The following is a 72,089-nucleotide window of genomic DNA, read 5'->3' as shown; positions in this document are numbered from 1 at the left end:
TTCGCACGCTCGACGCTCTGCCTCGACGTTACTGCTCGCACGCTCGACAATCAGTGTGTGCGAGCGCCCAACAGCCAACGTTCGGCCTCGACGTTCCTGCTCGCACGCTCGACGTTCGGCCTCGACGTTCTTGCTCGCACGCTCGACGTTCGGCCTCGACGTTCCTGCTCGCACGCTCGACAATCAGTGTGTGCGAGCGCCCAACAGCCAACGTTCGGACTCGACGTTCCCGTTCGCGCGCTCGACGTTCGTCCTCGACGTTCCTGCTCGAACGCCACAATCAGTGGTACGAGTATCCAAACGGCCAACGTTCGGCCTCGACGTTCAAGGAGTCGAACGCTCGACAATACCTGTGGACGAGCGACCAAGCATTCAGCCGTTCGTCCTCGCCTTTGGGTTCGAACGCTCGACACTCAATGTGGACGAGCGTTCAAGCAAAAGACCGTTTCTCCTCGCCCTTGAATGCGAACGCTCGACACACCACGGCTACGGACACTCCACGACGCAAGTGACGTTTGTTCTATCGGCCTCAACGTTCGGCCACCTCAACCATTCGGCCACCAGTCTCAACAACGTTCGACCATCTTTGGCCTCGACCGTGCGGCCACCAGGTTTGCAAACTTGACCAAACGGTCTCACCTATATGCTTAATATTACAGTGCAGATAAGCATACCTTGTGCGTAAAAGCGAACACCTGAGAGTCGTTCATCCTGAAGCACTCCTAAACCCAGCAGATGTTCGCCCAAGAACACCCACGTGCATAAAGGGATACACTCCCGCTGGCCGATGTTCGCCCTAGAACACCCAGCTGCATCGAGCAACACGTGCATAAAGGGATACACTCCCGCTGGCCGATGTTCGCCCTAGAACACCCAGCTGCATCGAGCAACACGTGCATAAAGGGATACACTCCCGCTGGCCGATGTTCGCCCTAGAACACCCAGCTGCATCGAGCAACACGTGCATAAAGGGATACACTCCCGCTGGCCGATGTTCGCCCTAGAACACCCAGGTGCATCGAACAAAGGGACACACTCCCGCTGGCCGATGTTCGCCCTAGAACACCCAGCTGCATCGAGCAACACGTGCATAAAGGGATACACTCCCGCTGGCCGATGTTCGCCCTAGAACACCCAGCTGCATCGAGCAACACGTGCATAAAGGGATACACTCCCGCTGGCCGATGTTCGCCCTAGAACACCCAGCTGCATCGAGCAACACGTGCATAAAGGGATACACTCCCGCTGGCCGATGTTCGCCCTAGAACACCCAGGTGCATCGAACAAAGGGACACACTCTCGCTGGTAGATGTTCGCCCCAGAACACCCAAACAATCAAACTTAGGGGACCATCCCCATAGCCTAGCTTATGTTCGCCCAAGAACATCTACTTTCAAAGAATCTGTCGTTCAACATCGAAGGCGTTCGTCATTTGGTCTCAACGCTCGACATTCAATTGTCAGCGAGCGTCCACTCAGTCAGTCGTTCGGCTTCAACGCTCGACATTCAATTGTCAGCGAGCGTCCACTCATTCAGTCGTTCGGCTTCAACGCTCAACATTCAATTGTCAGCGAGCGTCCACTCAGTCAGTCGTTCGGCTTCAACGCTCGACATTCAATTGTCAGCGAGCGTCCACTCAGTCAGTCGTTCGGCTTCAACGCTCGACATTCAATTGTCAGCGAGCGTCCACTCAGTCAGTCGTTCGGCTTCAACGCTCGACATTCAATTGTTAGCGAGCGTCCACTCAGTCAGTCGTTCGGCTTCAACGCTCGACATTCAATTGTCAGCGAGCGTCCACTCAGTCAGTCGTTTGGCTTCAACGCTCGACATTCAATTGTCAGCGAGCGTCCACTCAGTCAGTCGTTCGGCCTCAAAGCTCGACATTCAATTGTCAACGAGCGTCCACTCGGTCAGTCGTTCGGCCTCAACGCTCGACATTCGATTATCAACGAACGTCCACTCAGTCAGTCGTTCGGCTTCAACGCTCGACATTCAATTGTCAGCGAGCGTCCACTCAGTCAGTCGTTCGGCCTCAACGCTCAACATTCAATTGTCAAAGAGCGTCCTCATGATCGGCCTCGCATGCCACTCGGCCTCTACCGCTCGGTCATACGTATCCTCACGTTCGGCCTCACTTGTTCCAGCTTTTTGCCGTTTGGCTTCGCCTCCTTTTGGTCCATCAAATTCAACCACTCGGTCACGTTCAATCCACACATGAGCAATGACCAGGAACACGCTCTCTAATTACAGCAAAGACAGCCTCCCTCAAACTCATAAGTCCTATAGTTACCACGTCAACGGTTAACTCGGACTTGGGGGGCATGTTATGTAGTAAGGATATTTATGTAATAACATAAATATCTTAGATATTTTAGACAGTTAAAATATCAGTCAAAGCCACTAACCACACTTTTAGGTAAGGTGGTTATTTTTATTCTTTATAAATACAGTGACAGGACCCAAGTCCAGGTACGTTCTCTTTATGCTCTAGAGATCCTGAATAATACTTCAGAGCAGTATCCAATTACTCTCTTCTGAGCTTCAGCTCCATAACTCATATCTGACTTGAACGTCGGAGTATCTTTGCAGGTACCTCCCCCTCCTTCCTTTGGTGAATACGAAGGACAACAGTTGAAGAAATGCAAGCATCCCAGACATCCAGGAGCAACAGAGACACACAGGAAAATGTACACCGAAACAAAAATTGTATTAATATAATATATTTATTTTATTAATATAATTATTAAAAAACATCTCCAAATATGAAAATGTGTTTATCACATTAAAAAAATCATAACCTAAAAAGGTTGAAATAAAATAAAAAAAGGCTCAAACAAAAATTAACAAAATAAACAGAAAAACATAAAAATAAAAGAAACAAGAAGCTAACTCACACTCCATAATACAATTTCAGTTTTTTAAAAAAAAAACAGTGATCCTTTATAACATGATTTTAGAAAAAAGAATTATATATTTTTTATTATATTTTGAAATCATTCTTAGGTTACTTAATCATAATCTTAACAAATTTCAAATTTATCCATTTAAGCAAACTTCATGTTGTAATGTCTACCTCGTACCTCCTCTCCTTCTCTAATTCTACATTGTCTGTCTCGTATTACCATCTTTATTTTAAAACAATTTTTGAAATAATTGTTTTAAAATATTTTTAAAGCAAGTTTTCTTAAATTTCTTAGATTTTTCGGATGGAATATCTCGAATAAGATTTTCGAGATGTGATTTATGAAACAAATGAAATAATTTTTTAAGAACTAATTTTCCATAATATATTTCATAATTCATTTTTTAGAATGAACTTTTTAGATCAACTTTCCAAAATATATGAAATACATTCTTGAATGAACTTCTCAATGAAATAAATTTTTCTTTTTCACGTGTTTTCTGTCTTCTTCATCTGGAGTATTGCCTCTTTTATTCTTCCTTTGCAGCAACGCTACTAGAGTGCCAACGGTAATGATTGTAACACTCTGATTTTTCGACTTGGTAAGTTATATATAATCAACATGATTAACAAAATTAAAGTTATTTTTTTTACGTATTATCACTATCTTGTTCACGTGGAGTGTTTCCTTTTTTATTCTTCCTTTGCCACTGATAGGTTTATGATAAAGAAACATTATCTTTCACCCAACTAACACACGTAAAGAGAGTAAAAGTTATGCATAACCTCTGATTTTATTGATCTCCAAGAAAGAATACAAGAATGAAGCAATAAGGGAGTCTAATCTCCCGCCAACAAGACTAAAAAGTCTGTTCATACACTAGAATCGCTAAAAAAAATCCTTCTCCTCTCCCTTTCTCAACAATTTATACAAAGGTATATTCCCGTTCTTCCTAACTGTTAACATAGTTAGACAACTAACTCCCTCTAACTGTTAACTAACAGTTGACTAACCTTCTTCCTCCTTACATACACTCTCAACTTCCTATCATTACCCTCCCCTCCATTTTCAACCTTGTCCTCAAGGTTGAACTCCGAAAATTGGTCCTTGATTGTTGCTAAATCTTCCCACGTTGCCCCTTCTACACCCCCGGTCTACCACTCTACCAGCACCTGTTGAAACACCTCATCTCCCTGCTGTATTTGTTTGCGCTCTAGGATCTTTGTTGACCAAAAAGCAAGTCCCTTTGCCTGCAACTCCTCGGGTAAACCTTTTTCCACTATTTGATCTCCCACCGCCTTTTTTAATTGAGAAGCATGGAACACCAAGTGAATTCGCGCTGCCTCTGGAAGCTCAGCCTGAAAGCCACATTGCCAACCTGTTGTAATACTTTGAATGACCCAAAAAATCTAGCTAACAACTTTGGATGTAGTCGCACCGGCATGTGGGGCCTTATCTTCAGATATACCCAATCCCCACTTTTATATCCACTTCTCTTCTCTTTTTATTAGCTTGTTGTGTCATCAAATCCTGGGCACGGCTTAAATGATATTTCAACTGCTTGAGGGCCTCATCTCTCGTCATGAGATCTTGTGCTACAGCTTCAACCTGTGTTTCTCCTAAAATAAACCGACTGAAAGAGGGAGGGGGCCTTCCATATACGGTCTCAAATGGCGTGCATCTTGCTGCCCCTTGGTAGCTTGTGTTGTACCAAAATTCTGCCCAGGGTAACATTGGATACCAGCTCTTGGGTTGTTCAGAATAAAACACCGCAGGTAACCTTCAACTATGTGGTTCACAACCTCCGTTTGCCCATCCATTTTCGGATGGTAAGATGTACTCATTTTGAGCTGAGTCCCTTGCATTTTAAACAGCTCCCTCCAAAAAATGCTCAAGAATAAAGGATCTCTGTCACTTACCACCGATACTGGGATCCCATGCAACCTGATTACCTCCCTAGCAAATACATCAACGACTGTTTTTGCAGAATATGGGTGCTTTAATGCCAAAAAATGAGCATATTTACTCAGTTGGTCAACAACCACCATAATAGCATCATATCCTTGTGACTTAGGTAGTCTCACAATGAAGTCTAGGCTAATTTCCTCCCACACTGTCGTGAGGGGATGCCGTTATGTATTTGTGCTGTTGGCACACTGCACAACTCACCACAAATTTTGTAATCTCCTTCTTCATACCCACCCAATACAAAGATTGGGCTATCCTTCTATAAGTTCTGTAGACTCCTGAATGCCCCCCGATCTTTGTCACATGAAATTCCTCAAGTAACTTAGGGATCCAAGTTTAGTTTGCAGATATTACCAGTCGGCCTTTATAATGCAGTCTTTCGTTCTCTAAAGTGTACGCCCCATGCGAGTTGGGATCACGTTTCAGACCAGCAATCACCTTTCGTAGCTTAGAATCCTCCTCTACCTCCTTCAAGATCTCTTGGAAGTCTGGCCAAAATGGCTTAGAGATAGCTTGCAATTCCCTTTCTTCCCATTCTCCTTCATGTTTCCTCGAAAGAGCGTTGGCAGCCTTGTTCATACTACCTTTCCTATACACAATCTCAAATTCATAACCCATCAACTTCGCTAACCAGTTTTGCTGACTCTGGGTAGTGATCCTCTGCTCCAACAAATATTTCAAGCTACCCTGGTCTGTGTGCACCATGAATTTTCTTCCCACCAAGTACGGTCTCTAGTGTTGGATGGCTAACACCAAAGCCATTAACTCCTTCTCATAGATCGATTTACTTAAGGTGTTCTCCGACAAGGCCTTATTGTAGAAGGCGATGGGTCTCCTGTTTTGGGTCAGCACGACACCTCCTCCTCCTCTTGAGGCATCACACTCAATATGGAACTCCTGGTTGAAATCGGGTAACTCCAACACGGGGCCCGACGTGATAGTTGCCTTTAATTCATCCATAGCTTGCTTCCCTTGCTCATTCCACGTGAATCTTCCCTTTTTTAGTAACTCTGTCAATGGTTTTGCTATTTTTCCATAGCCTGCTACGAACCTCCGATAGTAACCGGTGAGCCCTAGGAACCCTCTCAACGCTTTTAAGTTTATGGGTTCTTCCCATTCAACCACCGCTCTAATTTTATCACCGTCTATTTCCACCCCTTGTTCGGAAATTTGATGGAGTATCTTCCTTCTTCCAAAGTCACACTTTTTCCGGTTGGCCACCCACCCATTTCGTTCCAGTAGCTACATCACCATACCCAGCTGCTTTAAAAAAACTTGATAACTTTTTGGCAAGTATACCAAATCGTTACAAGTAATACAGTGATAAGTAAAGTATCGTTCTCCTCAGGGAATTTGTGTTACTTTATTCAATTAAAATTTATTTATCAAAATCAATTGAACAGCAAAATATAAGTGAATTAATAGTTTCAAACTAGATGACAATTTAAAATTGAAATTAAAATTTAAAGAAAGCTTCATTGGAATTGACTTCATGACCCCATTACAGTAACTATTATGAGCAATATAACTTGCGTTCAAACATCAACATAACAGTATCTTGGTTTAATTCCTTAAAACAAGTTCTAAAGAATTATGTTCAATTATTAATTCCTTAAGTAATTAAACATAAACTTTGCATTAAGACTGATGTTATTGATGACCAGGAGAATTGAAACTATTCCTAGCATCTCTCCTTCTGGTTGCTTTTCTTGCGTCAATACTCAAATTTACTTCCAGTACAATTTGAATATAAAAACAAGTATATTTTACTTCCGTAAAATAAAATAAAAAGTAAACAAGAAAAGCATATGAACACAATTTATATTGAACAGGAAATATTACATCAAATGTCAGCCATTACAGTCAATTCCAACGAATGAAAGTTTAGCTTATCCTAGACATCACAAACATACTCATTTCCGCAATTCCTTGCATGATGTGCAGTCTTGATGTCTTCAGAGAGGTCTCCTCGTTCTCCAGAGCAGTTCTCCAGTCTTTTCTCCCTATTTTCGTGTGTCAGAGCATGCCTTTTGCCTTTCTGTCACGTCTTTAAAAACCAATAACTTCATTAATTCGCACAGCGCACATGTGTGTGTGCGCTATGCGAATTTCACGTAACTGCTGCCTCTCAACAGACGTTATTCGCACAGCGCACATGTGATGGTGCGCTATGCGAATTTATATATCCTGGCAGTGCGAGTTTTGGCTTGCGCTATGCGAGAACTGGCTGACAGAGTTCCAATTATACATCCTTTCCTGTACAATAATTTACAACACAATCTACTTCCTATTACGACTTTTCACTGAGTAATAACATGAATAATTACAAAATTGAGATCCTTTATAAGTGTCAAAACATCTGTTTTTTTTACACTTATCAACTCCCCCAAACTTGAACTATTTCATGCCCTCAGGAAATAACAGAAACATATGAACAACACATAACACACCTTTGACGTTTTGATAGAATGACTTTACACATCAGACAAATCACATGCATTCCTAAAGATTCAAACAGGTATGGCATAGTACAATACTCAAAAATTCACCTGTGTATAGAATATGTACAACCAGATCAACATTTATCATTCTCACCAGTGTTTGTCCTCATAGCAGAATTGTCCTAGAACTTCATCAGCTTTTGCATTTCATTTGATTCACACACTTCACACACTATTGGTTAAGTCCAAAGGTCTTTTCAGGTTAAGGCTTGGCTTGGCTAGAAAAAGAATCATGGTTTTTCTTGGATTCAAAGACACCTATTAAGAAGAGAACAACTTCAATTCCCAATCCAGTACTCAAATCCCAAATATATCATTCATCACATACCATTTTCTTTCACAGCTCAACCTTTTCTTTCATTTTGAGCTTCTTTTTTTTTATGATATTTTTTATTGATCTTTTCTTTCCACAAACCTTAACTCTTTTAAAACATAATACATGTTCTCTTCTAAGGTGTAAGGTAGGATATCATCTAATAGGCTCAAGGTGGAAGGAAAAAAAATTTCACGGCTCAAAAGGGTTCACAAATGTATCACAGTGTCTAAAGGTAGGCTATCTGGCCAAGTAGCTATATAATCAATAATAAACAGGGCCTTTTTCATCCTTAACCAAAGAGTGTGTGTACATAGAATCAAACTCATGCAAATCCAAGTCCATCCAGACAATTCTTTGTCTCTCAATCAGTATATGCGCTCAACACTCATGGTCATATTCATACACACAGATAAACTTTGAAGCAATGTACCACATACATACAAGTCATCATCCCCAAAAATCACATAATATCATCAGAACATGCATAATCATTAAATCAAAACCTCAAAGTCATTACAACCACAACCAACATCAACAAATAAACTGAGTTCCACAATAACATCTAAACTGAAACATCTAAAAACAACATAACACAAACATCAATAACATATGTCCATCAGCACTCTACCAAGACCCATCTGATCTCGATCTCCACTGGCTCTCCTGCGAATGATAACTCTGTTGTGTCCATCTGGGATCTGGCTCCTCTTCCTCCTCATCACCATCACCTACCATCATGTCCTCCTGCTCATCTAACTCTGGCTCTGGTGCTCCTGGAAAGGCACTCCCCCACCTGGACTCTGGCCTGCCCTCAGGCCATGGAATCTGCGCTGCAAACTGGTCTCCAGTCATCAGGGAATTTGGAGGAAAATCAGGGATGCCCAAGGACAAATTATACATGTTATTCTGTAAGGACACCTGACCCTGCTGCATAGTAGTGCACCAGTCGCGGATGTCGTCCTGTCTAGCCAGACTCTGCTGCATGTAGCGAGTGAAAAGATCAGGGGAAGGAACAGACGACACTACAGGTGGTCTAGCCGCTCGAACATTTCGGCGTGGAGGGGGAACTGGAGGAGGAGCATTCATAGCAGAGAACTCGTCCCTGTTGCTGCAATTCCTATCAAAGAATTTCTTATTGAGAGGGGGTTGAAGTTTCAAAGTGATATCAGAAATTCCAGGTACTCCACTGGCCTTGCACAATGCTGTCACCAGGGCAGGAAATCCAAGCTTACAGGTATCATTATCAGCAATCAGTGCCATTTCTTGAGAGATATAAGCTCCCACATCCATGTCAATCCCTGTGATAATTCCATATACCATATAAGACCTTTCCAGATTGATGTCGGAAGTATGAGAATTGGGACAAATGTTGGTGAATGTGAAGAGACTCCAGATAGTGGCTAGTGAATTCAAATGTTTCCTTAATATTCTCACTAGTGTCCCACTAGTGCCAAGCTGATAGCCATAACCGGGGAGGCATAAAGTGGAGGCAATAAAGTCATGATCAGGATAGCTAGACATAAAAGCACCTAGGGGGCACGGCTGAAACATCAGTGTATTCAGAATCCTGTTCATTGATCTGCGATCATAGCGTACTAGCTTGCCTCTCACTTTTGAAACTCTAGAGTGAGGCTGAGAGTGGTCAGGTTCCCAAGCATTTGCATAAAATTCTTTAACCAAGACTTCATCAATCTCATCTGGAAGGCTGGCTAAAACAAAATTCCATCTTCTCTTCTCCAGTTCTTCCTGGATATGGTCATACTCGCCAGGTTTCAATTCAACCCTCCGCTCAGGTAATAATGCCCTGCCCATGATGACCTGATGAAACCTATCAGAATGTGCCTCTGAAATAAAGCGGTCCTGATCATAGTTCAGGACAAGGTGCTCCTCTTGGGTTTCTGAAGGTTGGGATCTAGAAGAAGACCCTCGGGTGGTCTTCCTCTTCTTTTCTAGTGTGCTCTTGGGAGGTGCCATCTGCAAGAATTAATAGACAATGCAAACAATTGTGGAAGATGGGTCAGAGCAAGTGAATAACTCAAAACGCAATTGCTGGCAAATGGAATTCGCTATGCGCCAACGTGCGCTATGCGAATTGGCACTTTCAGTGCCTGCTGTCAAGATCAATTCGCTAGGCGAATGTGTCGCTATGCGAAAAAGGCGAAATAGGTGTCATTACTCATGGACCATTCGCTATGCGACCAGAGTCGCTATGCGAATTGCATATCAGAAATAAAACCTATAATTCGCTTTGCGACTTTCTCGCCAAGCGAATTTCGTGTTCAGAAAACCAGACCTCTAATTCGCTTTGCGAATGTGTCGCCTAGCGAGAGACAGTGCAGAGGATCCCATTAGAGATCAAATGACAGTCATGGATATGCATAAACAGATGGTGCTTGAAAGTGTATATTCACACAGTGGTTCAAGAGAGCATTCCAATCAGACCGAAACTCCTATTATACTCCTATGAACATTAAAAACAGAGAAGCAAATGGAGAGTAGAAAATGAAACCTGTGGAGTGTGACCAAGATCAGTGAACAAGATCAGAGAGTAAAGAGGCACTTGAAGCAAAGCAGAAAGGGAAATGGTGGCAATGGAGATAAAGTGGAGAAATTGGCAAAGAGGAAGGATACGTTCACTGTGCGAAAATGGAAGAGAATGGTGGCTAGGGTAAAATGAAGAATGAAGAATGGTAAAATGAGATGGGAGAAGAAGTAGGTTTTAAAAAAAATAACTGAATGAGTCAATTCGCATAGCGCACTACAGTTGTGCGCTGTGCGAATTTCTCTCGTTTTCTGCACCTTTGAATATTTTATTATTTTTTTGAATTTTTATGTTCAGTCGCATAGCGCACCTCAACTCTGCGCTGTGCGACTAATTTTTAAATATTTTTTTTTGAACATAATTCGCAGAGCGCATTTCAGCTATGCGCTATGCGAATTAAAACACAACTCAAACCACTCTCATTTAATTCGCTCTGCGCAAAATTTTGCTGTGCGAATTTTGACAGAGCTCACCCCCAACTTCGGGTAGCATAGCGCAAAGTGTGCGCTATGCGAATTAAATGCTGAAGTTGCTCTAGTGATTTTATTCGCTTTGCTTATCAAATGCGCTATGCGAATTACTTCCGCAAAGAGAAAAATTAAACTTTTAAATCGCAAAGCGAATTTAATCGCTATGCGAACTTCAATCTCAAAACAATTTCTTTTTCTCTCTCGCAGAGCGCATGAAATTCGCTGTGCGAATAATTCACTGCTTCATAAAATAATCTAGTCGCATAGCGCACCTCAGTTGTGCGCTGTGCGAATAGAGCGTCAGAACTCATTCATCAAGCATCTCAACACTTCTTCTCCACACTCAAACCTAACCATTACAGAAACACAATCAACAAACATAAATATATACAAACATGTGCTAGGGTGCCTCCTAGCAAGCGCTTCTTTAACGTCACTAGCTTGACCCAGAATCTCATGGCTCAGACAATTTAATAATTGTGGTGAGGCGTTCAACCTCACCACCCAAATAAGGTTTCAATCTCTGGCCATTAACAATCCAGCTTCGATTTGGATCCTCAGAATTTGGATCCATTAATTCAATAGCACCATAAGGCTTGACTGCCTTGATCACAAAGGGACCAGACCATTTAGATTTCAACTTACCTGGAAACAATTTGAATCTGGAATTAAACAACAATACCTGTTGTCCAGGTTGAAAATCTCTCTTGATCAGCTTTTTGTCATGGTACACCTTGATCTTTTCTTTATATTTTCTTGATGAATCATAGGCAGTCAACCTCATTTCCTCCAGCTCTTGCAATTGAAGCTTTCTTTTACCTGCACACAAAGAAACATCAAAGTTAAGAAATTTTAAAGCCCAGTATGCTTTATGTTCCATCTCAACAGGGAGATGGCATGACTTGCCGTAGACTAATTGGTAGGGTGTTAGCCCTACAGGAGTCTTTAAGGTTGTCCTATATGCCCACAGGACATCATCTAATTTTGCAGCCCAATCCTTTCTTGATGATGAAACAGTCTTTTCAAGGATTCTTTTGATTTCCCTGTTAGAAACTTCAGCTTGGCCATTGGTCTGAGGATGATACGGTGAAGCAATCTTGTGCCTCACATCATAATGTGTTAAGACCTTAGCCAATTGAGCGTTACAGAAATGTGACCCTCCATCACTTATGAGGATCCTAGGTACACCAAATCTACAGAAGATTTGCCTCTTGAGAAATTTGACAACAGTCTTGGCATCATTCTTCTGGCATGCTGCAGCTTCCACCCACTTACTGACATAATCCACTGCTACTAAAATATATTCATTGTTGTAGGAAGAATGTAGTGGTCCCATAAAGTCCATTACCCAACAATCAAATATTTCAACTTCTAAAATTGCCTGTAGTGGCATCTCATGTCTCTTTGATATGCTTCCTGTTCTTTGGCATCTGTCACACCCTCTAACATGAGCATGTGCATCTTTGAACAAGGTAGGCCAAAAGAAACCAGATTGAAGCACTTTGGCGGCGGTCCTTTCTCCATTAAAGTGACCTCCATATGGTGAATTATGACAATGCCATAGGATTCCAGCAGCTTCCTCTGCTGTAACACACCGCCTAAGTAAGTGGTCAGCACCCAGTTTGAAGAGATAAGGATCATCCCAAAGATATTCTTTGGAATCATGAATAAACTTCTTCTTCTGCTGCCAAGTCAAATCATCAGGGAGAATTCCTGCAGCCTTAAAATTAGCCATATCTGCAAACCATGGCCTCTGTTGTATGAGCATTAGACGCTCATCAATGAACTCTCCCTTTATTTCTCCCTCTTTATCAGTCACCTCAGAGTTAAGAAGGCGAGACAAATGATCAGCAATCACGTTCTCACTCCCCTTCTTATCTTTGATTTCCAAATCAAATTCCTGTAACAATAAAACCCATCTTATGAGACGTGGCTTTAAGTCAGATTTTGCCAGTAAATATTTGATGGCTGAATGGTCAGTATATATGATAACTTTAGACCCTATCAAATAAGGTCTAAACTTTTCAAGAGCATATACAATTGCCAAAAATTCCTTTTCAGTGGTGGCATAATTCAATTGTGCCCCATTCAGAACTTTGCTGGCATAATGAATAACATGAAAAATCTTGCCACGTCTCTGCCCCAAAACAGCCCCAATAGCATAATCACTAGCATCGCACATTAACTCAAAATTTTGAGTCCAGTTTGGTGCGACTACAACAGGGGCTGATATCAACTTCTCTTTCAAGACTTCAAAAGCTTTCTGGCACTCCCCACCAAATTCGAATGGAGTGTCCTTCACAAGCAGATTATAAAGGGGTTTAGCTATCTTGGAGAAATCTTTTATGAATCTCCTGTAAAAACCAACATGTCCAAGAAAGCTCCTTACCCCTTTGACATTCATAGGAGGCGGTAACTTTTTAATCACATCAACTTTTGCTTGATCTACACCTATTCCCCTGGATGAGATCTTATGTCCTAAGACAATTCCCTCACGAACCATAAAGTGACATTTTTCCCAATTTAGAATAAGGTTCGTGGCAATGCATCTCTTCAAAACTACATCCAGGTTCTCTAGGCATAAATCATATTATTTTCCAAAAACTGAGAAATCAACCATGAATACTTCAATGCAATTCTCTACCAAATCAGAAAAGATGGCTAGCACGCAACGTTGGAATGTAGCAGGAGCATTACAGAGACCAAAAGGCATCCTTCGGTATGTGAACACACCAAAGGGACAAGTGAAAGCGGTCTTTTCTTGGTCCTCTGGATTCACTACTATTTGATTGTATCCTGAATACCCATCTAGGAAACAATAGTAGGCTTGTCCTGCTAGCCTTTCCAACATTTGATCCATGAAAGGAAGAGGAAAATGATCTTTCCTGGTGGATTGATTTAATTTTCGGTAGTCAATACACATTCTCCACCCTGTGACTGTTCTTGTAGGAATTAATTCATTTTTCTCATTCTGAACAACAGTCATACCTCCTTTCTTAGGAACAACATGCACAGGACTCACCCAAGCACTATCTGAGATAGGATAAATCATTCCTGCTTCAAGCAATTTAAGCACTTCCTTTCTCACCACCTCTTTCAAAGTAGGATTCAACCTTCTCTGTGGTTGTGCTATGGGCTTATAATCCTGTTCCATCATGATCTTATGCATGCAGTAGGTTGGACTTATGCCTTTCAAATCAGAGATGTGCCAACCTATTGCCTTTTTATTCTCTTTCAAGATTTTCACTAATTTTTTCTCCTCACTGTTTGATAAAGAATTGCTTATGATCACAGGCTTCTTACAATTTTCTTCTAAAAACACATACTTGAGATGATCAGGAAGCACTTTTAATTCCATTTTTTCCTGATCATCCAAGTCAGCCTTTTCCAATTTTTCCACTCTCACATCAGTGGAATTCTCTTCTTTTAATTTTTCTAGATGTTGTGAAATCTCTTCCACTTCAGATTCTTCTTCAACAGTAAGCTCTTCACAAGCATCAACCAATACACGCTCTAAAGGGGATTTCACATACATCTGATTTTTTACAGTCTCAACTACATCATCCAGTACTTCAACTCTGAAACAGTTCCCTTTATCTTTTGGATGTTGCATAGCCTCCACAACATTAAAAGTTACTGTTTCATCATGTAGCCTCACCTTCAAATGACCATCATCAACATCAATTATGACTCTAGCAGTTTTCATGAAAGGTCTACCCAATATAAGGGGGACTTCAGTATCCTCCTCCATATCAAGAATAACAAAATCTACTGGAAAAGTAAACTTATCAACTTTCACTAGTACGTCTTCAATAACTCCATATGGGTATTTTAAAGACCTATCTGCTAATTGTAAAGTCATCCTTGTTGGTTTTACTTCCATGTCTCCTATTTTCTTTAACATAGACAAAGGCATCAAATTAATGCTTGCCCCTAAGTCTATCAATGCTTTTCCAATAGGGAGTTTTCCAATTGTACATGGAATAGTAAAACTTCCAGGGTCTTTGAATTTTGGTGGTAGAAGTTTTTGGATGATGGCACTACAATTCCCTTGCACCTCTATTGTTTCTTCCTCAATATACTTTCTCTTCTTGGTGAACAGATCTTTCATGAATCTAGCATAAGAGGGCATCTGTTGAAGTGTGTCAGAAGCGGCTGCAGCGGAATGGTTAGCGTGGAATAACAAACCAAGAGGGTTTTTAATTCAAACGTGTGCCTTTTAATTTCTACTCAATTAAACTTACTTAGCAATTAATATTGACAAATAAAGAGAGTAAGGTTGAGAGAAATTTGCACAGATGATTTTATCCTGGTTCGGATCTCACCAATCCTACGTCCAGTCGCTTATCTCAAAACAAGATAAACAGTTTCACTAACACAAAACAATTACAAACTACAATCACAAAGATACAATTTGTAAGAGTTTAGAAAACACCTCTCTTGATACCACAAGAGATGAAACTACACCTCCTTTGAGTCTTCACAAAGGATGAACACCTCCTCCGAATACTTCACGAAGGATGAACACCTCCTCCGAATACTTCACGAAGGATGATTCTCTTCCGAACACCTCCTTAGACACACCAAGGATGAACCGGCTATTTCCTCTATCACCGTAGCAGCACTTCACCAGCTCCACAGACAAGAGTTTCACAAGCCGAACAAGAACACACAAGTCTCAAGAATTTCTGAGTATTTTGAGCATAAGGGAAGAGTTTCTGTGTCACTGGATTCACTGACTTGAGAGGAAATGAGAGTCTATTTATAGACTCATCCAAAGACTCTTCCATTTTTCGTTTTCAGCCTTTCTTACTGTGTTAATCGATTAGCTACAGTGGTTAATCGATTAACACTCCAACGGATAGTCCAACGGCTCTAAAAACGGCTAGTTTTTCAAACTGTCACTGTGTTAATCGATTAACACCCTCTGTTAATCGATTAACGTTAATCGATTAACACCCTCTGTTAATCGATTAACGTTAATCGATTAACAGCCCCTATTAATCGATTAGCTACAGTGTTTTGCTACAGTACATTGCTACAGTACATTGCTACAATAATGTGCTACAGTATTTTGCTACATTAATTTTACAAAACACTTTCTTTTTCTAATCTAAGTCCTATACATATTTCTAAGAGTATTACAAAAGCTTTCCATAGCAATACAAGTCTTCATAACATCTTGAATCTTGATTTCTTCTTGACTTGATTTGGACATCATCAAAACTTCATTTTCATCATTTTACTAACAATCTCCCCCTTTTTGATGATGATCAAAAACTCCTTGATTTAAAGCTTTTGGTAATAATCTGTATTTAAAACACAACTTATGGAAGAAAGAGTGCATTAGTGAATAAGCACACATAGCACAAATAGGCAAATAAGCTTTAAACATTTTCTCCCCCTTTTTGATCATAATTAAAAAGTTGTGTTTGATGTTCTCCCCATAAGATAATACTCCCCCTTAATAAAAGCATGTATGCATATGAGCTAAAAATATTTCAAATTTAAAGATTCATTCAAACATGCACAATAGGATATTTAAAGCAAATATTTTTAGGAGAAAGAGCTTATAAAACATTGTTGAGATCTTCATCTTGAGGGTTGTTATCATTCTTTGCTTCATTTGTTGTCTTCTACAAATCTTCATCATAGCCTGTATGTAATTCAAATGACTCAAGAGGTTTCGCCTCAAGGTCTACAATTTCATCAAAGACAACATGCACACAATCTTCTATTTCAAATGTTTTCCGTTTGAAAACTATATATGCTTTGTATATAAAATAGTTCCATCTACCTTGGAATAAAAATTCTTAATTCTTCTTTTCAAATATTTAGAACAAAAACAATTTTTTTAAAAAAAAAAATTTTCTTAAATATTGTTTTAAAGAAATTCTAAATTTTAAACAATAAGTACCCAACTATTTTGCATGGGTCCTTTGGGTTAGTTTGAAAATTTGAAATCATTTTACAACCTAAATATATCTACCACTTGGAACACCATAATGCTTAATTTTACATTTGTTAGAAGTATGACCCTTTTTCATACAATAAAAGCATGATACAAAGTTTGTGTTCCTATTAGTTGTTCCTTTTTCTACCCAAGTTCTACGGGTTCTATGATTGTGTTTATTTTTAATTCTAGGAACATACTTATTTTTAACAACCTTATTTTCATTATTTTTACTACATTCTCCTAAGGTTGTTTGTTCTAGTAGTTTCTTAAAATTTTCACAAGAAGCACATTCATCACTACCAGTAAATTTACCCCTTTCAAAAAATAAAACTTTATTTTTCAAATCTTTATTTTCTTCAAAAATATTTTCAAAAATTTTAAATTCTTATTTTCATCAAGAATATTTTCAAAGTCTAATTTCAAATTTTTATTTTCTTCAGAAATATTTTCAAAATTTACTTTTAAATTTTTAAAATCCTTTTTCAATTTCTGATGGGCTTTATCTAATTTTTCAGATTCTACTATTAAAGCAGCATAAATTTCATGCAATTCATTTTCACTAATTTGACTAGAATTATCAGAATCGCTAGATGTACTTACTTGGCTTCCAGCGTCGTCGTTCACCACTAAACAGATGTTTGCTTCTTCATCTGAGTAGCTTGAATCTGAAATGGTATCATTGTCGTCTTCCCATGCGATGTACGCTCTCTTTTTCTTGAAGAATTTCTTTTCTTCACCCTTCTTTTGATTTGGGCAGTCTGCTTTTAGATGCCCCTTTTCTCCGCAACCATAGCATCGGTAATTTGAGGAAGATACTGGATTATCTTTCTTTTCGTATCTAAATTTTCCTTTGCCTTTAGACTTCATGAACCTGTTGAGCCTTTTTATCATGAGTCTCAATTCTTCTTCTTCGTCTGAGTCTTCATCTTCCGATTTACCTTTGCTTCTTTCAACCTCAGATTTCAAGGCTAGACTCTTTTTCTTAGTTTTTGCTTTTGCTTCTTCTTCATCTAGTCTTCCGAGGTCAAGTTCATGCTCTCTCAACTTTCCAAATAATGCAGCCATGGTCATTGTGTTGAGATTTTGTGACTCAGAAATTGCAGTCACTTTTGGTTGCCACGACCTGTCTAAAGATTTCAAAATTTTTATATTAAGCTCATCAGTATCGAAAGATTTACCTAGTCCAATAAGATGGTTTACGATGTTGGTGAAGCGTTTCTGAACATCTACTATTGTTTCCCCTTGCTTCACCCTGAACATTTCGTATTCCTGGATTAAGGTATTCTTTCTAGCTCTCTTTACATCATCTGTACCTTCATGGGTTACTTTTAGTACTTCCCACATTTCTTGTGCAGTTTTACAAATAGAAATCCTGTAAAACTCATCAACAGTTAAAGCAGATGAAATAATATTACGAGCTTTTACATCATTACCAAATTTTTTCTTATCTTGAGCAGTCCATTGGTCACGGGGCTTTGGTTCCTGCATATTGTTAGTTGGAACAAAAGGACCAAATGCAACAGCATCCCAAATATCTATATCAATAGATTCCATAAAAATTTGCATTTTGACCTTCCAAAATGCGTAATTTTCACCTGTGAATAGTGGTGGTCTATTGATAGAAGCACCCTCTGCAAAGGTTTGATGTGATCCTGCCATTTGAATGACTATCAAAGCAAGCTCTGATACCAATTGTCAGGAGCGGCTGCAGCGGAATGGTTAGCGTGGAATAACAAACCAAGAGGGTTTTTAATTCAAACGTGTGCCTTTTAATTTCTACTCAATTAAACTTACTTAGCAATTAATATTGACAAATAAAGAGAGTAAGGTTGAGAGAAATTTGCACAGATGATTTTATCCTGGTTCGGATCTCACCAATCCTACGTCCAGTCGCTTATCTCAAAACAAGATAAACAGTTTCACTAACACAAAACAATTACAAACTACAATCACAAAGATACAATTTGTAAGAGTTTAGAAAACACCTCTCTTGATACCACAAGAGATGAAACTACACCTCCTTTGAGTCTTCACAAAGGATGAACACCTCCTCCGAATACTTCACGAAGGATGAACACCTCCTCCGAATACTTCACGAAGGATGATTCTCTTCCGAACACCTCCTTAGACACACCAAGGATGAACCGGCTATTTCCTCTGTCACCGTAGCAGCACTTCACCAGCTCCACAGACAAGAGTTTCACAAGCCGAACAAGAACACACAAGTCTCAAGAATTTCTGAGTATTTTGAGCACAAGGGAAGAGTTTCCGTGTCACTGGATTCACTGACTTGAGAGGAAATGAGAGTCTATTTATAGACTCATCCAAAGACTCTTCCATTTTTCGTTTTCAGCCTTTCTTACTGTGTTAATCGATTAGCTACAGTGGTTAATCGATTAACACTCCAACGGATAGTCCAACGGCTCTAAAAACGGCTAGTTTTTCAAACTGTCACTGTGTTAATCGATTAACACCCTCTGTTAATCGATTAACGTTAATCGATTAACAGCCCATGTTAATCGATTAGCTACAGTGTTTTGCTACAGTACATTGCTACAGTACATTGCTACAGTAATGTGCTACAGTATTTTGCTACAGTAATTTTACAAAACACTTTCTTTTTCTAATCTAAGTCCTATACATATTTCTAAGAGTATTACAAAAGCTTTCCATAGCAATACAAGTCTTCATAACATCTTGAATCTTGATTTCTTCTTGACTTGATTTGGACATCATCAAAACTTCATTTTCATCATTTTGCTAACAAAGTGCTTCAGAAAAGGGAATTGTAATTTCCAGCTTGTTGAAGAGAGCCATAAATCTAGAAAATTGACTTTCTTTTTCCTTTCTAGAATATGTCTTTGGGTATGGTAAAGGATTCACAATCTGTTTTCCTTTTTGGCTCTCTTCAATTTTTTTATTTTTATCTTTCTGCTCTTCCACTTCTTCTTCTTTATCTTTTTGTTCCTCATTTAACTTTTCCTCTTGATCCTCTTGCCTCACAACTACACTGTCTAACACTTTACCACTCCTTGTTGTTATAGCTTTACAGTGCTCTTTTGGATTTGGTTCAGTGTTAGCTCCAAATGTATTTACAGGCTTCTCTTCCAGTTTCTTGGCCAATTGACCCATTTGAACTTCTAAATTTCTTAGAGATGCATTTGTGCTCTTTTGATTTGATATGGACATCTGCATAAATTGTTGAAGAGTTTCTTCCAGTTTTGATGTCCTATCAGAAAGAGTGGGTTGTTGTTGAAACTGTGGAGGTGGTCTACTGGAACTAGCCTGACCCATGCTAGGATGAGGTCTCCATCCTTGATTATAATTTCCATAATTGCCTTGACGGCCTTGATTTCCCATGTAATTGACCTCTTCCTTAGCATTGGTGAGAATAGCACACTGTCCATTTTGGTGCTCTCCACCACACAGTTCACACCCTTGCACAGTATGTTGTGCCTGTGATACATTTTGGATTTGTAGTTGTGATACCTTTTTCATCAGAGACTCAAGCTGTTGAGTCATAATTTTATTTTGGGCTAATAAGGCATCTTGGGATTGCAACTCAAACATTCCCTTCTTTTGATTTTGTCCTCTCTCACTTTGAACATCATTGTCACTAGATGCCATATTTTCAATAATTTCATGAGCTTCATTAGGTGTCTTCCACCTAATGTTACCTCCTGCTGAGGCATCTAACATCAATTTTGTGTGAGAGTTTAAACCTCCTAAGAACAGGTTCAATTGAGTGGGGACATCAAATCCATGTATGGGAGTCTTTCTTAACAATCCCTTAAACCTATCCCATGTCTGACTCAAAGTCTCTTCAGGTTCCTGTTGGAAAGAAGATATCTCTTGCTTGCCTTTGTTTATTTGATTGAGGGAAATACTTCTGCAAAAAATTCGACACAACGTCATCCCAGCCTGTCAGACTTCCCTCAGGAAAAGAATTTAACCATTTCTTGGCATTTCCTGCCAAGGAAAATGGAAAAAGACTAAGTCTGATTGCCTCCTCTGACACATTCAACATTTTCACAGTGTTGCAATATTCATTAAAAGTTGTCAGATGATCGTAGGGATTTTCGTGTGACAATCCTGAAAACTGATTACTTTGAACAAGGTGTATCAATGTTGGCTTCATTTCCATGTTAGCTGCGATTACCACAGGTCTGGCTATACTGTTGAAAGATGTAGGTACAGACACTGAAGCATAATCTTCCAACGTACGCCTTCCTTGTTCATTTTCCCTGTTTCCCTCCATCTTTTTACCCTCTTGGTCAGATGAAGAAAAAGCGTTTGAGGATAAGCTGGATTCTCTAGCTTCTTTTTTTCTATTTTCTCTTCTACGCCTACTATTATTTCTACGGACTGTCCTTTCAATCTCAGAATCAAACAATAAATTCTCAGATTTTGTTCTGCGTGGCATGTAGAACGAAAATCTCCAATGACCAACCCAAGAAATAACAACAGGAACAAAACACAATATATACAGATACACAGAAAACTAAAACAATGAATTTACGGAGATGGGAACAAAATTGAAATTGATAAACAACTAATTGAAATAACAAAACAATCAAATTCCCCGGCAACGGCGCCAAAAACTTGATAACTTTTTGGCAAGTATACCAAATCGTTACAAGTAATACAGTGATAAGTAAAGTATCGTTCTCCTCAGGGAATTTGTGTTACTTTATTCAATTAAAATTTATTTATCAAAATCAATTGAACAGCAAAATATAAGTGAATTAATAGTTTCAAACTAGATGACAATTTAAAATTGAAATTAAAATTTAAAGAAAGCTTCATTGGAATTGACTTCATGACCCCATTACAGTAACTATTATGAGCAATATAACTTGCGTTCAAACATCAACATAACAGTATCTTGGTTTAATTCCTTAAAACAAGTTCTAAAGAATTATGTTCAATTATTAATTCCTTAAGTAATTAAACATAAACTTTGCATTAAGACTGATGTTATTGATGACCAGGAGAATTGAAACTATTCCTAGCATCTCTCCTTCTGGTTGCTTTTCTTGCGTCAATACTCAAATTTACTTCCAGTACAATTTGAATATAAAAACAAGTATATTTTACTTCCGTAAAATAAAATAAAAAGTAAACAAGAAAAGCATATGAACACAATTTATATTGAACAGGAAATATTACATCAAATGTCAGCCATTACAGTCAATTCCAACGAATGAAAGTTTAGCTTATCCTAGACATCACAAACATACTCATTTCCGCAATTCCTTGCATGATGTGCAGTCTTGATGTCTTCAGAGAGGTCTCCTCGTTCTCCAGAGCAGTTCTCCAGTCTTTTCTCCCTATTTTCGTGTGTCAGAGCATGCCTTTTGCCTTTCTGTCACGTCTTTAAAAACCAATAACTTCATTAATTCGCACAGCGCACATGTGTGTGTGCGCTATGCGAATTTCACGTAACTGCTGCCTCTCAAATGACGTTATTCGTACAGCGCACATGTGATGATGCGCTATGCGAATTTATATATCCTGGTAGTGCGAGTTTTGGCTTGCGCTATGCGAGAACTGGCTGACAGAGTTCCAATTATACATCCTTTCCTGTACAATAATTTACAACACAATCTACTTCCTATTACGACTTTTCACTGAGTAATAACATGAATAATTACAAAATTGAGATCCTTTATAAGTGTCAAAACATCTGTTTTTTTTACACTTATCAATCCCCCAGTTTGGACTATAGACGAGAATATCGTCGAAAAACACCAGCACCCATTTCCTAAGATACGGTTGTAATAGCTGATTCATTGTACTCTAAAAAGTGGTCGGCGCATTCGTAAGTCCGAACGGTATCACGAGAAACTCGAAGTGTCCTAGGTGGGTGCGGAAGGCTGTCTTGGCTACGTCCTCTTCCTCCATCCTGATCTGGTGGTACCCTGATTTCAAATCGATCTTTGAGAAGTACCTGGCCCCTCTTAATTTGTCTAGCAACTCCTCTATTACCGGAATAGGGAATTTATCCGATACAGTGGCCTTGTTCAGGGCTCTGTAATCTACACAAAAGCGCTAACTCCCATCCTTCTTCTTCACGAGGATGACCGGGCTGGAAAACGGACTCGTGTTGTGGCGTATGATCCCGGCCTTCAACATATCATCCACCTGTTTTTCGATCTCACCTTTCAAAATATGAGGATAGCGGTATGGCGTCACATTTATAGGGTCTACACCCACTTTCAACTTTATTCGTGATGTATGTGACGTGTTGGAGGCAGCCCGTGCACATCTTGGAATAAGCGATAGTGGGTTTGCAATAGCTTTTCCAGTTCAGCCTGCTGCTGGCCTGTCACATCTGTTTCCCACTCACCGTCTTCAGTTGTCTCTATTGCACTTAGACCCCACACTAATGCTCCTGACTCAGCGTTATCTCCCAGCTTCCACAAAGATCTCGCTTTCACCAGCTGGCGCGATAGGGCTGGATCACCCTTGATCGTGATCTTTTTATCCCCCACATTATATTCCATTGTCATGCTATCCCAATTCGTCCGAACTTCGCCCAATTTAGCCAACCATGCAACCCCCAGAATAACGTCGACGCCCCCCAACTCAAAAACATGGAACTCTTTCTCCACATCCACCTCCTCCAGTCGGATAATCACCCCTTCACATCGTCCTTGGGTAATCCGTCGACACCCGTCGCCCAAACTCACTGGGTATGGTACAGTATCGATCACCGACAAGCCCAGCTCCTCCGTTGTCCTCTTACTTATATAGTTCTGGCTTGCTCCGCTGTCTATGACCACCACCACCCTCCGTTCACCAATTTTCCCCGTCAACTTCAAGGTTCCCGGGTTGGTCCAGCCTTCTGCCGAACACGCGGACAGCTCCATCACTTTCTCCTCCTGGTCGCCGTTTACCTCGCCCTCTTCCCCTTCGTCTTCGTCCTCTACTAACAATAACACCCGTAAGCTCCTCTCGGCGCATCGATGGCCTGGTGCAAATGGGCTGCCACATCGAAAGCAACGCCCCTTCTCCTTTCTCTTATGAAACTCGGGGTAAGGTAAGTTTCGAACCATTCGGCCTCGACCTTCACCCCTAATCGTAGCGCTCCCCCTCACTATACTGTTAGCCGCCGCTCCCTCTCTCCTCGCGGGTCCTCCATCCTCTGTTCTTCCAAACAGGTTCGTCATTAGTTTAGTCGATTCTGATCGTGTCACGATACTCATTGATCGCGCACTTAATGGGTTCATCTTGAATCCACTAGCCTGGCTTCCCTGCGCTTTCATCATCGCATCTTCTACGTCGCGCACAATCCTCATCGCCTTCATCAACTCCGATGGGTTCTGGATCCGCACCTGACCCCTCACGTCCTCACGTAAACCGGCTAAGAAGTAGCCCATCACCTGTTCCTCTGGAATCCCCGTCGTCTGCCCCATCAAGACTTCAAAATGACGTACGAATTCCTCGATTGTTCCTTCTTGACGCAGAGTAGCCAGTCGCTCGAATACGGTCCCCCTGAATCCACCACCGAAGCGATTAATCATGGCTTCTTTCAACCCGTTCCACGTTCGGTTTCTCGCTTTCTCTTTCCAGAAAGTGAACCAGTACGCCGCGCTGCCCTCCATGCTTACGTAGGCGACCTCCACCTTTTCTTCATTGTTCTTCACCCTTTTTATATCGAAAAACCTTTCTGGCCGATTGAGCCAACTGATTGGCTCGTCTCCATCAAAGGTGGGTAACTCAACCCTCTTCCTCCAAGGCTTTTGCGCTCCACTTCTTTCGCCGCTTCCACCGCCTCCGGTCTCCTCATTCCCTCTGTGTCGGTTATCATTCACGGAGCTATCCTCCGAACTGTTCTCCGCATGATTTCCTTGTTTTGTCAGAATTTTCATAATTTGTTGCAAATCGCGACGTACCGCTGTCGACTCCGCCTTCATTCCCTCTACCGTTATCTCAATCGCTTCTAATCTTGCCTCCGTCCTCGTCTCCATCTCTTCACCGCAGCGTCCACAAAATTTGGATCCGGCAGGTCGAACCAAATTGATAGGTTTCTGATAAAGAAACCTTATCTTTCACCTAACTAACACACGCAAACAGAGCAAAAGTTCTGCATAACCTCTGATTTTATTGATCTCCAAGAAAGAATACAAGAATGAAGCAATAAGGGAGCCTAATCTCCCCCAAACAAGACTAAACAGTCTGTTCATACACTTGAATCGCCAAAAAAAATCCCTCTCCTCTCTCCATCTCAACAATTTATACAAAGGTATATTCCCGCTCTTCCTAACTGTTAACACAGTTAGGCAACTAACTCCCCCTAACTGTTAACTAACAATTGACTAACCTATCTTCCTTCTTACATACACTCTCAACTTCCTATCATTACCCTCCCCTCCATTTTCAACCTTGTCCTCAAGGTTGAACTCCGGAAATTGGTCCTTGATTGTTGCTAAATCTTCCCACGTCGCCCCTTCTACACCCTCGGTCTACCACTCTACCAGCACCTGTTGAAACACCTCATCTCCCTGTTGTATTTGTCTACGCTCCAGGATCACTTTTTCAACCTCTGCATAATTAAGGTGTATTCTTTCCTGATCAAACTTTGTTTTACAATCAAGAGATTGTTGTTTCCCTGTATGTGTTGCCAGAAAGAAGAACGTGAGGTTCTTGGTATACTTTGAGAAGAGTCTCAAAGGGTTACTATAGTGAAGATGATTGTTCTTCTGCATTGTGTGTTTATGTTATATTAGATTGGTGAGTTAGAGAGGAGATTTACATTTTGAGAGTTGGTCTCTGTAAAGCCTTGTTGTAAAAACTCAAATCTTTATAGTGGAAAGTCTTTCAATCTAAGATTGATTGAAAGAGACTCATGTAGGCATTAAGGCCGAACCAGGATAAAAAAGATTATGTTTGTTTTCTATCCTTAATCTCTTTATTGCATTATTTTCATAATTGTATTGTGCGCTTGAAGATTATTCTAAAAATTCATGGTAAGAGAAACAAACCATAACTTTTCTTACAAGTCTCACATAGAGTCCTACAACTTTCTTAGCTAATGAAACATACTCATACGTCTAAGAGCACTCATGCATGCTTTCATTTCTCACAAACATTCGTGAAGACAAAATCATTCAGTTTTGTTATTTTTCACTAAAAATAACACTTACTCATTTAATATATATATATATATATATATATATATATATATATATTACTCTTAAAACCCTAAAGACACTTTAAGATATTTCACTTTATTTTTCTAATAACCACAAAATATCATATGTATTTTTTTCATTTTTTTTATTATTAGTTTTTTAAAAAATCTTTTTAAATCTCTTTTATATAACCAAAATCACACTAATTTTTTTTATCTTTTAATAAATTTGTTTAAAAGTAAACATCATATATAACCCATTTATGTATAATAATCTTTATATATCTTTTAAAAAAATTATTTCATATTTTATTAATAATTATTCACTGTTTTTTTATTTCTTAGATTTTTTTTAAAATATTGTTAAAAAAAATAATTAATAAATAATTATATCTCCTATCATAATTTTTGAAATAAAATAAATAACAATAAATGATTTGTAAACGCTTAATTTTGTCCAAATAATAAAAAAATGACAAATTAAAATTAACTTGAAATACAAAACATAAAAAAAATGTATTATTTAAAAAATATATAAATACATCTTGTATTTAATTTGATGAAATAGAATTTTAGATTATATCATGCTAAATAATTTAAAAAAAAATAAAAAATATGTAATAATAAAAAATGAAAAAAAGAAGAAGAATAGGAATGGATTCAGAATTTTGATGTTTGCCCTTTCTCCCGCCTTTTTTTCATTCTTTCCTCGTCCATGCAAAGAAAAGAGTAGTCAATCTGTGTATTGGGTCTGCTATTGGTTTGCAACTAAAAGTAGAAAACGTAAAGCACACCCAAATGTACTCCAGATTGCAGTGCTGACCGAGTGGGTAACAGGCAGGGTCACAATCCACACGCTTCACTAATCTTCGTCTTCTTCCCCTTTAACTTCATCCTCCTTCTTCATTTTCGGCAGACACCACAGAACACACTTCATTCTTTCCCACTGCATCTCTCTAGACATATGTCAAACTGTATAATAGGATTTGGTTATAGTTGATGTGAGTTGGGACCAAAAATCTCATAGGACAAAAAATATTTATTGGAAAAACTTACAAAATCAAATATTTTCAAAGTCTTATAAATTAGGATTAATATGAGTTTTCCTTTTTTAGAATTGTGAAATATAATTATATTAACATCATTAATATTAATTTAACAAAAGAATTTAAAAAATATAAAAATCACACAAAACAATAAATAAATAAAAAATAATTTAATACTTATTTTACTCTCTCGAATGAGGATATTTGTTCAAAGTGATCATACATTTTAAAAAAATTTTACTAATGTCCCAATTTTTGTAAAAACTTTTCAAGTGAGTCCTTTTTGAAGTTGCTACCTGGTCAAAACTTAATGAGTTGTCCACTTCTGAATTTTTAAAATTAAAGTTAATGATGTAGAAATGTTTTAACATAAGGTTAAAACACTAGTGCAATTTTGACTTTTAAACTCGCACATTATACTTCATTTGACACCAAACCGTTGTCTATCACAAGGCGGTGGCAGGTTTGTAATAAAGCCGATCTTATATAATTCGGTTGCACAAAAAATCGAAGCATAATCGGTGCCTAAAAGCTGACAACTTCATGAAAAGGTGATACGAGTTCAGGATTTGGGCTTACAACTTTACAAAAAGGTGATACTACCTCGGTTGCCTACAGACCCGAGGCAGAAAGCCTGAGCTACCACCTCGGTCAACTTAGACCCGAGGCATAAAGCCTGAACAAAACGATCTTCGACTTCGGTTCATTCCTAATCGAAGCATATAGGCTTCAGATTTTCTCAGTTTAAGCATTTGTTTCGTTTATAACCGATGCTGTAGAGCGCTACTACTTCGGTTATTCTAGACAACCGAGGTAGTCTCTTTTATTAGCTTCAAAATTCTCAAACTTTGTTCATTTCTTCTCACGCTTGGTTCTGTTTCTTCTTCTTTGTCTTCGTGTTGCCACTGCTGTTCATTTCTTCATTGCTTTTTTGTGTTCATTGCTTCATCTTTCACTTAAAGCTTGGTTGAGTTCATTGCTTCTTCGGTTCTTCTTCTTCGCGTTGTTGCTTCGTCTTTGCCGCCACCACCGGTGTTCTCCCTAAGGGTTGCCTCCACCAGCGTCGCCGTTGCGAGTCCTTCGTCGGTGTCGTTCGCTTCGTCCTTCGTCGCTGTCGCTCTCACCTTTGTAGTCGTTGCTGTCGTCGCCCACTGTCATCGTCGTTGGTGCCACCAGAATCGCACCATGGAACCCTAAATCAGAAAATCCCAATTGGTCGTTGTTCAATCGAATCAGATGCACGAGTGGGTCGCCAATCGCGCGAGTTCGTCTCCTCGGCCACCATCGCGCGTTTCTCCCCCAATGGCGAGTGGGTTGCCTCCGCCTCGGCCACCATCGCGCGTTTCTCCCCCAACAGCGAGTGGGTCGCCTCCGCCTCGGCCACCATCGCGCGTTTCTCCCCCAACGACGAGTGGGTCACCTCCGCCTCGACCACCATCACGCGTTTCTCCCCTAACGACGAGTGGGTCGCCTCCGCCGATGCCTCCGGTACCGCAGGACCTGGGGCACGCCGATGCCTCCGAAGCTTCTCTTTTTGTTGATGATGTTGTATACTGTGCAATGAACGTGCGATGAAGCTTCTCTGGGTGTTGTGTATTGCTTTGTTGTGTATTGCTTTGTGGTGTATTGCTTTGTGGTGTATGTTGGAATTTCTCAAATGTTGTTGTGTGTTGTTGTTCTTCCTGTGCGATGAAACAGGCTTGGCTGAGGATGGTTGAGGATGGTTGAGGATGGCTGTTTACCAGCTCTTGAGCAAGATCATTCCACAGTGAATCAACATCCTAAAGGTTGAAAAAATTAAAAAAAAAACACGTTACTGCCTCGGTTATCTAAAAACCGAGGCATAATCCTATTTATTTTTACTCGGTTCATAACCGAGGCATAAAACTTACCATTTTTTACCTCATCTGTATATGCACCGGTTGTAGAACCAGTGCCTATAAGCAAATTTAACCGGTGCCATTTCGTCTTACTGCACTAGTGAAAGAAAAGAGATTCAGGTTAGAATTAATTCGTGATTTGGGGTTGAAGAATATGGTGAAAGTGGTGTTGAAATTGGGATCGTGGTGGTTCGTTGAAGGTGCAATTTCAAGAGCTTATATGAGGTTAGTGTTTTTCTTGGTATACTTTTGTGATTCCTATCTCGCCAAAACCACTTTCCTCGACTTAATGGTGGTGCACCAAGCAAACGACCATGACTAGGGGTTTCAAGATCCACGCGAGAGAAGAACCAGCGAGAAATGGATGCCAAAAACAAATTGGGGATTTCCCAATTTAGGGGTTTTTCCAATTTAGAATAAGGGTTTTTTTATTGAGGTTCTCCACGGCGGCACCAGAAAAGAAGAAGGACACTAGAAAATTGGGGATTTTCCTTAGGATTCCAAAATTGGGGTTTTTTCCAAATTAGAGTTTCTTAACAAATGTAATTAGGATTTTCAAATATTACAAAAGGAAATACTTTATTGGATTTTAATTTCTTTTCTTAATCCAACTATAATAATTCTTCCTGTTGTTTGCTTCCTGCTTGTATCATTCAACCTGTGTAAACCACTCTTTCAAGTAAAGAAAATGGTACCACTTTCATAAGCCACAGTCAATCACTGTCTGTAATAAGAGCTAAAGGACTATGAACCTTAAGCACGAACAAGAGAACAATGGATCGAAATTGACTACAAATATAATATTCATAATCAATTAAAGCAAACCCAAATTTGGTTCATGCTATCTTGCCCCTAGGAAGAAGTCATTCATATCTCAGCCACAACCACTTTCCTCACCTCAAGGACGAAGTTGCACGAGCCCAAACCCTAATCCTTTTCTTTTAACCCTCTGTCAAAACATTGCATCTTAATCATTTTTTTTAAATTCAAAATTTACACCGTCATTTAACCTCACACTACTACATAATGACAAGAATTGGACATGTCATTATATTTTGGCCAAGAGGGCATCTACACCATTAGATTTTTGACGTTGCAAAAAAGATTAACTTGAACCATTTTTACACAACTTGGGACCTTTGTGAACTTTTTTTTTAAAACGTAGGACCACTTTGAACAAACGTCCTCCTTCGAATGACCAAAAGAGATAGTAAGCCATAAAAAACCATTGAACCAATTGTTATAAATAAATAATTAACAAAAAAGTGTTTTCAATCTAAAACAAATATAATAAATAATTACATAGAAAATTCTAAAATTTCAAATATCTCTTGTGATTTTATTATATTATTTTTTTTCTTTTTATATCTAATCACAATATTTATTTTAATCCTAATTCAGAAAATGAAAGTGTTTTATACTATATATTTTGCGATAAAAACAAAAAGAAAACTATATCGTTGTGAACATGAAAACAATTTTAAGATCATATTTACTAATTAGTTAACTCTACATAGAAACATTTTGTACTTATTTTAAAAAAGTTTATTTTACATAATGAGAAAATTTACTCTCTTCTCAATATTTCTTTGTAATATTCTCAGTTGTTTCTAACCATTTCCAATATGAAGATACATTTAATAATAATTTGAATTAACTGATATATATATATATATAATGAAATGATAGATATTTAGTTATTAATTTAATCTCATATTTATCTTTCTATGTTTTAGATATTTTTATATATATGTAAAAGTTTATAAATACATATGATTTTTATAAAACAAATATTAACTCAATTATCTAATTTTTATAATTGTTAATATATAATTTTGATTTTTTTTTAATTTTATAAAATTATGTGTATTTTTTTTCAATTTAATGTATAAAAATGTTTATGTTATATTAATATTTTTTTATAACAATAATAAATTATTTAATTTATTTTATGCTTGATTTTTTTGGGAAAAAAAATTTTCTTTTAAATTGAAATGCGTTTATTATATTTTAGATGTTAAAATTAAATATAAGTTAAAATTTTATTTATATATAATATTTTTTAAATAGTTTATGAAAATAAATTTATAAAATAATTTCAAAACAATAAAAAATTAAAATTTGTTTTATAATTATTTTCAAATATAAGTAATTTCTAGACTTACAAAAATAACTTTTTGAACATTTTTTTAAAATTATCTTACTTTTAAGTTTAAATAAACTCAGCATATATTATATCTTTAATTTTTCAAAATAATGAAATTATGTATTTAAAATATGATTATAATTAAAAATTTATTTTGAATAAATTTTTATAAAATCAATATTTATATATTTATGTTTTAGAAAAAGATATTAGTAAAAAATTATTTTATTTTTAACCTTAAACAAACTCAACCTATATATTTTAAACTTTTCAAAACAATAAAATTATTTATCTAAGATATGATTAAAATTAAAAAATCATTTTAAATAGTTTTTTATAAACCTACATTTATATATTTATATTGAAAGAAAAATAATATTAGTAAAAAATTACATTATTTAAACTTAAACAAACTCAATATATATTATATTTTTAACTTTTCAAAATAATGAAATTATATATATATATATATATAATATAATTATGATAAAAAACTTATTTTAAATAGTTTTTGATAAAATCAATATTTATATATTTGTATTTAATTAAAATAATATTAGTAAAACTTATAAAGCAAATAAAAAAATAATTAAAAATGCATTAATAATAAATTAATTTAGTTTGGGGCTAGTTTCATCCTAACCCTGTCCCAATCCACTTTAAGTGGAGCTTTGGATTAGGGTTTTTAAAAAACTCCTCCTTAAGTGAAGTAGAAAAATGAGACTTGATTTTAGAAGAAAGGGTATTTCACCCTACATCTCCAATATCTCATTATGTGTCTCTAACTTCTTAAAACATTTTATTTTTAACTTTATTAAAGTTATTCTACACTCCTTAATAATAATCTAATTTAATTTAATATTTTAATATTATTTAATATATATTTATATCTTAATAATTATAAAAATATAATTTCTATTATTATAAGTTATATTAAAAAATAAAAATAAAAATAATAAAAATAAAAGTAATAATAATGAAAATAATAATAAAAATAATATAAAATCTGATTTAATATATTTAAATATATTAAATTATATTAAAATATAAAATTAAATTAAATAATTATTAAAATTTAAATAAAAAAATTAACAAAAATTATCTATCGGATATCTATGTCCGTTACTTTAGTTAACGGATTTCTCAATTAACAATTTTTTTAAAATTTTATTTTTTATTTAAATTTTAATAATTATTTAATTTAATATAATATTTAATATAATTAAAATTCTTTTGTAATTAGGTTTAAGTATTTGTTTCTTAGTTTTTTCTGTTGCTGCCTTTTTGTTTTGTGTTGTCATAATTTCAGTTTTATTCATGTACTAGTTAGTTATTATTCGGTGCTATGTACTCTGTGGTTAGTATCTGTTAGTATTTTTTATTTAATAGCCTTTCAACGTTCAATTAAAATAACACAGTGAGTTTAACAGTGTGTGTCGTATTCTGTTTTACATTCATTCCCTCACGCCGTCGTCTTCTATTTTACATTCACTCCCACCCGCCGCCCGGAGGAGAAACTAAAACCCTCTGCCTTTGTAACTATCTCGATAGGAAAATCAGAATGGAAATTTAGTGAGATGATTCACCACGGCTGCGAAGGTTTCTCTTTTCATGTTTCTTTGTTATTGTGATCATCCCATCTTATGCTCATGCATACTTTATCTAATTATTTTTTCCCTTTCATGTATTATTTTATTGCTTTTATCATCATACTGATTTCATATAACTTGTAGCGTTGTTCTAGCTCAATATCCAATTATCGAAACATCTTTTTAAGAAAGTGTTAAACAAAAGGAAAATGACACTTGAACAACCATTTTTGACAACATTTAGACACGCGCACACGTGTCAAAATATGAGTGGTCCATTTTCATTTAATTTTTCCAACTGGACCACTCAGATTTTGACACGTATGCGCGTGTCTAAATGTTGTCAAAAACGGTTGTTCAAGTATCATTACCCTAAACAAAATTATCAAAAGTTTATTTTATTTTGTTTTGCTATTTTACAATCATAATAATTAAGTTTATTATTATAGTGTCGGATTCCCCTTGATAATTCAAATTTTCATTTTCAGTTATATAACATTTTAAAAATTTCTTACACTCCAAACCATTATGAAGAATGAATATTTATCTTTCATCTATCTCCTTCTTGGTCTCATCTAATAAAGATGGTAATTATCACATAAAGATGGTAATTATCACATAAAGATGGTAATTATCACATCCCTCTTAAATATATATTTATAAAATCTTATTATAATTAACTTACAATTAGGTATGAACTATGAATTATCAATAAATAATTTTTATTATTTTTTTAATTCTTAAAAATTAGGTTTGACTTATTAACCATTATTCTTATTAATTCTTAATTAATAATTATTATTTTTATTAATTATTCATTAATAATGGTTATTGTTCAAATTAATTCTCAATTATTGATTGGGATTTGAGTTGTAACATCATTATATCTCTTATAATAAAATTTTAAAATAATTAATTTTCAGTTATCATATTTAATAATATTTAACATCTTTTTAATTAAATGATGACTAAAGCCTCTCATCTTTTATTTATCTAGTATGTTAGAGACAGATTCATATATTCATGTGATAAAATTCAATTTCTACACTCTTATAATCATTTTTTTCTAAGAATTTATTTAATATATTTTTAATTAAATAATTATATACCAAATCTCATCTCTAATAAGAATTTTTAAATAAGATGAATATTTTAAATTAAATATTTAATAAATCGTTTTATCTGTTATTTAAAATATATAATTTTTAATTGTTACAGTTTTTCTGAATCTTAGATTTATTATTTAGTAATAATGAGAATGGAAGAAAAAAAATCAAAATTTATTAAAATATTATAATTAATGTTTAGCGCATCTTGGATTGAAAAAAAAAAGTAGAAATTTTGAATTTTTTTCAAGGATTTTACTATTTATGTGTATCCATTTGACTAAAAATGAAAAAGATTATTTATTTATTTATCTTTTTGTCTTTTACCAAGATGGAACTTACTGCACAAGGATGCAAATAATGAGCTTTTATAATTTAACTTATGGCTTGTCGCTTCATTAGCCCACTCCACTCTCAGCGTAACTCCCAAGTAACTGTTAGTCTCTTCGGTATTTTCCGATTCCGGTGTTTTCTACTCGCCAGTAAGTTAGTTTATCTTTTGGTTTTGTCATCGCTGCTGTGTAAGTTGTTTCAGATTTCTGTTTCCCTGATCATTTTTTAAGAGCTCGTGTTGTGTGTTTCATATTTTCTTTTGAGTTCATCGCATTTTGTGTGTATTTGTATTTTGTATTTTGGAAGTTGAACGGTGTGCATGTGAGTTTGGGGGTTTCATGACCTTAAGATGATTGCAGTGGTTGTCCCCACTGTGTGATAGGGAAATTTGTTTTGCACAGAGAGGTGCATTTGTTTATTGATATTTTGGTTTTTTTAAAAGGATATTTTGCAGTATGGCTTTTTTTATGGTCACTATTGTTAATTTATTTATTTTATTGACATTTATGCAGATGGTCATGTTCCTTGTTCTGAAGAAAGATAAAAAAATGATATGCACCACGAGGTGCCTAGACCCGCCGATCGATTTGTATGGATTTTCTTCTTCTTAAGTTGTATTCTATTTATTAATTTTAAAAATACTTCGGAAAATTTGTTGCTAGCTGTTACTTTGATGATAAGGTAAATGAAGTTTATGGTGTGATAGTTTGACCTAAAAATATTTGCAGGCCACAGGAATTGAGCTTAACATGTGAAATTTCCAAAAATAAGATACATAGTCTTTCTGAATTTCCCCAATTTTCACTAACTCCGGTCCCAAATAATTTACACGAGATGTCTGAGTGGGGGAACTTTTTGAATTACCTGTGTAAAAAAGACAAGGTATGATGCTTATCTGAACTTGTTTTATTAACGCTCTAGCATATTTATGTTTCTGATGGATTTGTGTAATTGTATTGGTTGTTCACTTGCTTCGATACTAAGGATATGTATGGGCCAATCTATTTTTTACTTTTTTCTCCTTCAAAATGGAAGGTGGGTCAATCAGTTTTTGATATAAGTTCTTAAAAATATAAGTAGTTTATTTAACGAGAAAAAAGCTAAAAGATACGGAGCTTTTTAAAAATCATAATGAGAAATTTAGTTCTAGCTTAAGCAAAACTTTTGACACTGAACTATCTCTCTAAATCCTAGTACATGACATTTAATATTTGTATCTTTTGGTAAACAACAATGAAATTTATGACACTTTAATAAATATTATATTAGTCACAAATTTATTTGGTTTAATCCAACAATAAAATTATATTTTTGCACCTTTGCTGGAAAACTCTAGGGGGGAAAACAACAAGGGGATACTCAGTAGTGGGCCACAAGTCAACTAAATAAAAAGACTATGACATCACACTCAATTCAAAACCTTAGGACAATAGGTTTGTAGGTCTTTCTCACTTGTACATTGCTCAACTTGTCCATTTCTATGCAATGTGAGAATTCAACTCGTACATGAACTCTAACAAATCCCTCCTTCAAGTGTGAGTCCCATCTAAAGGAAGCTCTTGCTTGTCCATGAGTATTTAATGGTGACTCTTATTTACATTGTTGTTCACCTCAACAACACCCTGGTTGGATTAGTTGCCAAGATGATATATGGGATTATCTGCACACCAGGATCCACCATTGACACCATAATATTTGTTTAAGTTGATCACATGAACTATTGACTTTGATACCACTTGTTAGAACACACACTAAACATACTCACAAGCAAAAACGAAGAATGGGAAGAGAACAAGAGATATGGGTTCTGAATGTAAAATTTATATCTCACAGACATATGTGTATCACAATACATCATTACAATTTATAGTACCATTAGGAGCAATTCGTTGACAGCCCACTGACTACCTTACTAACATACAAGGCTAAGGGAATTATCTACAACACTCTACCTTAATTTAAATTAGCAATATACTGCATTCTTATCATTTTCCTAATAATCTTGAATTTGTCAACCTTAGGAGGCTTTGTTAACTCCAACTTCCCTTTACTAACTTGATCCCTTACGAAATGCTCCTTTCTATGCTAAGTATGGGGTAAGGTCATTGAAAAGTCTTACCCTTGCATATGAAAAGAGATTGTTTCAAGATTGGAAGCCATGACCATCCAGTCACTTAGCCACAACTAAATTGTTGTGCCAGACTTAATATCTTAAAAGATATTTTAATTTTATATTATAAAGGAGTGTGGTTGATCTTTAGGTTTTCTTATTAATTTTATTTTCTTTCTTTGCAGTACCTTTTTCTCTAAGTGATTAAGGCCCTGTACTAAGTTTCCTGTAACATTTATGACATATCCAGTATCAATGAATTGAGAAAAAAAAAAGTATATTTTCTGTCATTATTTAGCTATGCTATTTTGAGCATTTAAATTAAAAATCACAATCACGCTATTTTTTTTGCAGGTTGCTCTTATAAACTTTGAGCAGTACCAATTTTACATTCTACCTCCTGCATTAGTTTCAACATCAAGCTCAGTCAATGTTGCATATAATATAGATAATACAGGTTCTGTAGATACTCGTCCAAGGGATAGTGAATCAGGTGTTCCTTCTTTGGAGGACTGTTTTTTTGTTGTCAGCAGTTAATGATTAATTGTACAAAAACATTGCATCCAATTGTTATGCAATGTGCATACACAAAATAACACTAATGGATAGAAATAACTGATGCACACATTATTTAGGATTAGGACATTAAGTATCTCCTATCTTTTGCCTTTGAAATAGAGAATCATATTTGTATCTCTGGGTTATCTAGCTTGGAATTTGGAATTGTTTTACACATAGGAACAAAGACAATGGAGTTTTTTATTTAGTTACTACCTTTTATGACACGGTTGAACATAACTTGTAGTAGATATTTCCTTAGCAGGTTCACAGTTAGAGGAATGCGGTGGACCAAATACAGCTGAAGGTCTTAAGTTTTCTCGAGCTGAAGAAACTTGCAACGAATATCAATCTAGAGTCCCTCTAAAAAATTTCATACGGGCAGACCCAAGTTACCTTAAAACTCTTGGCCAGGCTCATTCTGGATGGATTTTTGGTGCAATTGCTGAGCTTGTTGATAATTCCAAGGATGCCAAAGCAACTAAGTAGGTTTTATGTTTTCTTTTCTGAGCTGTTATATCATGCGTTACCAGCCAGTAAACATACTATTTGAGATCTTTAATTTACTCTATTTTCCCTTGTTTATTTAATTTCTTCAAATAGATATAATTACTTAATGTGAATAGGCAATATAGGAATTCAAGATTCTATTGCTGCTTTTGGTTTAATGTGTGAGATGCTAAGAAAGACTAATGCTTTCCTGAATTTTCAAACGGTTAAGGGGATAGAAAATTATCTTATCTAGCTTATTTGGTGTTTGGCCTGGGGTTTGTCCTTTGTTTCTTTCTTTTTCCTTGGGTGAAGTTATTAATGCCAAAAACATATAGTACAAGTAATCAAGACTGTGGATTCGGCAATTCTTTATTTCTCACCCTTTTGAAGAACATATTGAGTGCTTGCTTCAAATGTTTTGGTAAAAGGTAAATGCCATATATATAGTTACTTATGTTTATCTACGTTTCTTAACTTTCTGTAGAAAGTAAAAAGGTGTAGACGTCAGCTAACCCTTTTTGTTTGTTTTTACTTTGACTCATTTAGAATGGAGGATTGGAGAAGTGAATAAGTTGATGCTAGAGATTTATTAAAAAACATAAGCTGAGTTATTTATCCTCCTTGTTAGAATAGGTCTTAAATAGCTTTTATTTGAAAAACTGATATGGGTTATACCTATGAGTTGTACCTATCTATATACCTTAGCTTTATAAGGAGGGGGTGTCTAGGGACATACATGTTTTTGTTGTATCTTAGAGACAGGACCATTGCATCCTGTGTGAACGGAGAGGGCTTAGTGTTGAATAGTCGAAGATTTGGTTCCTTGGCAAAGATTTCCATGATCATCTTGAACAAGGCAGGAGCAATGTACTGTCTAATCAAGTTGAATAGTCGAAGAAAGCTTATTTTTAGCTTTGTGCTTTATTGTTACAATCTATGGAACCCAAATTATTAGATACTCTTAGATTGTTAAGAACATGCAACTCTTTCTGGAAAAATAGCTCATCATATTTTTTGCACATGATATTTAGTGCTTTTATGACTTTGCCAATGGGCTTGCATCTCTCAAACAAACAAATCATAACATGATATCTTTCATGAGTGAAATTCAATCTGCTATTTGAAAATTAAAGATGTTCTTGGAGGTTGAGTCAATAAACAAGATTAAGAGAAAGTAGCACATTTTTATAGTTGTGCCATGCAATAAAATTTGGAACATGTTAGAGATAAACTTTTTATTGATCACAAATTCTTATCCATGGAAAGCTTGAGCCACGTCTCTTTCGGGTTCCAACTCTTCAAAGCAAGAATGTTCAGTAAATTGTGAAATCTTGGTGTCTACATGTAGAAGAGGAGAATGTAGTAATGGAGAAGGACGTGGTGGAAAGAGATATCCTCAATGCATGTAGTCTATGAGAATCAGTCATATCCAGTAGAGTTGCTTCTCTTTGCATGACTCTCTTGATAAGACATCCAAAATCTTTAAAGTTGAAACTATGGAGCCCAAAATCTTGATAAAATTTGTTCTTTTGGTTTCTGTTTGTCCTTTCAAACGTATTTCTTTAAGTGAATTGGCAAAGTCTTTAAATTGTTCACCAATCTTTGATGTCAATTATTTTGATACTATTGAATATAGTAAAACTAGGTATAAGATTAATCTCTTGTGTCAAAAATAAACATAGGGTCATACATTTATATTCAAGTTACCACCAATAAAGACACAATACTCGGAGGTAGATCTTCTATCAGAAGAAGATATTGCCTAATCAACATCTGAATAGCAAACAACTTTTGTATGGTTATTGGAGTCATATAACAAACCTTTTCCAGGAGATCCTTTGATGTACTTTAATATACGGATGACTGCATTCCAATGATCTATACATGGGGAATTGAGAAATTGACTCACCACATTGACGACAAAGGAAATGTCAGGACGAGTAACTGTAAGGTAATTTAATTCCCAGCCAATCTTCTATATTGCTCAGGATTTGAAATAGGCTCCCCTTGATTTGTAGGAGTTTGGTATTAGGATCCATGGATGTGTCAACAAGTTTTGAATTAATCTAGATTCCTCCAAAACATCTAATGCATACTTCCTTTAAGATATAAAAATACCATCATTGGATTGTGCTACCTCAATACCCAAAAAGTATATAAGTTTGTCAAGATCTTTGGTCTAAAAATGATGGCAAAGGTGTTCTTTCATATGTGAGTTGCCATGGTGGTCACTGCTTAGAAGAACAATGTCATCAACATATATCAAATAGACACAACCAACATTTGAGTGACAATAAAAGACTAAATGATATGCCTAAATTTGTCAAACCAGGGCTTAGGAGACTGTTTTAGGCCATATAAAGATTTGCGAAGATGACATACCAATTCAAATGGTATGTCAAAAGACTCCCCTGAGCCACAAATCCCGGAGGTTGCTCCATATAAATTTCTTTCTATAGAGACACATCAAAAGAAGACGAATCCATGAAGTAAAAAGAAAACTCATTGAAGGTGAAATCTGTAGAAATAAAATAGCGATTAAGAGATGTAGAAACACACTTGTATCCTTTTTGGGATTGAGTAAATCCTAAAACACGCATTTGTGTGATTTATGAGATAATTTATCAAGACCAGGACCAAAATTATGAGCAAAATGTGTAGACCCAAAAACTTTCAAAGGCAAGGGATGGAGAAGTTCACGAGGAAATAAAATAGAATGAGGAATTTTGTTATTTAAAACTGAAAATGGCATATGATTAATAATATAACATGCAGTAAGAATATCATCACCTAAAAAATGTTGAGGAACCTCACCATGAATTAAAACGGTACAAGTTGTTTTAATTAGATGTCTATTCTTGTGCTCAACCACCCCATTTTGTTGAGGTGTATAAGCACATGAAGTTTGATGGAGAATTCCATGAGAAGCCATAAATTGTTTAAAAGAATTTGAAAGATAATTACTGCCATTAAAACTTCACAATGTTTGAATAGAAATATCAAACTGAGTTTTAATTTCATTATTAAAGGTTTGAAAGATAAGATAAATCAGAATGATTTTGCATTAAAAATAACCAAGTATATATGGAATAATCAGCAATAAAAGTAACAAAATATTGAAAACCAAAATTAGACTTAAGAGGACTAAGATCCCAAATGTCAGATTGAACTAAGGCAAAAGGGGATGAAGCACGTTTTGAGACACTACTATGAAAGGAACTATGACCAAGTTAGAGTTGTTGCATTTTGATCAAATTAGGATGACCTAGTTGAACAAGAAGGAGAGATGGAGACTCCATAATTGTTCCAAGATACAATGTTAGAGAATGGAGAGTTTATGTGAGAAGAGGAAAGCATTAATAGTCTTGCCTAGGCAGTTAGGAGAGGCGGGAAAGAGGGAATGTATAAATAGAATTCTTGTATTGTTTTAGTTACATTTTGACAGTTGTTGATTTGACAGGAGTTTTAACCCTGTGGGGAAGGTTAGGCTCCCAATTGAGATTGTACAAAGTATTCTTTCCACTGTGAATACAAGATCAGCATTCTTTGGTCTTCTGTGTGTGCGATTGTTCGTTTGGTTAGGTTTAACCCATAGAATACGTCCAAGACTTTGAGATATTGGTGGGGCAAACCCGTGGAGTTTCGGAGGAGCAGATGCTCTGGTATTTCCTTGCTGGACTGTGCATGACATTAAGGGTCAGGTTAGAACCCACGATCCCCAAGAGCTGATGGTGGCGATGAGAATCGCGAGAGACGTGGAGGATGCTACGCGGGGAGCGAGATGGGGAAGTTGGAATGGGACCAAGAATTCACAATCTTGGTAGCGCGTGACAAGTGTTGTGATACGAAACGAGCCCAGTCATTGGGTCCTAATCTGAGTCGACCTGGAGGGCCGGAGAGTACAGGGTCGGTGAGAAGAGAAGGAGTCGCAACGAGTACCAACGCGAGACCGAGCGGTATTGGCGGAAGCGATAATAGGGGCCAAACGGTGAGGAACCTGCCCTATCCTGAGTTCCTTAAGAGAAAGGAAGAGAGGCGATGTTTTCGATGTGGGGGACCTTTCGCGCCCGGCCACCATTGCCCCAAAAGAAGCCTGCGTGTGGTAATCCTAGCAAAGGTTGAAGAGGGAGACGAGGATGAGGGAATGACCGAATGGGATCAGCGGCAGATGGAACTATCGGCCTTCTCAGCCAAAGGTTTAACCCAGCCAAAGACCATGAAGTTATAGGGAAGGATTTGGGAGAGAAAAGTGTTGGTGTTGATAGACAATGGCGCAAGCCACAATTTTATTGATAGGGGCTGGCGGCAGAGCTGGGTTTGGGCATTAGAGAGACACCCCCTTATCCGGTGAGCCTGGGAGATGGGCAACAGAAGAGAACCAGTGGGTGCTGTGAGAAAGTTCTGATAACTTTAGAAGAGGCCACCATAGAGGAGAACTTCCATTTGTTCGAGTTGGGAGGCGTGGACATCATATTGGGGGTAGAATGGTTGGCAAAATTGGGGGAAGTAATGTTGAACTGGGGAGAAATGACAATGGTTTACAGCCAGGGAGGGAAGAAGGTGAAGATCAGAGGACATCCGACCATGGCTAGGCGGTTGATAGAGCCTAAAGCTCTTTTGAAGTTGACAGAGGTGGAAGTTTGGACCCTGGTGTGGGATTTGGATCAGGTCGGCAAGGTGGAAGTCAGAGAAGGGCATACAGAGTTGACAGAGGAGCAAGAAAGGGAGCTGGAAGAGATTCTGAAGTTACACCCAGTGAGATTCCAGCAGCGAGAAGGCAGCACGTGAGGAACATGCACCAAGGATAGCAGCGGTTGAGGCGTTAACCACCAGAGATGAGTTGAGCTTCTCGAGGCACACCTAACCTTGACTTTGCCGGAGAAGAAGCGACAATGGATGGCAAAAGTATATCAGCGCCAATGACAGATAGTGAAAACGCAATTGTCTGGCTCTGGATGCCAACTTGGAGAGCTTAGAATAGCTAAAAATTGTTTTATTTCACTTAAACCACTAATACAACTTACTATTGTATTTATAGAGTACAATAGTGCAGAATACAAAAGTTCAGGAAACCCCTAAAACCTAAAAGTTGAGTTCCCCTACATAAGTATTAATAATAATAAAGAACATTACATTTCAACAAGACTCAAGTTATGTCTCATATTTTCCTTTTCGATATTTTGTTACTTTCATTGATAAGTATTCCATATCTACTTGGATTTATCTAATGAAACATGTTTTGAACAATTGTTTATCTTTATATCCTTTTTATAATGAAACAAAAAATCAACATGACCAAGTAATTAAAATTTTAAGAAGTAACAATGCGAAAGATTACTTGTCTAATTTTTTTATTGTTTTAAGTTCACATGACATTTACACCTGTTTACTTATCCTCACACACCTCAACAAAACAGTATAGTAGAAAGAAAAGTAGACACATGGTTGAATTTTTTCATACCGTGTTGCTTGGTGCTAATGTACTGATTCGTCATTAGAGCAATGTTACCTTAATTACTTGTTTTCTTATTAACAGAATGCGATCCTTTCTCAACAGTAAGGTTCATTATTTCATTCTATCTCCATGTTATCATTTGTATCCTAAGATACCTCAAAAAGGTTCCAGGATGCCAATGTCATCTCTTACTAGTGAACTTCTGTCAAGAACTAAACATTTGTGATATGTCTTACTATTACTAGACTTGATTTATCTGATGCAGTTTGTTGTTAGTCAGTTCATATAGATTCCTTGTATTAATCATTGGTATGTTATCATTTGTATCCTAAGATACCTCAAATCAAAAAGGTTCTAGGGGCCCAACGTCATCTCTTGTGAACTTGTATGGTAAAACAGTTCTATCAACAACTAAATGTTTGTGAGATTCAACAAACGAAGATGTATTGTGATAATCAAATTGCTATCCATGCCGCTTCCAATCTAGTATTCAAAGATATGACTGAATACATAAAAATTGACCTTGTTATTTGGGTAAAGTTGATGTTGTTGATCAAGGAAATTTGTAATGAGTTTTTCAGATCCAATGATGAACTTGCAGATGCATTAACAAAATCCTTGGGAGGATCTTGTGTTTAATTTATTTGTTCTAAGCTTGGTACATGCAATTTGTATAGAGCTTGAAGGAGAGCATTAGAATAGGTCTTATTTACCTACGAATCTACTTTTGGCTTTTCATATTTACTCTTCCATGTACTCATTGTACAAGAAAAATATTAATATAGATATGAGAACTATTGAATACAGCTGAATTTACCAAACCAGGCCCGAGGAGATTGTTTTAGGCCATATAAGGATTTGCGAAGACGACATACCAATCCAGATGACTCCCCCTGAGCAACAAAGCTAGGCAGTTGCTCCATATAAATTTCTTCATGCAAATCACCATTTAGGAAAGCATTTTTGACATCAAGTTGGTAAAGAGGCCATTGTCGAAGAGCGGCCATGGCAATGAATAGGCGAACAGAGGTCATTTTTGCCACAGGAGAAAAAGTATCAACATAATCCAAACCAAAAATCTGTGTGTAGCCTTTGGCAACCAGTCGAGCTTTCAGACGATCAATTGTGCCATCAGGGCCAACCTTGATAGCATACACCCACCTGCAACCAACAACAGACTTTTCAGATGGTAATTGGACAAGCTCCCAAGTTCCACTTTTCTGTAAAACACTTAATTCATCCAGCATAGCTTGACGCCAGCCAGGATGAGTTAAGGCATCACCCACAAATTTAGGAATTGACACAGAAGAAATAGATGAGAGACAAGTGTAAAAAGATGGAGATAATCTGTGGTAACTAAGAACAGTATAATGAGGGGAAGGGTTACGGGTAGAGCGTATGCCTTTACGGAGGGCAATAGGCAAGTCAGACTCATTTGCTGGAGCCGGAGGAGACACGGGAGGCGGCACTGAAAGTGAGTCATGAGGGAGACAATTGCGGCGACTATAAACCTGAAGGGGTGGTGGTGAAGGACGATCCTGTGGTGAATGAGAGTCTAAAGAAGGAGGAGACAAAATGGGTGGAGCATCACCAGGAGGATCACAGATAAAAGGAATATCAACAGTAACAGGTACAGAACTAGAAGATAGATGTGTAAAGTAAAAAGAAGATTCATCAAAAGTGACATCAGCAGAGATAAAATGACGATTGAGGGAAGGGGAAAACACTTATAGCCCTTTTGTGACCGTGGAAATCCTAAGAAGACACATTTGTGAGACCTAGGAGATAACTTATCAAGACCAGGACTAAAATCATGAACAAAACATGCAGATCCAAAAACTCTAAGAGGTAATGGATGTAGAGGGTCTTAAGGAAATAAGATAGAATGAGGGATTTTGTTCGCTAGGACGGAAGATGGCATGCGGTTGATAAGATAACATGCCGTGAGAACAACATCACCCCAAAAACGTGAGGGTACTTGACCATGAATGAGAAGGGTACGAGTTGTTTCAATAAGGTGTCTATTCTTGCGCTCAGCCACCCCATTTTGTTGAGGGGTATAAGCACATGAGGTTTGGTGAAGAATGCCATGAGAAGTCATAAAATGTTTAAACTGTTGAGAAAGGTATTCACGGCCATTATCACTGCCTAAAGTGCGAATAGAAACCCCAAACTGAGTTTTTATTTCATTGAAAAAAGTTTGAAAAATAGAAAACAACTCAGAACGATTCTTCATGAGAAACAACCAAGTACATCTGGAATAGTCATCAATAAAGGTAACAAAATATTGAAATCCTAAAGTTGACTTAACACGACTAGGTCCCCAAATATCAGAATGTACCAATGAAAATGGGGATGACGCTCGTTGTGAAACACTACGAGGAAAGGAACTACAAGTATGTTTACCTAACTGACAAGACTCACACGACAAACTTGATAATTTGGACAGACTCGGAACAAGTTGCTGCAATTTGGCAAGACTGGGATGATCTAACTGAGCATGAAAAGGGATGGTGACTCCATGATTACGCCAGCATGTGGAGAAGGGCTGAGATGATATAGGCCATGAGACTCACATCCTGTGTCAATCATGTGGTTCGAACTCCAGTCCTGCAACCAAACAGAATCTTTGGTAAATGAAATAACACAATTAAGGGAACGAGTTAGATGACTTACGAACAATAAGTTAAAAGGAGACCCAGGGACATAAAGTACATTATCAATGGATATGGACGGAAAAATATGAACAGTACCAATACCATGAGATGAGACTCTAGACCCATCAGCCATCGTTACCGAGGATAAATTAACCGGACATGACAAGGAAGAAAACAAGGACTTGTTACCAGTGATATGATCGATGGCGCCTGAGTCAAGGACCCAAGATCCGAGAGAGTGAGTCAGACCGACAAAAGGAGTACCTGTGCGTATAACAGAAGCAGATGTTGTGGAACTAGAGTGCTGACGGTTCTCATACCATCTGAGAAATTCCTGAAAGAGTAAAGGGTTATTTATGGTATTTGATGAAGTAGGATGGTCTGCAGACGGTGATCGGGGAGGTGGATCAGAATTAGCCATTGCTATAGGTCGAGGAGGACGTCCATGAAGTGCATAACATCTATCAATTTTGTGGCCTAGCTTGCCACAGTGGTCACATTTTGGACGTCCTTTACCTGGTTGGCGAGACCGATTCCGATCATCAAGTTGGGCAGCCATGGAGAGGGAGAAACCCTAAAAAAATCCAAAGTGCTCCGATTGACGCAACGACCACAGATCCAGAAAGAGGGCGAGGAGACGATCACAGCGGTTCTGATCGGCGGCGGAACTCTCCGACGACGCGCCGGCACACGAGGCGGGAAGCGGCGGCAGCGGTGATTGTTGCGGCGGCGCGTGGAGGCCCGTGGGTGGTCCGTTCGCCGCGATCTTTGTTCCACGGTGGTCGCCCGGCCGAGACGATTCCGATGGTGTGGTCGTTGGTCGATTCCAGAACTCCGGCGGCGGCGGCGACTACGGCGGTGATGGGTACCGGAGACCGTGGAGTTGGCGGGAACTATTCCTGTGCTCTAGATACCATATTGAATATAGTGAAGAAGATTAGGAGAAATCTCCCTTATGTGTTTAGCATACACATAGGGTAGTTTATTTATAATGTAAGATAAGGGTTAAACTCTAAATACATAATGGGCTAAGTCCAATTAACAGAAACACACAACTTAACATCTAACAAGAACGTATAAGAGGCGATTAAAGTTCTCTTAAATATATTTTATTTATCTTTAGTCTCCTCAAATTGTACTTATTATTTTTATTTATCTTTCAGAATGGACATTTTTGTAGATATCATCCAGTTGAAGAAATCTCGGAAGGATGTTCCGATGCTGTGTCTTATTGATGATGGACAAGGGATGAACCATGATGAGGTTATGAAAATGGTATCTTTTGGGCACAAGCAATCTCATAAAGTTGACACGGACCGCATTGGCAAATTTGGTGTTGGATTCAAAGTAGTTTTCTCTCTTATCTTTTTCCTCTCTGCCTCCTATGAACTCTAACTTATAGCTGGTTTTTTACGATACAAGATTGGATAAATGGCTTCTTTCTTTAATGTTTGGGCTTAACTAGGTTAGCTAATGGTCTTTTAGGATGGGATTGGATAAATTGCTGCTATCTTTTATATCTGGGGTTTATGTACTAGGTTAACTACTGTGGTTTAACTTTGATGCATTCTATTGGATGGACTTTCATGCTTTTGGTTCCATGCTAATTTGGAATAAAATATAAATTATAATGTCTTTTTCAAACTCAGTTATCTGTTCTTGCCTCGGTGAATTCTGAAGTGTTGTTCTTTTTGCCTTTCTTCCATAGACAGGAGCAATGAGGCTTGGGAGAGATGTTCTGGTTCTAACACAAACAACTACTTCCAGATCTCTAGCTTTTCTTTCACAATCATTGAATGAAGGCAAAGATGTAAGTTACACCATATTAAAAAAGTTGACCCTTTAAATATTCCCTATGTTGATTGGAATTAATTGACTACTCCAGAAGTTAATTGAATTCTTTTAATTTTTATTCTGCTTAAATATTTTATTTGAGTGCAGAATATTGAAATTCCCATAGTCAGCTATTGCCGACAAGGACAACTTATGGAAATTGACCTAAGTATGCAGTCTGAAGCTTTGGCAAAATACAATTTGAAAGCTATTAAGGATTTTTCACCATTTAACAAGTATCTTATTGGTGAAAAGGCAGCCCTGTTTGGTACTGGTACAGGAACACAAATATACATATGGAACTTGGATGAATGGGGATCAAAGTATTGTTTAGAATGGCATGATGGACTAAAAGGTGGGAGTTCTTTTCACCAAGGTGACATTCTTATCCGAAGCAAGAGGACTCGTTCTCGTCCAGGCCAGATTAGTCAAAAGGTTTGGCATCTCTTTCACTAAAGATATTGTCAGTTGAAAATATGTTGCATTTGTAATATTTTGTATTGTCTGCAGGTACCATTGGATTACTCACTACGAGCTTATTTAGAAATTATATTTTTAGTTCCTCGAATGAAGATAAGTGTACAAAGAACATTGGTAATAGCATTCTTGTGTTTCAATTTGTTTGTTAGGGGAGGAGCCTTCCAAGTCTATTATTTAATTGTTTTTCTTTTTGTTTTTGATCAGGTTAAAAGTCGACCATTATCAAAATTCCTTACTCAAACTATTGTTGAAACTGGTGACATCTTGAGAAGGCCAGTTGAATTAATTCTTGGATTTAGTCAATTAGAGTGGGAGCGGGCCAACTGTGGAATGTTTTTGTATTGGCATGGTCGCCTAATTGAGGTGAGGAGTTGGCTTGTTTGCTAATGTTGATTAATAGCCACTAAAATAGTCATGGAATACCCTGAAATATGGAGGTTTTGGATTTTCAGGTATTTTACGTATGCTTAACTTGAATACATTTTGTAAAAGCCTAAATTTGTTTGTTTTTCTCAGGCTTACAAGAGAGTTGGTGGAATGACTCATAGTGCAGATGTTGGCCGGGGTGTAATTGGTGTTGTTGATGTGACCAATTTAATGGTATTTATTTCCCGTTTTCATTTTGTTAATGTATGTCTTTTTCTTATTGGTTTGCCTGTATTCCATAGTGTAACCTTGTTGGACTAATAAGTGTATGCTTGCTTCTTGGTTTGATTCATTCATTTGAGGTGTTGGCAAAACACTCTTACAAACATTACTATTTGGTGGAATTCAATTTCTACATGAATTTTACTTAATGAAAGTGTTTAGAAAGATATGTTTGAACTTTTTGTTGTTCTCCATTTAATTTGACAAACATATTTGTGTTTGTACAATCTGCCATATGATATGACTGAGTGCTTTACAATTTCTTGAGTTGCAGTTCAAAATGTTAGAGTTGGTCACTTCTGATCCTAACTTGGAAAGCTAATGGGGTGACCAATTTGGGGAAGAAATTTTTTGAGAATTCATGCTTTTGGGCTAGAGCTTTTATATGCACTAGTATAATATTGCTAAAATACAATTATTCTTTTTGTTTCAACTGTGGATAAGGTGAGTTGCTTCACCACTTGTGGTTTCTTCCAGAAAGCGAGACAAGTTAAATTTATGTGCTCGTTAGCTTTAACAATGTTGTGCATCTTTTCTTATGGATGATTAAAAATTAGCTTGTCTTTTCACATTTTGAATGGTCCTTTGATAATTAGGCAAGCCATGTTTTCCTATGGAACTTTTTCTGATGGTTTGTTTCCAAATTTTGATTAAACTTATGTCATTGCAATCAATTCTTCAACAAATTATTTATTTTCAGTAGAATTTTTCTCGCTCTTTGCAACACCTAAATTCTTGTACATTTTTCTTTCTTTTTCATAGGATGACGAGGATGGCCGGGTGTGGGTACACAATAACAAGCAGGGATTCCAAGACTCAGAACAATATGCATGTCTTGAGCAGTGGCTGAGTAGAAAAGTAGATGAATACTGGGACAACAATTTTGACGCCCTTGAGTTGGTAAAGACACTTCTTTTAAATTCTACCAAAACTATGGTTCTTTTTTGAAGTTCTGGTTATTATTCTATCAAAATAAGCCATCATCTGAGGTTGTTTCGTTTAATTGAATTTGGTACACGTATTCAATTTAAATTTTACAATGTCTGCTTTACTCGAGGTATGTCGTAAGAATGGCATTTACTTGTTTCTCTTTGTAAGACGTTGATTCCTGTATAGTTACGTGTGATTAAACAGGATATTAGATAAAGTAGATTTACACTTCTGTACTTGCATGACAAAAATCAGAACTTTGACATGCGTATCTTCATACCCTGGGTCTTATACTAACTGTTACTTTTATTACTTATGCAGAACAAAGATAATTGTGTCTTCAAACCTGATCATGAGTGGGTTCAATGTGACAAGTGCAGAAAGTGGAGAATATTACCTACAGACTTTGATAGCAGAAAATTGCCTTTGGAATGGTATGTTAAAAGATATTTCACACAAAAATTCTGATGTTACTTGTAAATTGGAGTGAAATAAAAAGAGTTTGTTTGCATTTGCTGTGTTATAATCATTTGTGATTTCTGCTTGCTATTTCAGGTTTTGTTATATGAAGCCTTTCAAAGGTCATTGTTCAGATTCTGAACAGAAGATGGCGCCGGGCATAGTTAATGTTTCCACAAAGAGGTCGGGTTATGCTTGCTTGTTGAAGGATTCCAACGATAAAAAGGTGGAAGGTGTTGGGAAAACCTCTGGCGCAGGTTAGACTATCTATCAGAATAAAGAACGAAATCATACTCCCCCATTAGTCCTAAAGAACTTTTCTCTTTTTTTTTGCTGCAATCAGGTAAAAAATAACGAAGCATAAATATTTATCACTTTTTATCTGATCTTGATTTTAGTTTTACTGAAATCTGATTCGAAACAGATATATTAACATACGATAATGATTTAACATATAAATTTGGAAATAATTGCTACAGTAGAAATTGGTATGTTGTGCGAAGTAACTCTAACAACTTAGAAGGATAATTGTTACCAAATATATATATATATATATATATATATATATATATATATATATATATATATATATATATATATATCTGTTAATTTGTCTAAAATTTCAAGTCGCATGCTTAAATGAACTTATGTTAGTTATTATTTAATATACTTGTTTGACTAGGAAAAAGGTTTTTATGTTACTATTGGGATAAAATTTAACATGCAAGTCTTTTGGTCACAGTTTGTTCAAAATGATTAATTGAAGCTATATGCATGAATTTATATTATTCAATATAATTATTCTTTAGGTTATATGCACGTAATCTGATAGGTTTCTGATCAAGAAACCCTAACTAATACCACAAATGCACTAGCAGAACACTGTATAACCTCTCATTTTATTATCAACAGAAAGAATACAAGTATAAGGCCACTATGAGAGCCTAACCTCCCCCTACAGGATTAACAATTCCTGTACAGATTACCCACAGTCTAAAGTCCCCCAACAACTAACAAAGCCTATCTATTTATACAGACCCATTCTTGCCTTTCCTAACTGTCAGGACAGTTAGGCTAACTAATGCTTCCTTCTCCTTTCATATACTCTCAATCTCCTATCATAATCCATATTTATTTAACTACATACTCGAGGTTATTTTGAGATATGATTCAACCTGTGATTCTTTTTGTTCATTGTTATATAACTTGTTAAGCGTGGTCCAAATTTGACCCCATCTTGTACTTAGGTCTCAATGTGACACATCCCACTTATAAAGAGAATCTTCTTGTTAGATTTAAAAGGGTTAAACCACTTCCGTAGTCCCTATTTATATTGGGTTTTCCTAAATAGATCTCTTTCTTAATTTTTTCTCCAATTGGGTCCTTAAAAGTGAAAATTTGATTCAATTGGCTCTATGCCGTTAAATTAGGTTTGTTGAAGTATAATGTCTTTATTTTATTATTAATATTTAGGCTTAATTACCTACTTAGTCCCCATGTTCAGAGGTAATTTGCTGTTTAGTACCCGGTTTTAAAAATGTAAGCATTTGATACCTATGTTTTGAAATTTGTATCAATTGAATCCTACCCACTTAACGCCGTTATAAATCTAACGTTTTTCTGACTGTGTATGTGATTTGTGGACGAGCGGTTATGGACGAGCGTTCGCTTCGTTGGACGAGCGTCCTCTTCTGCCTGACTGGGCGTTCGCTTCGCTGGACGAGCAATTGATAACGCTCGCCCTGTGGACGCAAGTACGTTCAGTGGACGCTCGTCCAGCGAAGCGAACGCCCAGTCAGGCAGAAGAGGACGCTCGTCCAGCGAAGCGAACGCCCAGTCAGGCAGAAGAGGACGCTCGTCCAGCGAAGCGAACGCCCAGTCAGGCAGAAGAGGACGGTCGTCCAGCGAAGCATACGCCCAGTCAGGCAGAAGAGGACGCTCGTCCAACGAAGCGAACGCTCGTCCATAACCGCTCGTCCACAAATCACATACACAGTCAGAAAAACGTTAGATTTATAACGGCGTTAAGTGGGTAGGATTCAATTGATACAAATTTCAAAACATAGGTATCAAATGCCTACATTTTTAAAACCGGGTACTAAACAGCAAATTACCTCCGAACATGGGAACTAAGTAGGTAATTAAGCCTAATATTTATGTTAGGGTTTTGTTAGGGGCTTCTCGCCCTTTTATCTTTCAGAACTACTGTCTTCTATAAATACAGTAGTAAGTTGTATCAGACTTTTCAATTTCTCTCAACTTTAAGTTGGTATCAAGAGCCAGACCCTTGTGTCTTCTTCGTCTATCATCGGCGACATCGTCTCTCTGTCATTTTCGCCATTCGCTCCGCTGTTCGCCGCTGCCGCCCAACGTTGCTTTCTCCGGCGAAGTCAAGGGTTAGGTGTGCCTTGAGAAGCGCAACCCAACCCTGGTGGTCCCGTCCTCCGAAGCCTTCGCACCAGACGCCACATGCCGCTTCTTTCCGGCCCGTCCATCGCCCAACATCGTTTTCTCCGGCGAAGTCAAGGGTTAGGTGCGCCTTGAGAAGCGCAACCCAACCCTGGTGGTCCCGTCCTCCAAAGCCTCCGCACCAGGCGCCACACGCCGCTTCTTTCCAGCCAGTCTCGACTGCATGTTCTGCACGCGCCGCCTTCCCGGTGCCGGAGTTACACCGCGTCACTGCAGATCGTCTCGTCGGGGCTTCTTGAGTGTGTTTTGGTTTTTTTTTTCTCTGTTTCGTTGGCTTGGGCTCATACCTAGGGTTTTCTTCCTCACGTTTTTGAAACCCTAAGTCCCATTTCTTCTCATAGTTTTAAAATGGCTTCTTCTACTAGAAGTAATTCCTCTTTATCTGCTACCCCTATGATTACATCTGCAAAACTGAATTGGAAAATTTTTTTATCATGGTCCTCTGTTGTGGAATTGTGGTTTCTTGGTCAAGGACACCATAATCACCTTGAACAAGATATTTCTATGGTCCCAGATGAAGAAAAATCCCAGTGGCAGAAATTAGACTTTTAGTTATGTGCTATTTTGTGGCAATCGGTTGAGCAAGAGGTTCTAGATATCTTGAGACCTTATAAGACATGCTCCTTTTTTTGGAAAAGGGCCCAAGATATTTTTGTTAATGATGTACAACGTCTTTTCGATGCAACCCAAAGAGCAACTTCTCTCAAACAAGTCAACCATGATATGGTTTCCCATGTAGCAAAAGCTCAGGCTGCGGTAGAAGAGTTAAAGAACTTCTTTGTAGTTGATTCATTAGAAAATCTCAACAAAAAGCTTGACAAGTTTTACGTAGTCCTAATTTTGAAAAGTTTACACTCGAATTTTGATCATGGACGTGATCAAGTTTTAGCTGGTGATCAAATCCCGTCGATGGATGGCTTAGTTACTCGCCTCCTTCGGGTACCTATATTGGTAAAAGACGAGAATTTAAGTGATGCTATTGAAACATCAGCAATGGTGACACCACGAGGAAGAGGAGGTAGGAGCAATCGAGGAGGACGTGGTGGTCGAAGTGGACGTCCTCAATGCTCATATTGTAAGAGAATGGGTCATACCCAAGATAAATGTTATTCCTTGCATGGCTTTCCAGACAAAGTTGCTCATGTGTCTAAATCTGATAATTCAGAATCTATAATTTCTGATGAAGAGTACCAAGAGTTTTTGAGGTAAGTCTGAAAAATCTTCTAATCTTGGCCAATCCTCCTCAATGCCAAATGTATCAACTGCCCGCATCTCTCAATCTATGGAAGGTCATAGTCCATGGATTCTTGACTCAGCTGCCTCAGATCATATCTCTGGTAACATCCCTTCATTTTCTTCCATGTCCTCTCCGAAAACTCCTCATTTCATTACTGTTGTCAATGGATCCAAAGTTGCATCTAAGGGGATTCACAAAGTTTCCCTATCTCCTTCACTAAAATTGAATTCTGTTTTGTATATTCCTCATTGTCCTTACAATTTAATCTCTTTAAGTCAATTGACTCGTTCCTTAAATTGTTCTGTAACCTTTTCTGCTAATTCCTTTGTTATACAGCAACATGGTACGGGTCGTCTGATTGGAGAAGGACACGAGTCACGAGGACTTTATTTCTTAAAACCTAACTCCTCAGTTTCCTGTTTTGCAACTTCATCCCCAAAACTTTTGCATGATCGGTTGGGCCACCCAAGCTTATCTAAGTTGAAGATGATGGTTCCAAGTCTCAAACACATTCAAGTCTTAGATTGTGAGTCTTGCCAGTTAGGAAAACATGTTAGATCTTCTTATCCTAAAAAGTCTGAGACGCAATGTAATTTTTCCTTTTCAACTATTCACTCTGATATTTGGGGACCAATTCCTGTTACTTCTTATGGTTTTAATTATTTTGTAACCTTCATTGATGAATTTTCTCGGTGTACTTGGGTTTATTTAATGAAAGTGAGATCTAAACTTTTGGCAATATTTGTGTCTTTTTTTAATGTAATTAAGAACCAATTTGGGAAGACAATTAAAATCCTCAGAAGTGATAATGCTAAGGAATACATTTCTGCAACATTTTCTTCATTCTTATCTTCCCAAGGAATTTTACACCAGTCAACATGTCCCCACACTTCTCAACAAAATGGCATTGCATAGAGAAAGAATAGACATCTCATTGAAACTGCACGCTCCCTGATGTTGAATACTAATGTTCCTGTTCATCATTGGGGTGATGCAGTCCTTACTGTCTGTTTTCTGATCAATAGGATGCCTTCTTCCTCTCTTGAGAATAAATTCCCTCACTCTTCATTTTTCCAAATGACCCTCCTTTCCATGTCGCTCCTCGTATATTTAGGTGTACTTGTTTTGTTCATAATGTTTCTCTAGGTCTTGATAAACTCTCTGCAAAAGATATTAAGTGTGTCTTTTTGGGATACTCTAGCCTTTAAAAAGGGTATAAATGTTATTCTCCCTCAACCAAGAGGTATTATATGTCTGCTGATGTCATATTCTTTGAAGATACACCTTTTTTCTTGTCCTCCATGGAGGACCGTTTATTTGTTCAACAAATGTTTCCTCTACCATCATGTGATCCCTTGGTTACTCCTGCTTCTTTACCTCAAACTCAAAATGCAAATGACATTGTTCCTCCACCTCTTCTGACATATCAGCGTCGGACACAATCTCAAACTCGGAACACTGAAGATCCTCGAGACTCAGATCCTCCTTCATCAGATTCTCAAACCATGGATCCTTCATCCTCTTCACCCTCTCTTGACTCAGATAATAATTGGCCTATTGCCCTTCGGAAAGGTATTCGCTCTACTCGTAATCCTTATCCTGTTTATAATTTTTTGAGTTATCATCGTTTGTCTCCTCTATATTTCTCCTTTGTTTCTTCCTTATCTTCCATTACGGTTCCTAATAATGTTCATGAGGCACTTGATCATCCTGGATGGCAACAAGCCATGATTGATGAAATGCAGGCACTTGAACACTTGTTCCTCTTCCTCCTGGTAAGAAGCTTGTTGGTTGTAGATGGGTCTATGCTATTAAGGTTGGTCCTACTGGTGCAATCGATCGTCTCAAAGCTCGTCTAGTAGCTAAGGGATATACATTTTCTCCTGTGGCTAAACCCAGTACTGTTAGTATTTTGCTTGCTATGGCTGCCATTCGTCATTGGCCCCTTTACCAGTTGGACATTAAAAATGCCTTTCTTCATGGTGATCTAGAAGAAGAGATATACATGGAGCAACCTCCTAGGTTTGTGGCTCAGGGGGAGTCTGGGTTAGTTTGTAAATTACACCGTTCCCTCTATGGCTTGAAGCAATCACCTCGAGCTTGGTTTGGTAAATTTAGTCGGGTTGTGCAGAATTTTGGATTGAAATGATGTGAGGCGGATCATTCAGTATTTTATAGTCACTCTTCTCCTGATAAATGTGTTTATCTTATGGTCTATGTTGATGATATTGTCATTACAGGAAATGACGTCACTAGAATTGCTCAATTAAAGAATCATGTGCACTTTCGAACCAAAGATCTAGGTTGGCTAAAATATTTCCTTGGTATTAAAGTGGCACAATCAAAGGAAGGTGTCATCATTTCACAAAGAAAATATGCTCTTGATATTTTGGAGGAAACATGCCTAACAAATTGCAAGCCCATTGATAGTCCTATGGACTCAAATCAAAAGTTAATGAAAGACCAATGTGAACTTTTCTCAGACCTAGAGAGATATAAAAGGCTTGTTGAAAAACTCATCTATCTTACCATAACAAGACCTGATCTTTCTTATCCGGTGGGAGTTGAGTCAATTTATGCAAAATCCACATGTTGATCATTGGAATGCAGTGATTCGCATTCTCAAATATGTAAAAAGGAACCCAGGACAGGGATTGTTGTATGAGGACAAGGGAAGCACTTGAGTTGAGGGATATTGCGATGCAGATTGGGCTGGTTGTCCAAGTGACAGAAGATCTACCACAAGATATTGTGTTTTACTTGGAGGGAACCTTGTATCTGAGAAAAGTAAGAAACAAAGTGTTGTTACTCGATCTAGTGCTGGATTATCGATCTGTGGCTCTAACTACATGTGAACTTGTGTGGATTAGACAACTCCTTCAAGAGTTGAAATTTTGTGAAAAATGAGCAGATGAAGTTGTACGGTGACAATCAAGCCGCCCTTCACATTGCCTCCAATCCAGTGTTTCATCAAAGAACAAAACACATAGAGATTGATTGTCATTTTATCAGAGAAAGTTATTGTCAAAGGATCTTGTTACTGAGTTTGTCAACTCTAATGAACAACTCGCAGACATTTTGACCAAATCTCTAAGGGGGCCTAGAATTCAATTTATATGTTCCAAGCTTGGTGCATATGATCTATATGCTCTAGCTTGAGGGGGAGTGTTGAAGTATAATGTCTTTATTTTATTATTAATATTTATGTTCGAGTTTTATTAGGGGCTTCCCGCCCTTTTATCTTTCAGAACTACTGTCTTCCATAAATACAGTAGTAAGTTGTATTAGACTTTCTTAAACAAAATATAAGACTTTTCATTTTCTCTCAACTTCAAGTAGGTCAACGGGTTAAGTTTTGCTGACGTGTCAGTGTGAAATGGATTAATTTAATGACGTGGCCTCTTAGGTGGAAATTGTGTAACTAAATAATTAAAAGAAGGATTTCTAAAATCTGAACAAGAACAGGCGCATCTCTTATAGCATTATTGGAAGCGGTGGAGTTGGTTGACTTGGCCACCGCCACCCATGCTGGAGAGGACATTGAACATGCTGGGACAACAAAAGCATACCAACCCAATAAGAACGATCTAAATGATCGGTGAATTGTACCTGAAAAGATTAAAACATTTTTCGTCTTCAAGGATCTGGGTGTTTGAATCTCCATTTCCAGGGTTACTCATTTAAGAAGGATAATTGATTTGGCAGAAAGTGAAAGAGGGGTAGAAGAAAAAAATGATGATTGTTTGAGGGAATAGAAGAGTTTAAGTAGAAGAGTTTAAGTAAAAGAGTAATGGAAGAAGAAACTGGGGTCCATAGTAGGACAAATTTAGAGTAAATTTCCCCCTTTTGTAGTTTGCAATTGAAGGGTTGCCACAGGGTAGTGAAAGAGGCAAGCACTTTCGTTCTTTATTCCCCTTCTCCTTTTTCTCCATGTTGTAGCAGTAGCATATGGAGTAGGAAACAACTTTTGGGAATTAGGAAATTTGATTATTGCTGCAGAATTTAGGATGAAGAAGAATGGAACGGCGGACAAAACCCGCAACCACTGGCGAACCCTGACAAAACCCGCCACCAAACACCATGGCGTCGTTGCCGCAACCACAAATCATCATCTTTGCAAAACACCTGCAAAATCAGAAAATCCCAAATCAAACGCAGATTAACCCTAAATCACGTTTTCACTTAGGCTGCCGCGGAATCTCCTTCAAGCCGCCATCAACATCTCGTCATCTACCATTTTCGAACCTTAACCGCAGACTAGAGTCTTGGCCAAATTGCGAGCAAATTCTGTTCTCTCGCAAGAATCGCAAAACATAGCAAACCTCCAATAGCAACTTCTTCATCACAAATTGCCGCCGTCAGCAGCCATAACAATTCGCCGCAGCAAAACCCAGAAACCAAAAACCCCAACTCGCGAGCGCTGCCGCAAATCATGAACCCTTCTTCGCAAACCCCATTTGAACCTTCAAATCGTGTCACAAAGCCATGTCCATCACCATCTGCTAGAAACCAAATCGAGAACACACAAGAATCGCCTAAAACTCCACGTAATGACCTGTGCTAATGCCACGTATTAAAATTTTACCACATGTCATAAAAAACTTAACCGGTAACCCAATTGGCAGGGAGTCAATTGAATCAAATTTTCACTTTTAAGGACCCAATTAAGAAAGGGATTTATTTGAGAAAACTCATCATAAATAGGGACTGCAAAAGTGGTTTAACCATTTCCATTTCCAAGAATTTTTAAAAATTTAAAATATTGCATTACATGTAAGCAAAACCTGATTCATTATCTGTGACATTAAAGTGAACTATTATTATATATTGATAACATATAAATTAAAGGGTTAAATATGTTTTTCGTCCCTTAAGTATCACACGTTTTTGGTTTTAGTCCCTACTCAAAACTTTGATGGTTTTTAGTCCTTATAGTTTTGAAACTCTGAGTTTTAGTCCTTCAAATTGAACGGTGTTAAGTTTTAGTAGAGGTGGCAAACGGCGTTGTCACGTGAAATATCAGCTGCCCTCTTCTCTTTCTATCACGTTCTTGATTGAAATCAAATTAACAATTAGGGTTCTTAATTGGGCAATTAGGGTTCTTAATTGGGCAATTAGGGTTCTTAATTGGGGCAAAGTTAATTAGGGTTCTTAATTGGGGCAAAGTAAATTTTTTCAATTGGAGAAAATTTCACGACCACCGGAACGACCACCGCAAGGAAACCTCGTTTCATCAAACGCCACATTTGAGCTGGGCTTCTTTTCTCCTAGCGAAAAAAGTGGAGGGAAATATCTGGGGATTTGGTATCACTGCTTGAAACAACAAACAGTGGTGTGGGTTGCCAACAGAGAAGATCCTGTTGCCAATTCCAGTGGAGTTTTTCGAATTGCGGAGGATGGAAATCTGGTGGTAGAAGATGCATTCAAAAGTCGCTGGTCTTCTGAACTTGGACCATCCATGTCCTCAAACAGAACACTGCAGCTCCTAGATTCGGGGAATCTAGTACTAATACAAGATGACTCTGAAATGACATACCTGTGGCAAAGCATTCAAAACCCAATGGACACTTTCTTCTCTTCTTCTAATTTCCTTTTCAACTTGTTGTTCTTAATATGTTGGGAAAATGATATTGAAAAGAACACCAACTCCAACCTTCAGTGTACCCAAGTTCTTTGCCCCCAGCTGCAGCCATGAAGAAGAACCCAACTTCTTCAAATCTCATTTATAAAAGATGACGAAGTGCTCTTGACTTAATCTCAGTTCAACACTTAAACATCCAACGTGGCAGAGAGTGAACAGAGCAGATCAGTGATCACGTGGCATCGTCATTTGCTACATCCACTAAAACTTAACACCGTCCAATTTTAAGGACTAATAGTCAGAGTTTCAAAACAATAAGGACTAAAAACCATCAAAGTTCTGAGTAGGGACTAAAAACAAAATCGTCTGATACTTAAGGGACTAAAAACATATTTAACCCTAAGTTAAATTCGCTCAACACATGAAATGATACAATTTTAATAAAGATGATTCATTATCTTGTTAAAATTAATTACCTCTATCATTATTTTGTTAGACTCAATTCTGTGTTTCTAATCTACAGCAGTTTAAGTGACCAATGGTATTTCTTTTTTGTTGCCTTGTTCGTGTTACATGTCAAGTGCTGATCTTCTATATATTTTTCTGTATAAAATATATGTATTAGGCAATTTAAATTATGATCACAACATTAGTGCATATTTAGTTAGTTTGTTACTTTTACAACCTTTTTCCTGTAACCTTCAGTATCTTGACCAGGTATGCTGGTCTTATGTGTTACTTCAGAGGATATATATTTTCGTTTCTGATCCCAGTTATACCCTTCACTGCAGATGATAAATCAATCAAATATGAGGATGCCAAATTTCCAGCATTAAAGCGGTTGAGAAAGGGGCAATGGAAACAATAGGATTTTGTTTTGGGTGAATACGAAAACAGTAGGATGTTAGAACTCCAACTAACCTTAGATTGGGATAAGCTCACAACACAATCTTCTTTCTTTTTTTTGTGGAGGGAGGGTATCACAACATTTGGGATTAGAACTTCCTCAGGTTTTTGATGGAGGGACATAGCCTCCATTCAGCCCAAGTTCAAGTTTTGACGTCTGACATTTTCAGGAAACAGGGATGCAGTATCTTCTCAAGTTTTTTGAATTTCTGCTGAATGGGTCATGTAAATAACTTTACCAGCATGTAAATCTGTATCACAAGAAAACATCAAGTTGGAAATATTTACCAATATTTGGGATATGTTCAGCAAATTGTTTTCATAAATACTTCTAAGAGGAAACTAAAAAGTTAATCATAAATTAATTTTTTAAACTTTTTTCATTTGAATTCTTTTTTAATTTCTTAGTTTTAACTAGTTCATAAATTCTTCTCCTCCATCATATTTTTCTTCTGCTACCGATGCCTCCACTCTTCTTCCAGGTACCTCTCTTTTTCTCCTTCATCTTCTTCTGCACTCAACGCCATCCACGATTTCTCTTTGGTCGGTCACCTTTTATTATTGAATTTCTGATTACACTTTCCTAATCTTATTTTTTGTTTTATTTTGGCGAAGACCCAAGAAATAAAGCAAAAAAAATTTGAACTTTTCAATTCTCTCTGTTTCTCTCTTTTTGAATTATGTAACATCTAACACTCGTGAATGTACACGAGAAAAATATATTAATATAATAATAATAATATAAGTTTTTATATCATGAGACTTGCCAAGAGGAATGGAAACCTGATAAATACTAACTCGCTCTTTCATATTCATGATGGAAACTGAGGATTTATACTTGTGAGAGAAAACTATCTCAAAATGATTTTGAATTTTAAAACTAAAACCCGGCACTTCAGAGACCCTGCGTTGTTTTTTCATTGGTGTTTTTCTCCTTCTATCTCCATTGGGTTTTTCCCGTGATGTTGTTTGGTTTCGGGGAAGATGAAAATGGTGGATGGAAAAGATGAAGATGGTGATTTGTTTTGTGTGAGGCACTGAAAATGGAGGTTGAAGCATTTGTTGGAATAAAACAAAGAAGGGACCCATCCACCATATTTTAAGGATGAATGTTTTCCACTCCACCAATAATGCCACTATCCAAAAGTTGCTAAAATTTTCCACTCCTGGCTGGTTTTACGGAAAATGAGTGTCTCTTGTTTTGGACTCATGCACTTGCTCAATTAATAAATTGAGATGCAGCTTGCAACTAAACATAGGAAGTGAAGCCACGTACTAGAGAAGAAGAATATCATTGTGAAGAAGTGAAGCCACGGTGTAAGAAAATAGAGATGGTTGTGTGAGAGATTTATATAGAGAGAGTTTGTTAGTGTGAGTGTGAGTGTGAGTGTGAGTGTGAGTGTGAGTGTGAGTGAAAAGTGAGAGTTTTGTATACCATACGAGAGGGTGAGATTTACATAGAAAGATTCTCAGAGAGTGTGATTTACATAGAGAGATTCTCAGAGAGTGTGAGAAATATTATAATCCTACTTAGTGGAGATAATTTTTTGTACTAAGTCATGTGATTTTTTTTTAGAGGATTTTCCACGTTAAAATTTGTGGTGTTATTTTTCTTATGTATACACTTATATTTTTACGCTTCCGCATATTGCCCATTTTAAAATTCACAGGACCAACAGTCTTAAGAAAGATGAACCAAAGAGAATTTTCTATTCTCTATCAGAACCGAAGGCTTAGAAGAAAGACTAGATAGTTGTACATGAAAAGAGAAACAAAAAGGATTACAATTTTGACTTTTGATAAGACAAGATAACATAATCGGTACTAGCTTCCTTCTAGAATCCTTGCATCCATATCCTTTGATACCCCGCAAGCTCGGGAGCAAATATTGATAAGATCCAGCTTAGAACAAATACTATTGAAAGATAATTTAGTCATTAAAGTTTACATGTAATAATGGCCAATGTCATATATTCAGTTTCACACGACTCTTTGATATTGTTTCTTGTATTTTTTTATTTCCAAGATCTACGAGAATTTCCAAAATACACACTAAAACTAGTCACTGACTTGAATCAATGCAGGTGCCTCAATCACTATCACAAAAGCTTTTAGATCAGAGGAAGTGTTGGATGAGAAAAATAAACAAGGCTTGAAGCTTTGGGAAGCAACCGTACTTATTTCCTTATATGTGAACACAATATAGACACTACACGAAAGAGTTAGGAAAAGAAAGAATATTCATTTAAGTTTATGGATAAATTGTTCACTACTAGATTTTAAGGAATCATGTTTCCTACACTTTGCTAAAGTTTCTCAACTATTTGATGCACAATCGAAAATTGCAATGCATTTTGGTTTTGTTTGTTCTCTTAGTCAAAGCAATGTGTGAAACTCATCTATAAAGAAGTAGAGAGAAGAAGACCTAGAAACACGGTAAAGTGAAGAACCAAGATTGTGAGAAAAAACTGAGTGTGTGAAAAAAAATTAACAGAGAAATTATTTTTATATATCATCTAAGACCGTGAAATTTATAGAGATCCTGCTGATAAAAACACTTTATAATCCTATTTTTATAATGAAGATATTTTTACTTAATAAGATCCCGTGATTTTTTTTATACCACGATAAAAAAAATTTGGTGTCATCATCTTCATCTCTATTATTTTATGTTTTGTTTTCGTATAATGCCTATTTTGCGTTCGCACAAGGGAGTAAGTACCATTATTTCTTCAAATGAGAATTCTAATTGAAGTATTATAGCAATATATATAGGATTGACAAGAATATGAGAAAGTTTTTTTACAAAAAAATTTAGTATCAAGTCGAGTATTATACACTATTTGTTTGAGTCTATTCTCATATAGACGGAGATTTGAGAAGATGGAAATAAGAAATTTTTTGTGTTCGTTTGACATGACATGTGGGTGATGTTGCGGATAGAATATCGGAATTATTCATATATTCTCATCTATCGTATTAAGAGAGATTTGAAAGGAATTGATTAATTTTATCATATTACCCATGCAATTTTAATAATAATAATAATAATAATGGAATTTTAAAAATTAATTTTTTTTTCTTCTTATAATAATTTTTACAATTATATATAATATTAACAATTACTATTTTATATTATTTTTACTACTAAGGGTATTTTGGTAATCTTCGATTTTTATTAATTAAACTATATTTTTTATTTGTCTCATCGGTCAAATCTTAAACTAATTTTTACAAATTTTACTTCCAAATTCATTCTCACTCACTTTCGATTCCCCTAAAAAACAATAATCAATTCATTTTCAAATCCACTCACTCACTTTTCCCCAAATCAATCCTCTAAAGTGAACATATAATGAGATACAAGTCTTCCAAACAATCTTCTATAGACTTTAAAATATGTGAAATGTACACCTTCAATAAAAGACAATTTAACACCATTATCAATATGAGTCACTTTACACTACATATTTCCTTTTATTCACCATTGTCTCTTTTTACTTCTTGCTACTTCAAGAAAAAGAAATTATCTTAAATCTCTAAGATACTTTATCTTGAATGTCTTATTCAAAGGTTTATTTTATTCAATTATCACTTCTTGCCAATATTATATTATTTACATATATACTAACAATGTTGTAAAAGATTCTTCAAAAGAATAAATGAACACGGAATGATAATTGTAGAAAGCAAAAAAGATGGCAATTTGGCAGCTCATTTTCAACTCGCTTGTTTAATACCATATAAAAACCTTTTTTAATTTACAAACTTGTCCTAGAGTAATAGAAGAGAATACAAGAAGGGCATGTATACATCTTTTAACTCTTCATGTAAGAAAGCATTGTTATGTCTAATTGTTTCAAGAAATAAGTTATGGAAAGAATTAACCTAACAGTTGTCATATTTGCTGTTCGAAAGAAAATATCAAAGTAGTCAATATCTTTTGTTCCTGTGTATCTCTTTGCCATTACCCTTGCTTTATATCTTTCAATAGTCCTATTAACCTTACATTTTATTTTGAACACCCACTAACTATGACAATTTTTTTCTTAGGTAGAAAAGAACCTCCTGTAAGACCCTTGAAAATATTTGTAATTTAGATACTAGATAAAAAAAAATGAATAGTAAAATGTGAATAGTAAAATGTGAATAGTAAAAAGTGAATAGTAAAAAAAATTAATTTGTAAAAGGGATAAGTATTCTACGTATTCTTGAGTCATAAGAGATCAGAATTCATCAAATTGTAAATAAAAAAATTATTTTTGTAATAGTAAAATGAATAGAAAAATGAATAGTAAAAATGAATAGTAAATTTTTTTGCTATAAATAGCCAAGGGGGGGAGGCTGAAAATTTACACCAAAAACTTAGAAAAATTTTGAGAGAAGAGAGTTGGAAGAATTTCTAGTTGCAAAGGGGAGATTCTGGAAGTTTTTGGGGAACGAGGAGATTCTGGAAGTTTTTGGGGAACGAGGAGATTAAGTCTATAATAGAGGTAAGGGAAGCCACTCTTATATTTTGCTTTTGTCTAATCCTAAATCTTGAATATGGAGTATTTTGTTTCTGTATGGTCTTGAATTTTGAATGAGAACAGGCTTCTGTGATGAGACCCAAGTTTGATGGTTGTAAAATGTGATGTTGATTCTGTTATGCTAATTGTACGTTATTATTACTTAGAACATTTAGTTAATTCTTTTGCAATTTTGGAAGGATGAGAAGTTGTCTAACCGGCTCTGCCAGATTCAACTTCTTGTTTCCCCATACCTTTTATTGTTTCTTATCTCTTTATATTGTATTTTTGGAAGGATGAGAAGTTGTCTAACCAGCTCTGCCAGATTCAACTTCTTGTTTCCCCAGAAATTTTATTGTTTATCTATTTTTTTATTGCATCTTTCTGAAAGGATGAGAAGTTGTCTAACCGGCTCTGCCAGATTCAACTTCTTGTTTCCCCTGAATTTTTTATATTAAGATTATTTTGATGGAAGGGGAGCTAATCCTTTCTTACATATAATATTTAAACATGTTATGATCATGAATATGAGTTATGAACATGTTAAAATTTTGGTAATGGTAGTTATCTATTCACTTGTGTAAATTTAGTTTCATGATTATATTTTTTTTTATTTTCGAGTTACTGTGATAAAACATTTCTTTTAATTGTTTTTACCGTTGGATTTAGCTAAAATTTTAATATATGAATCCTAAGACCTTTTGCTTCACTTTGACCGTTCGGATCATTAATTAAGAGTCATTACTTAGAGAAATAAGTTATGCATGTTTGAGTAAATTAATTACCCCTGTTATTGTGTTACTGAGTCCTCTCGGTAAAATATAGATTTTGTTCTATTTGACCGTTAGATTAACCTGAAAATTTGATATATGATTCCTAAGATATATTTCTATAATTTGACCGTCCGGATCATTAATTAAGAGTTTGTACTTGGAGAAATAAGTTCTGCATGTTTGAGTAAATTAATTACCCCTGTTATTGTGTTACTGAGTCCTCTCGGTAAAATATATATTTTTGTTCTATTTGACCGTTAGATTAACCTGAACATTTTATATATGATTCCTAAGATATATTTCTATAATTTGACCGTTTGGATTTGTAATTAGAAGTCTATGTGTTGAGAAATAAATTTCGAAATTTTGAAAAGTATGATGAACACTATATTTTTGTTCTTGAGTTAACATGGTAAAAACTTCATATATATTTCATTTACCGTTACATTGAGCCCAAACTTTAATATGTAGTTCCTAAGATATGTTGATGTATTTTGGCTGATCTATGACCTTTGATTGGTGAAAATCTGTTGAGTTATACTCGTTATGGGAAAAATGAGTTTATGATATGAAGTATGATATCTCGCAATATGTTTAATTTATTGACACCAAAATGGGTTATTGTCAATTTATGATTAAAGAATGAACATGATTGAGTTAGGTGGATAAGAGGGTATGAATTGTTGATTTTATGAAATGTTGGAGTGGATATAAGAAATCATTACTTGTGAAATGACGTTTACTACTGGGAGTAGTATGTTTGGTTTATACCATGAGAGCTTGATATGAGCAAAGTAACACCCGAGGTTTATGAAAGCAGACAGAAAGTGGTCTGACCAGAAGGTGTTGAAATAAACATATGATTCGTAAGTTTTATGAAAGCAGGCAGAAAGTGGTCTGACCATAAGGCTTTGACATAAACATATGATTCGTAAGTTTTATAGAAGCAGGCAGAGAGAGGTCTGACCATAAGACTTCAGAAAGTAAGACATAGTATACAAGTAAGGCTTAAGGAAGCAGGCAGAGAGCGGTCTGACCATAAGACTTCGTGAGTAAGCATGGTATACTTGTAAAGTCTATGAAAATGAGAAAGATGATTTTGAAGAAGTTAAAAAAAATGAATTAATAACATCAGGATAATGGTATTTATAAATTGCAGAAATACATGATTGAAACATTTATATTATAAGTAAGTTTAATGATTGTATGATATGGTTGGCTTACTCTTATTTGTTTGTGCTATGATCATATAACTCATGTTATATGTGAGCAGATAATGTTGCAGATGCGGTTGAAAAAGTTTAGAGATGTTGAGAGAGATGCGGGGAAAAACTTTCAGGGCTTTTTATAAAAAGAATAAATTTGCATTGGAAAAATATGTTGTGTAAGACTTATAAGTTTAATGTCGAATTTATGTTAAGTGGTGAAGACTATATTGTTTAAAGTTTGTAAGTTTGGAATTGTACTTTGGAAGAATTGAAATAAAGTTTGATTGTTTATATTAGATATCAAATTAATTTAGTCTTTACTACCAGTAATACCCTTTAAATTATTTGGGGTGTTACACCTCCCATGTTTGATTTGACTATCTCACATTGTATAGCCTTTTTCCAACAGTATTGCTTCATAGCTTAAGTGGAATGACAGAACATGTGAAGAAATATACATAACAAAATACGTGTAATAAGATGACAATTTGATGTAAGACAAAACAAATTCAATGGATACTTATTTCTTGAAGATGTATTTGAAACATGAAGGCTATAATGATAATCTCTTGGATACTCAAGTGGTCTTTTTGTTTTAGTATTCAATTAAGTTGATTGATGAGATTCAAAATCATGATTTTCGCTAAGGTTTTGGTCTATTTGCGAACACACATATCCTAGACCCTCAATGCTTGAATCATAGTCATTATTACCATTATTATCACTATTATCACGATATATAAGAATGACTTATGGTCGCTCTCTTTAATCTTCTTTTGATTTGAAAAAACATGTTCATAGAAAACAACATCCTATATACAAATTTCTTTAGATTAAGTAATTATAATGAAACATATCTTTTGTTCCCTTTTAAAATCAATAAAAAATAGATTTTAATGTCATTGGATCAAATTTTATTATATTTTTTTGATAAAGTGCTAGCATAGCACAAGGATCCAAACATGTTTAATTGATTGAATTCTCTTGTAGTTTTGTAAAGCATTTCATAAGGAGAAAAATAATCTAAAATAGGTGTGTGAAACATGTTTATAATATGAGCAGCATGCATGTACCAATAAATTTTTTATAAATGTGATTGTATCATGAGTGTTCTTGTTACATTTAACAAATGTCCATGTTTCCTTTGAACTTATCATGGAGTATTCACACATGTTTCTCTTTGTTTGACAAATAAATTAAGAAAAATGATACTATGATATAAATACATTTTTATATTTATTTTACTATATTGTTTCTTGAAAAATATAAAAAATTATTTTTTACGATCATTTTATCTTTATAATACATGTCAAATAAATATAAAAATGTGTCACTATACCATTATTTAATAAATTAATCATAAAAAAATCAGTTACATTGTCACATCTAGTTACTTTTATTATTGTCTAAAATTATGTTTGAACAAAAGCAATAACGTTGTGTTCCTTTGCGTGGATACTCTTGTTCACGCTGATTTGTGAAGATTGATTTGCGAAGAAAGTCATGTTCGCTTGCCACGATTTGCACGGAGGAAAAAGCGAGGATTTGCGAGATTCGGATACAAGGAGCATCCCGCTAATCTGAGAAGATTTGCGATGATTTGGGTGGAAAAGACTGCTTTGCCCCGTCCTATTTTAGAAATTCCAAGCAAACCATTCAACCATGTTTAACGACGGAGTTGAAGAAATGATGTGTATTCGGTTACAAAGAACGGCGTAACCGATGATGAAGAAGAGTTGCACAGTGAGGCGTATTCGGTTATACGTGAAGCGTAACCGGTTACACCTTGGAGTTATGGTTGGAAATCATGCGTACTCGGTTACAGAGTAGGAAATCCGGTTCCAACGCTGCATTGGTGTCGTCTTTACTAAGGCTATGGTTGGGTCCAGCATGAAAGGGAGGACGGAGAGGAGGGAGATGAGGGAGATTTCTGGAGGATGAAGGTTTGTGCGTTGGAGGAAAAGCAGCGGTGGTGAGTGCAGTAAAGTTCAACGATGAAGAGTTTGAGGATTCTGGTGAACAAGTAATTGATCCTTGTATCCTTCTCGAGGGTGTCGAGGAATTGGGTGACACGGGAAGCACGAGCAAGTCTGATCAAGAGCAGAGAGCGGAGGAGGTCGTTGTTGTTGGTGTGCTTGTAGATGAAATCCCATGGGAGACATGCGAGGAAGTCGAAGATGAAGCTAGACTTGAGGTACCTGACGGCGATCTTGTAGTGGTCGAGGACCAAGGAGAGTGAGTTGGAGTGAACTTCGTGATAGCCCACCAAGAACTGCACCACCATGTCCATCAGAAACACCAATTGCCCCGCTATGTCCAGGAGAAATATGTTGTTAGGTAAGCCTATGAAGAAACCGAACTCCATGGGAGTGAAGAATGAAGAGTAAATCGCCCATATCAGAATGAAGTGCTTCCACAACAGATGCCACCTGCATGCACCAATGCATGCATCATTCATATTTCAGAATTTCACACATTATAAAACTCATAATAAGCCTTATGCTATTTTTATCAAACAGGACCAAGACAACAAATTAATGTAGAAAGAAGCTGGATCAACCATAGTGGATATTAAGATGTTCTTTGTTTTCTTCGATATATGAGAGAATTAATTATTACAAATATATTTATATGTTTAAATGTTGTCACTTTTTTTAGCTAATGTAATATTATAACAAGCTTATATTATTTGTTTGTTTAAAATTAATTAATCTTACTTCTGTAACAAATATATTTTTATTATTTGGTAGTAAATTATATTACAAATAAATACTATATATAAAAATAATTTCATTTTACTATAATATAATTTTTATAAATTAATTTTAAAAATTATTTATAATTTTTTCTCTTTATAAACATTTTTACAATTAATTTTAATATTAATAAACCATATTTAATATTTGGTTTCATGTTGTGGTATTCGATTACACCGGAGAGAAGAAGTGGAGGCAATGAGTGTATTCGTTCTCCTCAGAGCTGTATTTCGTTACTCTCTCATATTAACATGTTTCTCTCGCAACAGTTTTTTAGGGTGGACTATCACCACCAACCAGCCATATACCTACAACCAAACCATTACCTTGTTTTACTATCGAGTAGGATTGATCAACCGGGAGTGTTCAGATAATACCGAGCAGGTGGGTACAAGTCTAGTATGTCCGATCGGGCCTTTCCAGCTATTTGCTGGAGACAGCGTTTGAATGCTCATGAATGCGTGATTAATGAGGTAACGGTCATTGTCGAGTAGTTAAGGTAAGCAATGAACGCCATTAAGAGGTAAATTAATGAGTATTATTCTCTGAAATCATATAAATAACAATTAATGAAGAAGGTAAACTCTGTTTTGTACACAATTCGATAGACTTGCAAAGACTAATTTTGACTTGAGCGTTGGAGTGTCTCCTGCAGGTCATCCCATTTCGAGTGAGAGCAAGTGTAAGGAAGGCGGAGGTGCGAATGACCGATCGGTAGAGGAAGAGTGTTTCCAAGCGGAGACAATAAGAGTTTTCCCCGGTCCCATTCGACAGAAACACCTTGTGAGTAAAAATCGAAAACAGAGTGGCCAGAAGTGATAGCCATGAACTATTATTTCCAAATTGAGTAGCACAAACCTTGACTTTATGATGTTCTCACCTTTTTTTATATCGTAAACTTCTTTGCTAGCTTTTTTCAACTTTTTTTTTATTTGGTAATATTGTTAGCTGAATTTTGATTAATTATTTTTTTATAAATATTAAATTTCACTTCAATAATAAATAAAATCATACAACTTAGTAATAAATTGTATTAAAAAATATTATATTTTAAAAAAATTATTTCATTTTACTAAATTACATTTTTTTTACATTTTTCAAACTAATTTTAATAATTAATTTCAATTTTTTATTCTTTATAAACACTTTTACAATTAAATATAACATTAACAATTATTATTTTATATTACTTTTATAACTAAGGGCAGTTTAGTAATATTTAATTTCTACCAATTAAACTAATTTTTAAAATCTATCACAACAATCAAATTCTATACTAATTCTCCTAAACTTTACTTCTAAATCAACTCTCAATTATCCACAAATTCACTCAAAAAAATAACTAAAAAATTATTCTCAAATTCATTCAAATCATCTCTCCCAAATCACCTCCCCCAAATACAACCAAAATTACAAAGCCTAAAATTTTCTAGAGTCTTAACAATTTCAGATTTGTAAAAGAAAACTCCACTTGTAGTTTTTTAGTGAATGTTGACGTGAGAGTTTATTCCTCTTATACCATATTATAATTATTATGAAAGATGAATGGATATTCTCTCTCATAATCAAGGGCTTAGGAAAGAAATATATAATATTAAATAGGCCTAACTATTATAGTTGTATATGGGAAGAGAAAAAAAAAAGATTATAATTTTGACTTCTGTCAGATAAGATAATCATTTCGCATGTCAATAATCGAGGAATAAACTTTTTGTTAAGTAATTCTCAATTATTTTTAAACCAAAAAATTGGATCTAAATTTGTTACTGTAATAATGTAGATTGGTATTTAATATCTGATTTTCTTTTTCTCTTCTAATAAAATGAAGAGAAATAAATATGAATCATTCTATGTGTGTATAAAGATTGAATTATGACTTTTTTTTATATAATTTATATATTTTTAATCATAATTAATTAATTTCAGATTATTTTAAGAAACTAGTTAACAAAATGTAATGAGTTTAACGTATTTAATAATGAATTAAAGAAATATAGAGATTGATGAAGAATATGAATTTTGGAGTTTGGATGAATGATTGAAGGTGTTAAGTGTAGGTAAGAGATGATTGGTCTGAAGCTACAAAATATGAATGTGGACCTTTATTGTGGGGATGGTCCTTTGGACATTAGGACAAAAAAAATTAATGCTTGGTCCATTAAAGTTTCCTCTAGTTGGAAAAACTCATTAAAATAATACAAACAAAATAATTGTTCAAATGTTGAGAATAGAAATTATGATTTTTTTTTCAAAAGTTTTACTATTTTTTTTGTATCTCTTGACATCTAATGTTGTCTTGACAAACAAAACTTATTCCTGAAAGATAAAAATATAAGTGTTTAATTAACTTTAAAAAATAAAAAAATAAAAAAAGTCAAATTTAATAATGCTATCCCAATCAAAAAATATTATTAAATTATAATAATTCAAATATATTAACATAATAACCAACAAAATAAAAAGAATAAATTAATAAATTGTCTTTCAGTAAATACGAAATTAACTTTTATAAATACTGTGCAAAATGTTAATAAAATAAAATATATATAACAAAAATAAGATAAATAATAATTAAATATCAAAATAATCAATTAAACAAAAAATTAAATAATAAAAAATAAAAATAAATAAAAACAATAATAAAATAATAGATTAATTATCCAGATATGATTCATGATTCATTATCTAAATATTATTATTTTATATTTTCAAATTAATTAATATATATAGCCTTAATTAATTTATTAGTTTTATGCATATTAACTAAAATACAGTCTCAACAATTAAAATATAATTTTTTAAATTATTTATAATAAATCTAATCAAAGTACAATTTTATTTCTAATAATGTTCTCTCTCTTTACCAAATAAAATCCAATTAACCAAAATAAAGTATTAATTAATTTTAGTTAAAATATTACTTCTAATAAAAATAAAATCACAATTATTGATAAACTCATTTAACCATGTCAAAGCTTCTAAATTAAATAAAAATATACTCTTAATTAAATTTAAAAACTATTAAACTCATACCATCATTATACATATGTATCAAAATATCACAGTAATTAACTACAAAGTAAATATAATTATTTTTTACTTAGTTTGTAGTCAAAATAAATAAACTAAAACTGCAC

The 72,089-nt window shown here is 36.1% G+C and overlaps 1 protein-coding gene across 4 annotated transcripts; it reads left to right on the top strand.

Moving 5' to 3' along the window:
- Positions 1-33,958: 33,958 nt before the first annotated feature.
- Positions 33,959-62,034, top strand: LOC108334746 (uncharacterized). 4 transcript variants are annotated; one of them, XM_052869903.1, is made up of 15 exons: positions 33,959-34,041; positions 34,405-34,481; positions 34,621-34,774; positions 36,357-36,495; positions 36,823-37,045; positions 46,328-46,511; positions 46,873-46,974; positions 47,106-47,432; positions 47,508-47,591; positions 47,682-47,840; positions 47,994-48,077; positions 48,888-49,025; positions 49,377-49,489; positions 49,611-49,771; positions 61,792-62,034. In XM_052869903.1, the coding sequence occupies exons 2-15, from the start codon at positions 34,405-34,407 to the stop codon at positions 61,911-61,913; spliced, it is 2,067 nt and encodes a 688-aa protein (XP_052725863.1). In that variant the 5' UTR covers positions 33,959-34,041; the 3' UTR covers positions 61,914-62,034. The 4 variants fall into 4 exon arrangements, with proteins under 4 accessions (XP_052725863.1, XP_052725864.1, XP_052725865.1 ...); XM_052869904.1 differs by having other exon boundaries at positions 36,826-37,045; positions 61,792-62,028; XM_052869905.1 differs by lacking the exon at positions 61,792-62,034 and adding an exon at positions 59,593-60,178.
- The last annotated feature ends 10,055 nt before the right edge of the window (positions 62,035-72,089 follow it).

This window comes from Vigna angularis, chromosome 10 (assembly GCF_016808095.1).
Source record: "Vigna angularis cultivar LongXiaoDou No.4 chromosome 10, ASM1680809v1, whole genome shotgun sequence".
Taxonomy (NCBI): Eukaryota; Viridiplantae; Streptophyta; class Magnoliopsida; order Fabales; family Fabaceae; genus Vigna; species Vigna angularis.
The sequence above is the reverse complement of the archived record's forward strand: the minus strand, read 5'-3'. Positions and strand labels throughout refer to the sequence as shown.

Bases quoted from the DNA above. Each gene is read 5' to 3' on its own strand.
- LOC108334746 (XM_052869903.1), top strand. From the start codon at position 34,405: ATGGTCATGTTCCTTGTTCTGAAGAAAGATAAAAAAATGATATGCACC. The intron at 34,775-36,356 runs GTATGATGCTTA...TTTTTTTTGCAG, and splicing joins ACCTGTGTAAAAAAGACAAG to GTTGCTCTTATAAACTTTGA. The intron at 47,841-47,993 runs GTGAGGAGTTGG...TGTTTTTCTCAG, and splicing joins GGCATGGTCGCCTAATTGAG to GCTTACAAGAGAGTTGGTGG.